General features: G+C 44.0%; 1 long non-coding RNA gene across 1 annotated transcript; it reads left to right on the top strand.

Annotated features, from left to right (window-relative positions):
- Positions 1-40,020: 40,020 nt before the first annotated feature.
- On the top strand, positions 40,021-57,404 carry LOC129388367 (uncharacterized). The gene is made up of 8 exons (XR_008615326.1): positions 40,021-40,196; positions 41,203-41,316; positions 43,864-43,976; positions 45,534-45,602; positions 46,925-46,960; positions 49,558-49,623; positions 53,147-53,275; positions 57,250-57,404. It is a non-coding gene; the product is annotated as an uncharacterized lncRNA (long non-coding RNA).
- Positions 57,405-72,089: the final 14,685 nt, after the last annotated feature.

Raw genomic sequence — 72,089 nt, 5'->3', positions numbered from 1 at the left:
TATTCATCCTCAATTCTAACGCACTGTAATCGATTGGAAAGGTAGTTGGCAAAGAACCTGTTAAATGGACCTCTAAAGCCTAAACTATTAAGCTCGCTCATCATTAGAGCGTGGTCTACTGTGTCGAATGCCTTGGTCAGGTCCATGAAAATCGCTAAAGCGACAAGGTTGTTTTCAATAAGATCATGAACGTAATCAGAAAATTGTTCCAGGAGTGCGATTGTGTTTCTATTTCTTGTGAAACCAAATTGAGCTGTATTAGGCACAGGAAATTTCTCACAAGACGACTGCATCACATACGCAAAATGTTTTCCCATTATTTGCGCTATAAGGTGAGTGCTTAACGCCTGCTTCACCTCCACCGCGGGTCGGGCCGGTATTGCACCATCTTCGGAAGCGGCCCACGCATAGGGAGTGCTTAACGCCTGCTTCACCTCCGCCGCGGCTTGGTCCAGCATCTCCGGGATTGGCCCACTTATGGGAAGTTTTGTGCTTACCACAACGACATGAAAATTTCCTTGGACGGTAGAGGTATACAACTTCAAAATAAAAGTACGACTAAAAAACTTATTTAATTCCGCTAGATCTTGAGACACCCGGTAACCGGTAGCAGCGAGCATGTTTCTTGAAATCGATGCTACTGCTCGCCTTCCGCGAGTTGGTATCACCAGTACAATCGTCAACACAAAGACAGTTCAGGCAGTTGCCTCAGTTTGGCGGTGCATGCTAAGATGTATGGCATCTTGAACCTGGTGATGTCGGTTGACGACACCCATGCAGCCCAAACAGCGGTGCTCAAGCGCTTTGGACAAGCGCACTGACAGCTGTACAGAGGTAAACATTGCAGAATAAATCGACCGCATTTTTTTTCGTTTCGTCACAACAAACCATGATGTGTAGCGCTGGCATGCATATGACAGTGCAGGGCGTGTTGCGCTTGTAATCTTAAAAATGCGTGCGCCTAGAACCGATCATATACCTAGGCATTGCCATAAGATAGCATAAAACGTATCTTGCAACTTGCCGGTTGTCTGATATTTCTTGTTTGTGGTGAAAGAAGAGCAAGCTTGATTAATAAAGACCTAGGAAAACATAACACGCAAAGTTCATTTGAGGCTGAAATAGCTAGGTGTATTGCACAAAGTATTAAAGCTATATCAACAGAAACGAAACATTCCATTTTTTTTCAAAGCCCAAGCACAGAATGGAAATGTTTATTGCAGTACTGTTCTAAGCGCTTGGTTAGAATGCCTCAAAGTGGTTACGCAATGTTGCTACAAAATTTAGCTAAAGCATCACAGCTTAATCTGCAGCGTGGTATGGTTGGACACTTGCTCCGTAATGTGCGTAGGCTTCACTCTTTCCGTTCTTCGCTGCGGTTTGCATTCTCGCTCTCTTCACTCATTTCCGTCTGTTCTGTATCGGACGGGACGGGGTGCTCGGCCCCTCCCGTCGGATGCGTTGGCGGCGTGTAATGCACTTCGGCGACGATGGATGTACCTGTCGATTCACCTTGCAAAGACTGTGCCGCCGGTGGGGCACTGTAAGGCGGTAAGTTTGGGTCCATTGATGGTTCTTCCGCGACCTGGGAAAGGGGAATGCGCTCGTGAACCTCTCCCCGGAAACGGAACATTCGGAAGAGGGTGTCATCGGGAGGCATCAAGCCTTCCTTAATGTCTTTAAACGTGACCCGGGGAGGGCTGCGGGCGCGGCTGGCACTGGGTTCATCTTCGGGTAGCGTTTCAACACCGAGCGACTTTGATAGCGGCATGTCTGGCTTTTGCGACGAGTCACCAGAAGACGACGGTTGCGGGGACAAGGTTCCTTTGCGAAGGCACGACTTCTTTGGCACCGCCCGAGGTGCAGGCGAATAAGGAGGCGAAGAGGATGCATCAGGCGGCGACGGAGTCCTACGCCGTACGCTCGACTTCGTGGACTTCGTTTCCAGTTCCTCAGACGCTGTGCCGCAACACAACTGGCGAGGCGACGGAGTTCGCCTAAGAGCGTCCAGCACCGCGGTGCCCACTTCCCGCATCGGAGACTTGGAAGACGATCTCGATCTGTCGAAGCCTGAAGGCGATCTCGAAGAAGCGCGAGCAGTGCTGGGTGATCGTTCGGCCTGTGAACCTTGCGCTGAAGTCGGCGCGTCTGTTCTCGGTGAACGCTGTGTGCGCTCGGCCTCTCTGGAGCTGTCGCTGCCCTTCGACTTCCTTGAACGACCTTCGGGCGACTTCTTCCGTCTTCTCTCGTCGTCAGACATGCCGTTGTCGGTCGTACCAACGAAAACGGCGACAGCAGGTTAAGCACGTATATGTATTTGCGAACCCGATGCTCCTAATGGTGCCTTCACGAAGCGAAATCGATTCAGTTTCTGTCGGTAAACAAAGTTTTAGTTTGCTGGCCGGCTATATATGTAGTGTTATCGCGAAATGTTCATGCTTCGCACGTGCATTCTAGGAACGTGTATGCGAGAGAAGATAGTTCGTCATTCCTACTATCTTCAACGCGTGCGCAGATGAGACCGTCGGCCCTACTGGACTGGTCACACATGACACTGGACGCAAAAATGCCGGTGCCTGCTGCTCGTGGTAAAGAAAATATGAGTCTTGGGAATTTCTACGTAATGCTTGCATATGATATATTCGACGATCGTGGAGAAACGTCTGTCCAGAGTTGTGGAAACGGACTTTTCACAAGCAGAAATTACTGTATTTGAGTAGCCGTCTTTATATGATTGCGATAGTAGCGTATCCTCTTTATAAGCGCATCCTGGAAATAATTTGCCACAGCGTTTACATGTTTCGAACAAGTCAAAACTGCTTTCCAGCAAGTGAGTTTCGTCGGTCAGTGGGGGAGAGTCACACGCCGATAGCAGAATATTTTCCCCCTCGCCCTTTATGCTACACGCCAGGGTTTACCTGTACCTTGTGAGTCGATTTACCCGTTTCAATCTACCCTCTGCTGCCACATTAATGCGACTCGTCGTCTTAGCGCATTACCATTAAAAAGTTAAATTATGGCGTTTTACGCGGCAAAAACCTCTCTGATTTTGAGGCACGCTGTAGTGGAGGACTCCGGAAATTTCGACCAGCTGGGGTTCTTTAACGTGCACCTAAATCTGAGCACACGAGTGTTTTCGCATTTTGCCCCCATCGAAATGCGGCCGCCGTGGCCGGGATTCGATCCCGCGACCTCGTGCTCAGCAGCCCTACACCGTAGCCACTGAGCAACCACGGCGGGTTCGCATTAGCATCATCCACATGGATACGATGGACTATAAATGTGATGCGATGCATCACTGTCGTATTCCTGTAATCGCGGCTAATGATACGCACAATAAGCAATACGTGATTTGCTGATGAGATTCAACAAGCTGGTCCAAGATGAAAAATACTGTAATCACTTAGTTTTCAAGCCAATTCATACTTCCCTAAATCTGTTTCTTTTTTGCCGAATGATGTTTTCGTTCTGTTGAAAGGGTACCTGTTTACTTCTAGCCCCACTATAAACAGCATGTGTTTAGGCGTATATAAGACCCCCCGTGACGCTTCATTGAAAGTCTTGCTTATGCATCGGAAGTTCTAACGCGTGTTATTCAAGGAGGATTCCACCGCAGAAATATTTTCAACACGACTTTAATAATTGCGAAAATAGAAACAAAATAAATGCTACTACATGATTACTAAAGCGGGATCACTCGTACAAGTGAACTTGCACGAGGAACCTTAATATTGCCATTCTCAACAAAATTCAGTAAGTGTGTTCTGAACGAATTAGGTTACGGTCCATATGGCAAGTCAACAAAAGTATTCACTAAGCACGAATTCTCAGAACGACACCAGTTTCGAGAAATTCATTCTCAACGTTGGCAACCCTATGTACTGGCATTACGGTACACTTTTGTGCTTCGATGCATAAAAAGCGGTTTGTTAGAGGGACCCTGAAACACTTTTGTAACGTATAAAATACCCGCCGTGGTTGCTTAGTGGCTCTGCTGTTGGGCTGCTCAGCACGAGGTCGCAAGATCGAATCCCGGCCAATGCGGCCACATTTCGATGGGTGCAAAATGCGAGAACACCCGTGCACTTATAGGGGAGTATGGTAGCGCGATTCAAACACGGGACAAGAGAAGACACAAAGGGACACACACAGCGCTGTGTGTGTCCCTTTGTATCTTCTCTTGTCCCGTCTTTGAATCGCGCTACCATACTCCCGTTGAAGATGCATTACCAACAAGCCCACATTGCAACCCTCGTGCACTTATATTCAGGTGCGCGTTAAAGAACCCAAGGTGCTCGAAATTTCCGGAGACCCACAATGCGGCGTGCCTCATAATCAGGAAGTGGTTTGAGAATGAAAAACACCATAATTTAAGAACGTATAGAATGGTGTCTCTGTCAAAGAGCATCGTCTTACGAGTCTGCTGCCAGAAACCTTTTCAAATCCCTTGCGGAGTTATGATTAGGTTTCACTCTGCTTGCGTCTCTACTAGCGCGATGGGTAGGCGGCAATTAAGTCCCTCAAACTTTATGAAGCAGCGATGCTATCCTTCGCTCCCCTCTTTCACGCTCCCTCCTTGACCTTGTTGCTGCCTACGCAATTGCAGCATAGGAGGTGACCTTTCGCCATGTGAATGCAAACGCAGCCGAGGCAGTATGCTTTAAACGTGTGCGCTAGCAAATTAGCTCCAATTACTCTCCTCTACAGAAGAGAATTCCTATCGGCAGGCTTTTGCAAGCTTATTAACTGCACCTTTTATCTGTGTTTATAAGTACTACGCAAGGAAAGTATCTCGACAAGCGCTAACGCTGCTCGATGACGAGTGCGAATGTGACGTGTACGCTACAAATATGTACTGCACTTTTGTAGTGCTTGGGCGCACTCCGAAATGTTTGTTAGAATCAGCGTTTGTTCAATTGCTGCAACGTCACAAAGTGGGCTGCCCGGAAAATTTGTGAGAACGCGAGGGAGAGAGCAGGCAACGGGCCAGCCGTGAACTCTCTGGAAGTTGACGTACCTCGTTTGTCGTCTGTTTTGGCACAGTATGCTACAAACGAACTTGTTTCTATCCCTTTACCGCATAAGATATTCACATGAAAAAATGTATCTTTTTTCAAGCTTAAGCACGTTCTGAAATTGTAATACGTATGACTACTACAATTTATCAGTGTTAGTTTTTCTGCATGATCGATAGGTGGTGTAGCGCACAGAAAAAAAAAAAAGAAAGAGTGGCGCATTTTTCAACAACAAAATTTCCTCTCAACACAACATACGAATCGGACCGCTGCTCTTGGCGTGTCAGAGGGAGGTCATACTGTCTTTTATGAAGGAGCATGCCAGCCTTGTGAAGCCTTTGTACCTGCTGGGGCCAACTCTAATCAATACTGACAAAGAGGCACTGTGGAACGAGTTGAAGTCGCTCCTGGACACCAAGCGCTGCCCCAGGTGAGACAACAGCAGAGATGTGCAGCGCTGAGCTGTGTCTTGGTGCCACTGATCTCTAAGGCGTGTGTTCCGAAGATGGAAATGAGGGACGCAGAGCGGCACCGTAGACAGGACTTAATGACAAGAAAAATACGCCCCCCCAGAAGAACAAACAAAAACTAACAATTCTTTATAAACATCAAAATATAAGAAAACCCTACAATGATCTCTAAACGACCCACAAAGCTAAAAATTAATTACGCCGTTCCTTTTGCCAACCACGTTAATAATTGTAGTGCTCACTTGTCACAGCAGCCTGACCACCCTGCCTCTTTTGCTGCGTCGCTACTTTCTGGGACCGGCTTGTGTTGCCTGAAGCCCAGGCTTGGTCGCATCTCGTCCATGGTCCGTATTATCGCAATCTTACAGGTGCCATCGCCTGTGTATGAGGCGGACAATCCGACTTTCTCCGACGCCTGTTTCCCGGTCCGCATCCATGACGTGGCAGGTAGGTCTAGTGGATTAGGCCTAGCGACGGCTTCAGTTACCGCTTCCGTCCAGTGCCTTGCTCAAGTGACGATGAGGTGTCTCGCGTCTGTCATACGTGGAGTTGCTGGCCTGCCTTCGAAGGTGGTTTGCTGCTAGAGTGCCCGGAACTACCGTGCGAGGCAAGAGCAAGTCCGAGGAGCCTTGTTCAAACGTCGCTGAGGTTGACAGCCTCAGAATGCCAGCATGACGGCCTCCGGAACCGAAATCCCGCTGCTGTCGTCGCCACTGCGGTGCTGGCGAGACAACTTTCAGCCAGAGCCACGCTGAATGCCAGGTCAGCGCTGTTTTTCTCCCGATCACGGCCCGGATCATGCGCCTCCTTTCTTTCCTTTCATGCGCTCGTGCCATTTCAAACGCTTCCTTCTGGTTGCAGTCGTCGTCGTCGTCGTCGTTTCGCGCCGCGTCTCTCTTACACAAGACGCGGGCCCCCTATTCGAGTTTTCATCAACAAATTGGTTTCTCCCGGCGTTCCTTGTTTCGAACATTAGCCTTCAGCAGTGACTTGCGTACTTTCCATATCTAGTCTTGGCTCAATACGCACCACCATGCTGTCGCGAACAATTCCCCTTATACCACATGCAGTGTTCACATTGCTGACAAATTCATTGTCCAGAACACTTTACAGTTTTAAACGCGCGCTGCTTACATTACACTCATGACACTTCACGCTTCAATTGCCTTACTCATGAAGTCCACATCCACGTTTTGTCTCCTTGTTATATATTCTATGTGGAAAGAGTATTGTTGTAAGGTGAGACTCCACATCCTCTATCTGGTATTGGCGAGCTTAGCTATATTTAAATATTCTAAGGGCTTATGATCCGTTTGTGCCCAGAATTGGTATTCTCTTTGGCAATCATCATGGAATCTGTAGGCCTCGCTTCTTTCTTCCCCTTTTTATCATATTGCTCTCTTCGTACGTATTAAGCATGTTAATATAAATACTTTCTGGTGGTCCTGAACTGAAATGTCATAGTCCAACTCATTATTCTTTTGTGTTAGCGCAAAAGGTATCTCTCATTGCATTAATATCTTATTATTTTCTGTAGAGCGAAGTAGCAACACATTATCTCCCTGTTCTAGCTACCACACACTGTCTTTCGGTCATAATTTTTCCTATGTAGTTGTTTCGATTGCCATAACTTCTCATGGGCCAATTTTCAGGTATCCTTCCATCGGTTTCTGAGTTCCAACATGGACGCATATTTGGTCTTCTTTTCATTGCCCATTTCTTCTCTGGACCACACATTTTTTAAGTATGCTCAGTGGTCCTGTGACTGCTCTCCCATATAACATCTCAAGTGGGAAAACCCTAGGCTAGCTGATGTCACTCGGCGGTAAGCCAATAAATGTCTGGCCAACCTCTCGGTCTTAACAAATAACAATAAAAAATAAGAACAAATCAATCTAAAATCTTCTTAGCCATCAGTCGCCATACCTTTCGTATAGTCCTCTTCTTGCCCTTTTCGATCTGCACTATCGGCTTTCTGAGCCTTTTCGATATGTGTAGCGTCATATCTTCTGCGGTCTCTGTGTTGAATTTAGCAAACCATTGCAAAACTGACAGGCACCAATGTAAGGGGAGAAACATTGAAGGGTCATAATGAACAATCTGGTCACCGTATCGGTTCTTCTGGTCTCCCCCTGGTAATTCCACTCGTTTCATCCTTTCATGAATGCAAATCGTTTCGAAGCGCGTCTCCAACGTTAACTGTATTACCGATATCTGTTCATGCAGTGAACAGGTATCTCATGTGGCTTATGTCATTCCATTCCACTAAATATCGAGACACTAAACACGATGTAAGCCCAAAAGTAAGTGTCCAAACCAAATTATGCTGATAACTGACAAAAGCGCGCAGTTGCGCTGATGACTCCTGCGAAACGGTGTCCGCCTTGAGCGCTCGAGGCAGGGTGTGTTGCACCTCCTCTCCATTTCATAGTGCGGACCCTTTCATATATGTTGCTGAATGCCCGAGACTCTAATAATAGCCATACTCGATAGATACGTCTCAACCAGTCGTGCGTGCAGCGGGGCCGAAACCCTGATGTCATGCTACGAGATTACGCCAGCCGTTTGCTAAAGAACGGCTCAATAGGCAGGACAAAGTACACACCGGTGAAGATTAAATCATTCAAAATGTGCCTTGTATAGCTTTAAGGTATGCTTTATAAGGAATGAGTGGAACTTACCGGCCAATTGCAGCACTTTCGCCTTATAATTGCCTCCCGACGTGGTGTCGTCGCCTTTTCATCATACGTCGTAGGGGACGATAGGATCAAAAGCCGGAACATTTTTGGTGCTTAAGTTTTGCACTGCGGTGTGCTTGAGAACAGCAGTGGTCACATCACTTCATATTTATTAATGCGAGCATTGCGAGGTACACAGTGAGACACAGTTGTTCCCGCAAAGATGAGAGCTGTGGACCACGTGGACTCCATGAATGCGAATTTTCATGCGACTTCGACAGAACCATAGCAGATCCAAACTCGAAGGAAAACAAAAATAAAACGACTATTAAAACCTCTAACTAAACAATGTTGTACAACAGCAGTGGGCGGAAGGCTCAAGGTTGTACAAAATTTAGTACGAAATTTTAGAATTTCTTTAAGCCTAAGAATTAATAAAATTACGTCGTAATTCAGATGAGAGTGATTATGACTGACCCGAATAATGAACCCGATTGTTCGCGTTCGTTGATTTTGCCCATCGCGTCATTTATAGGGGTCTGACAGAATTTCTCAACATAAGGCAAGAATGAAGTACCCACCACCTCACAAGTCATTCAGTAAGTACCAGTCTACATCAAGGCGATTATAACAGCCAAGCCCAATTTCCTACACCGTCGCTGTACAGTCGCACCTACTCAGATTTTTACACACCCCAATAAGGAGCGTGCGGGACGGCTCACGCTGACCTCGACCACATAATCTCGTCATGCCTAACAGCGACACAAACCGTTAGCCGCAACACCAGCCCTACATTTGAAATCACCACGCCCGAGCAGTGGCAGGCTGTGCTGCTTTACGCATGGCCGGAGAACCAACTCTGGGCAGTCCGGCTGACCGACGCCGCCGTAAAGACGCAAGGTCTGGCCGCCACCCGAGGAAGGCGAGGCTCGCTAGGGCTAGTCTGCGGCTCCCGCCCCACGTCATCCAACCAAAGAAATGTAATCAAGTTTTCTCTCCCTCTCTCATTCTTTCTCGCAGCGCAATAAATTTTCAGCGCACGCAAACATACAAACACAACACAGGCATGCATGGCACTGATACACAAGTGTGCATGACCCGCAGTAAAAAGAAGTGTATTGGTAGTGAAGCTTTGCGCTGTAACTTCACTGCCTCCGCACACGCGTGTTTGTATATGTGCGTGCACTTTAGGCTTATCGGTTTGTCAAGCATTGTCAAGCAGCTGACCAACCTATTAGTCCGGAAGACCTTTGGTAGCAATATGCTGTCAAATATACCATGCATTTATATATGAGGGTAAACTGCCCGCGGTCAATGCTGATAGAAAGAAAAACATACTCTTTTCATGTGGCAGTAATGCAGCACAGGCATCGCTAACGCAGTCATCAATAATATGTACTAAGATATGTAGGAATATCTGCCTCACATCATGAACGGAACGCCGATCGCCAAGACGTAACATATATTATCCGAGCTTATGTTTACAGATCAGATCATGCAAAATGGTACTGCTGAAACAAGAAAATCTTAAAGAGCTTCGTTTCCTTCAGAAACGTGAATCATGCATGCAAAGTATTTAGCAAAATACTGCGCGTTTCTCCTGGATTAAAAACTGAAGAGGAAGCTTGCATGCAACAAAACTACCAAGCACTGGGTACTGAAGTAAAGGTCATAAAGACTTGCTATCTCAACAACCACAGTCACACAAAAATAGTTATATTTTTCTAGAAGTAATAGCTCCGTTTCAATGAAAACATTGCAGCGGTGGTTAGCGTGCAAAGGTTGTTATTGGAATTGCAAAAGTCGCTGTGGGAATGGTAGTGCAGTACTTAGGGTCTCAAGAAGGTGGCTGGGCGTGGTTGTGCTTACTTAACGTTTTTACAGCGAAGCTGTATACCTCTACCGTCCAAGGACATTTTCGCGTCGTTGGCGTTGTAAGCAATAAAGTCCCCATACGTTTGGCCGATCCCGAAGCAAGTGCTATACCGGCCCGACCCACGACGAAGGTGAAGCAGGCGTTAAGCACTCCCAATATGTGAGCCGATCCCAAAGATAGTGCGATGCCGGGCCGACCCACGGCGGAAGTGAAATAGGCGTTAAGCACTACCCATACGTGGGCCGACCCCGAAGCTAGTGCAATCCCGGCCCGACCAACGGTGGAGGTGAAGCAGGCGTTAAGCAGTCCCCGTCCGTGGGCCGACCCCGAAGATAGTGCAATGCGGCACCGACCCGCGACGGACGTGAAGCTGGCGTTAAGCCCTCTCAATACGCGGATCAATCCCGAAGATAGTGCAATGCCGGGCCGACCCGCGGCTGAGGTGAAGCATTCCCCATACGTGAGCCGATCACGAAGTTGTGCAATGCAGGGCCGACCCACGGTGGAAGTGAAACAGGCGTTAAGCACCCCCAAAACGTTGGCCGATACCGAAGCTAGTGCAATACCGGCACGATCCGCGACGCAGGTGAAGCAGGCGTTAAGCACTCCGAATAGGTGGGCTGATCCCGAAGAGAGTGCGATGCAGGACTGACCCGCGGCGGAGGTTAAACAGGCGTTAAGCATTCCCAATACGTGGGCCGACCCCGTAGATAGTGCAATACCGGCACGACCAAAGGCGGAGGTGAAGCAGGCGTTAAGCACTCCCGATACGTGGGCCGACCCGGAAGATAGCGCAATGCCGCGCCAACCCGCGACGTAGGTGAATGAAACTGGCGTTAAGAAATCCCAATAAGGGGACCGATCCCAAAGATAGTGCGATGCCGGGCCGACCTGCGGCGGATGTGAAACAAGCGTTAAGCACTCCCCATGCGTGGGCTGATCCCGAAGCTATTGCACTGCCAGCCCGAGCAACGCTGGAGCTCAAGCAGGCGTTAAGCACTCCCCATACGTTGATCGATCCCGAAGTTAGTGCAAAGCCGGGCCGACCCGCGGCTGAGGTGAAGCACTCCCCATGCGTGGGCCGATCCTGAAGATGGTGCAATGCCGGTCCGGCCCGCGGGAGCTGAAGCAGGCGTTAAGCACTCCCCACACGTGAGCCAATCCCTAAGATAGTGCAATACCGGCTCGACGCGCGGCGAAGATCAAGCAGGCGTTAAGCATTACCCATACGTGGACCGATCCCGAAGATAGTGCAATGTAGAGCCGACCCGCGGTGGAGCTGAAGCAGGCGGTAAGCATCCCCATACGTGAGCCGATCCCGAAGATAGTGCAACGCCAGGCCATCCCGCGGCGGAGGTGAGGCAGGCGTTAAGCACTCCGCATATGTGGGCCGATCCAGAAGATAGTGCAAAACCCGGCCGACCCACTGTAGTGGGGAAGCAGGCGTTAAGCACTCGCCATACCTGGACCGATCCCGAAGCTTGTGGACTGCCGGGCTGACCCCCGGCGAAGGTGAAGCAGGCGTTAAGCACTCCAAATACGTGGACCAATCCCGAAGATGGTGCAATGCCGGGCCAATCCGCAGCGGAGTTGCAGTTCGCCATTAAGGGGTCCACAAACACAACTTCGCTGGTCATCCTTCTTCACAAAGTAAAAGCGCACTGTTGTTTTACTTGTTTTTACAACACTTAATTCATTTGTACGGCGGTGCCTCCAGGACAACAAAGTGGCAACGAGGACGCCAAAGCTAGAACCCGAGCATGGTTCATGGGTGGAGGCTCGCCGAGGCCTCTTCGCACGCGCCACCCTGCTTCTAGCGTTGGTCACACACCTGTCTCTTGGGTACCCTGAAAATCCTATGCCACCTGCTTTATATAATCTCAGGTGCCCTTCTAAGGCCCCTGTTTGCCCGTTACATGTGCCCTCCTGGAGCAGTACTTGTAAAAAATCAAATCTATAGTCACGACGAAAGAGCATCCCGCAACGGAAAAAAGCGCCTCACGACTTATGCGTCATTCCTCCGAAGCTTGCAGGGTGATTGAGTATATTAAGTACAGGTGGGACGTGGTTTTCTGAACGAGTAGATTGTGCACGCCGCTTTTACAAGTGCGCTACAACTCGCAGCTGTGGTAGCATCGCCAGTAAACTATACAGGATATCGATCATGGTTGGATGATCGATGGTCTTGACTCAGGTCAGTAACCACTCTATGGTACAGTCAATTCACAAGGCCCCAAAAAGGTAATTTAGCTATGTTGTTTTGAGACGTGTGTGCGCTCCATAATTCACGAGCAAGCACGAGTAAAATGAGGAAGTAGTATATCTTGTCGGTCGCAATATTCAAAAGATTTCGTTGAGGTATTGGTGCACAGCACACCGTCGTTATGTTGCACTAAGGTGTTTAGATAGACTCTTCTGCTGTCAAAATGAGACTTACAGAGAAAGAAAAACACAAAGCACAGTTTTCTTTTCACCGTCCTATTATTAAACCCTTTTTACAGTCCATCAATACACCTATCGGACGCATGAATTTCTTTATTTTTGACGTGCAAGCCCCCACCCTCCACGTCAGTTTTCAAATCCTCTATTCATGAAGTGATTTAAAATTATTAGTCAACTAATAAATTCGTTGTATTTTTGAGAAATGCTTTCACCAACGCTACAAGCTTACACGGCAACCGATGTCCTTGCTCTGAGCGACATTTCAAGCAATAGCATTCTTGCGTATGAGTTGTTTGGCTGTAAATAAAGTAATTAATTCCTTTGCATTTTTGAAGACACAATATACTTTACACTCTAACCCGTTTTAATTTGACATCGGCTATACTTCACCTGATTTAGTCAGAAGTAACGCGTTTCCGAGCACTCACGCGAGGGCAACCTAAATGTTGGCACCGTGATTGTGGCCCAGGAATTACCCTCAGCGTGGCGCCATTGCTTGTGCTTTCGTATTTATATCGTTACACTGGACTGCTCCAAAGTTTTCGCCACACGGAAAAATTTGGTCTTCGCCCTAAGCAATGTCGCAAAATCAGAGGAAGCGCTACAGCCAGAACCTGCAGCAAGGCTCAAACATTCATGTGCCATCACCAACTCGAGAGTGCGTGCTGAAGAGAGCAAAGTCATCCACTGCTGCAAGCCAGGTATGTGTCATTATTGTAGCTTTCGGTATTCCATACTGCGAATAACAAAAGCGGTTCTGAGTTTTGCTGCATAAGGGGCAAACTTAGACGCGTCGAAGACGTCGGTGCGCTTGCCGAGCCATCTGTCCAAGAAACTGGCCCTCCTGAGTGCTGCGCCGCGTATCAGTCGGTCTCAAAGCGGGAAAAGCGGGAATTTTTTTGTGCGGGCACTCCATCAGGACACGCCCGTTACTTCCCAAAGCAGTTACAACAAAGGAGGTTCGGTTACCACATGCGTCGATCGAGTCACGGTTACCGCCACACGTAACTTTAGCGATCAATGTTTCTTCGTAGAATGAAGTGCAAGAGGTCTACTAATTGTGTAGCTACTACATTATTTCTAAATGTCAGTATCAGTTTCTACTGATGTAGAATTACACAATTTTACTGACTTGTTCATTCAATGTTTTGGAGGTAGGGTAACTGCGACAGTAAAACATGGACATCCTTATGCATTGAATTACGATGTTGGAATTTTATCAATTTATTGATGTGCAACCTAATTTGGTGGGCCTCGTGTGCTAAGCGTTTTGTGCAAGTGCTGCAGCACCTTTTTTTCTTATTCTTCTATGTTTACGCACAGTATGAGGCATCTGTAAGGCTTTGAAATAGATTTTTGTGAGATGAAGCATGCACACACATTGGGACACTTCTATTTGAATAACCCAGTGAGAGATTGTCTTTAAGGAACATTCGTTTGGTAAGCAATACTGTGAGTACGAGAAATCGCGTGCAGAATGGATCATTTGATCACATAGATATTACAGCTGCATGAGTTAACTTTTTAGACATGGAAGAATAAGTTCCTGCATATAGGCGGCCACGTTTAGTGGATTTACTCCTGACGTCCGCGTTTCTTGCTGCCGTGCAGAAAAGGTGTGGTGGTGCTCACATAACAAAGTGACATAATCAGCTATTGGATATGTTAAAAGAATTAAATACCTTGTTATATGGGCAGGATTTCACGACACGTCATTGGCTGTGGTCATTGCCTCCTTCGCAAACCCTAATGTTAAGGGTCTCGCAATTTTTTTTTTCCTCTTGGCCTATCCAGTCGATATAAACTATGCTGCTCCTTACTAAAATGTCATCTGAGGTTGACTTCGGATCTTTTTCGGCTTTTTAACTGTGATACAAAGTGACGAAGAGCTGTATTTCGGAGTTTTACCACTTGGCAATGGAGTGACCAATTGGCCACCATATCTGAGAGTTACAGCTTCCCTTGCACACCCTCCCTTCCATTATGCAGCACAAACAGTGACACATAACCCATAATTTCTTTCTCATTTACCTCTGGCTGAGAAGTTGGATGTGACTTGACGCAGCAGGTACATTTAATAATTAGGAGCTAAAACATCTTGTTTAAGGTATACGCACGTGTTACAAGAAAAATTCGTCTGCGTTATCTAAATTGTTTGTTATTGCTCTTAACGTTGGTAGGAAAGCAGTACACTGCCAGGCGAAAAGTATTTCCAGTCCTTCGACATTGTCTTATCAAAAAAGAAAAATGAGTGTGGCCTGAGTTGTGTGCATGAGGTATATGAACAGCTTCTTCGAAGATTTGTGTGACATCATGTGCGGTGGGCAGGATGCATGATAGATTTAGCATGTCGTCAGTGATAAAATTTGATGACTTGGCAAGGAGGGGATGTAGGATCTGTACTCGAATGAAAATCAATATCAAAGTAAATATACAGGGTAACTCAGTTCATTCTCTTAATTTGTTTCTTGACTCAGGTCAGAAACCGAACTGGGCGCGAACGAAAGAGAGCTCACCAAAGCAAACAGTAGAGAAACAGTTTGCACCGGCTATAGGAATTAAACATATTTCTTAAAACTCAAAATTACGAAATCAATTGTTTCGTTCAGTACTGTACAATACTATGAACATCCATTTGGTGGTGTTGCAGCTTCCGACTGCAAAGATAGTAGTTGCATGGTGCACTGGTAGCTTGGTCCTCGTGTGAACGACATCCGCCATGCCATTCTGTAAGGTCCTAAGGTCCTTGTTTAACGGTTACTAGTAGTAGTGGGTCTGAATATGGATGTAAAATAATGGGATCCGAATTTCGCTGATAAAAACGAAACAAAAGAAAAAGTTAACATAAAATAAATGCTTGCACGCGTGAAAGCACGTCACAGCAGTGATCTTTGTCAGCCTGAAGCAATGCACCGCAGGATCGACCATTGCAAGAGGGAACAAAAGAGCCCGTAACCAATGCTCCATGAAGCGCCATCTCTTGGCACCTAGCACCGGCTGGCCGCAAAGAGCCGCTGGCGCTGGGGCTCCCTGAGTCGGCTGCGGCTACCGAGCACTGGTTGGTGCAGTAGCAGACAATGCACGGAGCGTACCACCCCAGCAACACTGTGTGCCTGTGGCCCTAGCGGGCACACGGTGTCAGCAGATGGCGCCACACAGAGCAACGGTCATATGCTTGTGAGTTCCTTATAATAGTTGAATTGGGCTTATTCGCGCAAACGCAACTTTGACTTGGCTGCGCCAGGGAAAGGGTGTTTGAAAGTCAATGGTAGCAACAGCTAAAACTGCACTATTTAGGTTCTGTTTAGAATACCTCATCTGTCCAAAAATTCACTACATCTGTAGGAAACACAAATGAATGGCCTCTTAAAGTAGGAGCGGGGTGTAGTGGTACGTGCAATACGTATAGGTCGGCGAAGTGTTTTTCTCTTGGTATTTCGATATGTGGGCATGTAATTAGAATGTGTAGTACTGTAAGTCGTTTTTGACATTTATTACATATAGGCTGTGCTTCTTTTGTGAGTAGATAATTGTGGGTGAGGTGTGCACGCTCTACTTGGAGCCTGGCTTGTATTATCTCAGTGAAGCGTTCTTGGCGATAGCAGGTATTTCATTCACCCTCCACCGGTTTGATAAGATGCAATTTGGTAGTATAGTTCATGTTCCGCTGACTGTGCTATTTGTTACTCAGTGCTCTGCAAATAGCTTCAAGGCCATCCATCAAAGCTAAATTTGTTTTACCTACAGTTTTGTGTTTCTGATTAGCTGCACACTTATCAGCCTTTTAATTTTCCGTGATTCCAACGTACCTTGGGACTAAGCAGAAACGAATTGATTGCTTTTGATTCATGCATGACAGTGCGTGTAAGATGTCACCGAAGAGAGGTTGTTGCTCGGATTTTAAATTCACGGCTTCAAGAACACTTACGGCGTCTGTGAAAATGTCTGAATTTTTATGTTTTCCCGTTAAAACTTTCTGAATAACATTCCAACATGAAAGCCGCAACGAATAGCGGGAGTATGACAGTCCGTTCCCAATGTTTCTGATATGACACTGCTTCCCTGATATTGATGCGTCCTTGAACCGTCTGCGTAAAACTCGTAGTAGGTACTGTATCTTTCTTGTACAGTGCGGAACACTTCTATCATGTCCTCCTGTAGACTACCCTATTTCTTAAGGTGTGTCAGTGAACAATCAAGAAAGCGTGTAAAGTCGCATCAGGGGCCTAACCTGGATGCCTTCTCTGCCACATGAAGGACCTTGTTTGGGATATCGAAGTCGCAACACTTTTCTTCATACGGATGTATGAGAGGTTTGACGGAATGTGGTTCATTTCCGTAGTGTATTTTATAGTACATTAGGTAACGGTATCATAGCATATATGTTCTATTGATGATCGAACTCCCGAAGCATAAGTCAGCATGAACTATGTTCTTAGTTTCGAGGATGGCTCGTTAGTTTTTGCGTATAGACTTGGAACAACGAAAGAATGAAGGCTCCAGTTCCTAAGCGTAGCCATAGATTATGTACTGGGTCTAGTCACCTGAGGTAAGACAGTCTCGCAGGCCCATACCGTCGCCTCTTTCGCTGCATACCATAGACCAGTATATGTGCAGCAGGCATTTCTGGTCAGAGCCCCAGTGTTTCTGTGACAAGATTAAGCACGTTCGGTGCATTGTTCGCTTTATTTTGCAAGCTCTTTATGCGTGCTAGAATGTGTAGCTTCGTATAAAACATAATGCATAGAAACTAAACGTGTTCTTTTTACCTGGTAGAACACATTGGTAAATCTTCAGTACAGGGTCCTGATGTAAGCCCTTCTTTGGAAAAAGAACACTTCGACAGTTTTATTTAATGGCGAAACAGAAGCCGTTTTCACTTGATCACTGTATGAGTTTATTTAACGAAATCTGAACTTGTCGTTCGCAGATTGCTATGTGCGATCCTCCACACGCAATTTTTAGATCATCAACATATGCTTATTGCAAGAGCGAAGATGCAATTATTTTATCCGCAGAGTACATTTTCACCACAAGCAGAGTTGCACCATGTATACATCCCTGTGGCACATCATATTTCAGGAGGAATAGGAGGGAAAACGCTGTTGTTAGACGGACTTGAAATGTTATATCAGACATAAAGGTGGCTAGACATTTGAGTATTTTTCTATGGATCCATAGATATCGCAGATATCTCAACATGTCAAATCTCAAATAGTGTCGTGCTCCTTTCCCGGGTTTTCGGGTTCCGTATTTCTTGTTCACTTCGCACAAGGTCATCAGTTGTTGAGCAGTTTTGTTTTATAATCACATTGGTAAATGTCTAGGATATTTAGTTTTTGAAGGGTGAATGTGAGCTTTGTATTTATGATGCTTTCGTGGGCTTTGGCAAAACAGCCTGTGAGGGCAATGGGCCGGCTGCTGGGGGGAGATATAGGCGGCATTCCGGATCTCAGGATAGCTACTATGATTGCGTTTTTCGTGATTTTTGCATTAGTCCTGTATCGCATATTTTCTTGAAAAATTGTAATAGAGCTTTTGTAGATGATAGTGATAGGAGGGAGATTGTTGAACTATAAATGCGGTGATGGCCAACAGCCATTTATTTCGGTGGAAAGTACGCTGTTTATTCTTGAAGTGTTAGGGCAGCATTGTAGGTTTCATTCATGTCCCTGTAATAGGCAATCCCTGTTTCTCTGCTGACTGGATTTTAGAAATGTATCAGAGCAGTTCGCTGAGCTGGAAACATTAAAAATGTGATCGCCTAGTATTTCAGCTTGTTCTTCTACTGTTGTGTGGATAGCTGGAGCTCTAAGCAATGCTACTGCACAATATGAATAATCACCCGTTAACTTCCCAAGCTGATCCCACAATTTTTTGGATGTGAATTAACTAATAATTGAGGGCACATTTTCTTTCCATAATGACTTTTGTCATGCCTCCAGACATATCGTGTTTTCACTTTACCATGTTTAAAGTTTATGAGGTTACTATAAGTGGGCTCCATTCTAATGGTAACCCAAGCCTTGTTATGCTGTTTCTTTGCTTGTTGACAATAAGGTGTCCACTAGGAATTTACATTCCGTCGAACAATGTTCGATGATTGGTGTATAGCGTTTTCTACTGCACTATTTCTACTGCTGTGTTTTGCATTCATATCATGTGCGTTCAGTTAAAGTGAAAGCACATCTTCGAGTTGTACGTTCTCCATAAATAAGTGGCGGTCCACAGGCTGTAATTCCAGGCGACGTGGCTTATAGTTTATGGTGGGTTGTGTGGATGATAGTTTGATGATTGCCGATAAATGACCACTTTCATATGAAGTGGTGATAACTTCCCGCTTAAAATCATTAAAAACAGATCGCGAGCAGAAAATTAAATCTAAACAACTAAAAGTGCGCGAAGTCGTTAAAAAATCGTTTGAAGCACCTGAGTTTATAGGCCAGATACCATTTGGCAAAATAAGATCTTGAAATAGCTGCTCTGTTGGGCCAGTTTTGTCACTGCCCAAAAATACAATGAGCATTACAACCTCTTACCAGAACAAATACTCCAGTAGCGGTTCATGTGCACGGGCGTTGCCATAAAATCCAGTCTGAGTTCGCAGTGTTCGCGCCGAAATGTCTTATCGAGCATGAAAAAGACACTATGGACGAAGTCCAGAGTGATTTCCGGCACAGGGGTTGTTTTGGTCGGCGGTGCATGGCATCACGAAAACATTTCGTGGGGTGAGGCTGAAGTCCTATAAGACCTGCTCCCCCCCCCCCCCCCGCTAGCTACGCCCCTGGTAAGATGTCATGTCTTGAGCCGACACTGAGCTAAGCAACTGGCTTCACGGAGTGTTCGCTTGCCGAGGCTGGATACGTTACGTAATGCTCTCTCCTAGCTTTTTCCTTCCTCCATGTTCATCAAGACCGCCTATTGAGTGGAGATCAGTGCTGTCAATTTACGAAGCCATTTATCCTTTAAGTTGCATAAAGAAATTCTCTAGAGAGCCCTAGAGTTTTGCAAGAAACAGTTGTTCAGATTGCCAATATGGTTTTTGCAAAGATATACATTCTTGGTACGTAAATAGGTTGAAAATATACATTTTAACTTTATTAGCAAGCTCGATTTGTAAATTTAATTAATGATATCGTGGCATTATACCTGAAATGATGTGCAAGTGATAAACGCGCTTAGCAGATTTATTCGTGCTAACAAACAGCCTCCTCCTCGAAACTATATTCACAGAACAAGACGTCAGCACGTTTATATTCGCTCCCCATCCAAACAAATTTAAACAACAGCAAAACGCCCAGATTGACACGAAACCATACTTTAATTGTAAGCAAGCTGGCACCGGACTACAGCGGATTACAGAAGAATTAGCAATGTCAAAGCAGTGTGTCCCTTCACAAGACCAGTATAAAGTATGTTCAATAAATTTTACTTACAAGCTTAATTGTAAAGACGTGGCAACACAACGTTTGTGCACTTACAAGTCATTTGCAATGAAACACTTAGATACGCGTCCAATTTTTTTCCACAACGGGACTCTGTTGCTTTTCCTACCGACGGTAAATTTGAGCGCATAATTATCTATGCAGTGCTCCGACCTCATAGTCATGCTCAGCGCTAAGCATATGTGTCAAGCTGTGGAGGTGCTGCTCTTATTGACATTATCAGATGCTTTTGTTTTGCTGGCTACAGATAAATTCTCGATATAAGGGGGCACATCCACACCTTGTCATTTACTTTACGAGAGGCGTTTACTGCACTGCAAAACGAATGCTTGCATCCTGGTGTTAACGGCGTAAAACGTAAACGGGACACAAGACGAGAAGACGACACCACAAGCGCAGCGCTTAACCAACACGCCCAAGCTGCTAGACTGCTTGCAGCTGTTTGTTGTTGGTGTTTGGAAGCCCATCCCCTCCTTTTCAAAGAAGCTTGCAATCCCTGAGCGCAGCAACAGGTTCAGCCGAGATATGCTCGCCATCTATTTGGCTGCGAAGCACTTTCAAAATTTTCTTTCAAAACACAGTTCGTCTTTTCGACCGTGAAACGCAGGCGCAAATAATATAGTTTACAAAACTAAGTAATTTGGTAATTCTAAGGATCGAAAGTTGAAGTGAATGACAAAAACAGCGACTGTAATTGGGCTCTATATCAAGTCTAAGTAAATCATAAGTCACTTCGTCAATCATGAGGGGTACTTTGAATTACGTGGCACGACGCTGCATGTTGCAAAAAAAACATACATGCGCCTCTAATCCTTTTACACAAAGCCTACATTACATGATTCTATTTATTACTGCATTTCGATCTCGGAAACCCTCATCACGTGAAATTATACAACAAAGATCAAGCGCATATGGTTCGTCGTACTTCATATCACTTCGAAGTAGGTTGAAATGGAATGTTGTGATGGAACAATTAAATATGTTCTAGAAAACGAGCAGTAAGCAGCGCTAAACAACAGGACAAGGAGAGGGATGCAGACAAAAGCGCGGTTGACTTGGCCTGATATGTTCTAGAAAACGTCAGCGAAAACAAGGAAACCTTGCTGAATCTTGTTCATTACTTTTTGGCTGCTGCTAGCATTGCTGTAAGCAGATCATCGGTTGACATTCGGGTGCATTTAAACAAATGTGACGTGTGTACACATTGTTCACTATCTCTAATGAGAAAAACACGCGGATGAAAATTCATTTCACCGTATCCTATTTCTAACGCAGTTTCCCTTGCATATAGGAATTTTTGGCAAAGAATAACAATAACATCATGGAAATGAATGAACATTCTTGCGTTCAAAACCGGCATGAGAGAGACGAAAGGTGCAAACAGTATTTCCGGGTTCGGCAAATGCAACTTGCTGTTGCAGTACCTAAATCTCAATAATAGAAGCACCTTAATGACTCTTCTCAGTACGCATTCCCGAGCTTGGAATATGGTAATCACGGTCAATGGCGGTAATTTAGCATTTCACTTAATGTTGCTCCTGTGTTTTTGCGGTGACAGTATACATGCCAAAACTGAATATTTGACTCCGATATATTTTGATGTTTTTTTATACTTTGTACTCACTTATAGGGAAGCCAGGCTTGAGTTCAGGAATAATTGCACCCCAAGCCATGGATGACATCATTGCTGTCGCAAGAACAGCGATATTCCCGGGTGGTTCGAACTCACTAAGTATCAATATAGAAATTTGGAGAGTTAATATGCAGTGAAATCTATTAAGATCTTATCCACTAGGCTCCAGAATTCTCCTAGGTTTGAAAATGAGCATGGCGAAAGAGGTAATGATTAATGTCAATTACATTTCAGGTGTAGTGACGTGTACATAAGCGACATTGATTACTCAACCCGCACATTTCGGTGTTGCGTTAGAATTCGCTACGAAAGAAAATGTAGAGTTGGTTTGTAATAAAACATCTTTTTAAAACGCTACTCACTGCTTTTCATTCCTCAGACCACATTGAAAATTGCGTAATGACATGGTGGTCATGTCCGTGGGGAATATTAAGGTGCGCTTGGTAAATACTGGAGTACGCTTACTGTAGAACACCAGTACAATGAAGGTATCTCGTAAGCCGTGGTATATTAGACACGATACTTTAGCTGAAGGCGAACAAAGGGCGAAAATCTCACATAGTTTGCGGGTTATGTTCAGGCGGAATGTTTAGTAATATTAATATATATTAGTTTCCTTATAACTGTAGGGTATTTAGCAAGGTTTCCCAAAGAGACCAGAAAGTTCTCGTCGGAAAAGGCGTATCGACATTCGAACGGCATAGATGCACGACGACAGTCATAGTGACACATGTTGTCTATAACTTTTGGATGACTGTTTTCCCCGGATAACAACGTTTGCAAAACTACTGCGTGGCCCAAGGCACGCTTTCATGTATCACAACCTTCTCAACTTCTATCGCCAAGGAATATTGTCGAACCAGATCACGTGCGCGACGCGAATAGTGATTGGCAATTCGGCACATACAGGAGTACTGCCATAGAGCTGTAATGTCCGATGAGACGTTTACGAAAACCAAAGCATTTGCCCCTAACTAATATATTCATGACCAACGACTGGGACCGCCGATATTATTGTGCTTTTAGAGTTTGATTTGCTGTGCGTTCATGCACCGAATGATTATTTAAAAACTATACCTACCACTTTTGGCAGTTCCTCACCGTCACAACGTGATATCTGAACAAGGAGCTCCATTGCTGATGCTGAAGACATCATGAATAAGGCGTCACCTAAGACATAGGACTAAGAATAATTGAAGAATATTTTTAAATATCCGGTACGAATTTCGTTTCACACCCAGTGCACTCAAGCTTTGCCTGCGTTCTGCATGTGATGCAAAATTTGTCTCGTAGATTTGCTCTCATGCAGAGTACATGTTAAACCTACAGTTATTGGTTTTAAATATGCAGAGCTACTTTTGGGCCACGTTACTGCGCTCCCGCGCCATCGGCACTTTAGTGCATTTACCTATTCTATGTGACTCAGTCGGGCAAAAAACTCGCATGTGAGAGCTTGTTAAAGTAATTTCCGCAAACAACGCTTCCAGAAATGCTAAACAAAATGCAGAAAACAATAACAAACCGGTCAAACCGGTAGTTATACAAGCCTGCGGCGCAAATACAGAGAGGGATGCGCGAATTGGTTTAACTACAATTACTCGTCATCTGTAGTTTCTAACTAGACTTGGGAACAAGTAGCAAATTGCATTCCTTTCTAGCGCATTCACTCATTCACCACATTACGCAGGTAACGCACTTTACCGACTCGCCCATTTTAAAGAAATTTGTTTTTAGCTATCGTATTGGTGGCGTACGTTGATTGTTCGCGAAAATGTGCTCCAGAGCTTCCGTTTACACCTGCGCAAAGCAATTTTTCCAACTTTTCTATACAGCTGCCGAGAACAGTGACGTTCCTTATTTGACTTACTTATCCTTGCAGCGAATACATATATATAAAGCTGGACAGGTCCAAGGGCAACATGCAATTAGTTTCCTGCCTTCTGTTCATTTCCTGGTAAGCTGACAAATGGGGTCGGGAACAGACACGACTACATGCTACTTTCTTTTTGATCGAATAAACGTAAACGTAGACATAGTATAACACACTAAAAGCGGAAGGAGATGCATTGAACGTGCAACTATTAGCCGGTGCATGCAAGTAAAGACTTTTAAAAATTACGCAGGGTAAGAGAACCCAATGCTGCAGCGTTGCTTGCTACGTATGAAATCACTTATTTATTTATTTTTATTTAACAATGTCCTTACAGGCCTCGTATGAGGCATTGGGTAAGGGGGGCGTTACAATAAGATTAACAGAGTATATAGAACATATAAAAAACATAATAGACATACATTATTAATTGACAGTGAAAAAAAATATATGCCTATCTTATACAAGTATTAAAAGCATTGTACAACATAACAAGGTCTGGAGTGTACATACTAGAAAAAAAAAAAAAAACGATACAGTTTCTTTAATAAACAATGAAAAATAATGTTGCCACTCAAGTACAAATACTAAACAATACTAAAGAATACAAGAATAATAAGCGAAATGAGCTCATAAACAAGAGAGCACATAACTGGAAAAAAAAAGGAAAAAAGCATCGTGCACTTTATTGAAGTTACGCGGTGGAATATGAAATGATGAGCTGGCGGAATTTATCGGGATTAGGTTCGGAGACGATGAAATCAGGAAGAGCGTTCCACAATCGAATGGCACGAGGAAGCGCCGACCAGTTGAATGCATGTGTGTTCCCGTAGATGCGTGTGAAGCTGAGGTGATTATGTAATCTTCGAGATGTGAAAGGTGCGACTTCAAGCCGTAAAGAAGATTTTCTATCCGCATGAACGTACTTGTGAAATAATGATATGAGCGCAAAATCGCGTCGAGTACTTAGTGGCTGAAGTGAAATATCAACTTTTATTTGTGAGATGCTTGAATTGTAAGTGTAGTTACGCGAGATAAACCTGGCGGCCCTATTTTGAATTGATTCTAATAAGCTGATTAGGTTGTTATGATGGGGTGACCAGATTGGGGAGGCAAATTCGAGCTGGGGGCGAACAAACGTCTGATAAGCTAGCTTACGGATGTTAGAGGGCGAATTACGTAGATTTCGGCGTAAGTACCCCAGCGATTTTGAAGCATTAGCACATATAGTAGTAATGTGATGGGCCCAGGAAAGGTTTGGTGCGAGATTAATGCCTAAGTATTTGTAGGAAGTAGCTACAGAAATTGGTTTATTATTTACGTTATATAGGAAGGAAGAGATTGAGTGTTTACGGGTGAAAGACATTACTTTGCATTTAGACGAATTAAGATTCATAAACCAAGTGTTACACCAATCCAATATGAGATGAAGGTCGTTTTGAAGAATGAGGTGGTCATCGGGGCTGGTTATAGGGCGGTAAATAATGCAGTTATCTGCGAATATTCGCACTCGGGATGTTAAGATATTAGGAAGATCGTTAATATATATTAAGAATAGTAGCGGCCCAAGAACGCTACCTTGTGGCACGCCGGAAGTGACATAGGAAAGGGGCGAAGAAAGGTTGTTAACGATAGTAAATTGTCGGCGATTAGAAAGAAAGTTCCGGAGCCAAGTTAGTGTCAGTGAATCCAATCTTAGTGCATTTAACTTTGAAATTAGGCGGCAATGGGCTACGCGATCAAACGCCTTGGAAAAGTCAAGGAATATGCTATCAATCTGTACATTATGGTCCATGTCTAAATGCAGGTCAGTCGTGAATTCTAAAAGCTGTGTCTCACATGACAAACCCTTCCTGAACCCGTGCTGATTAGTGAAAAAAAAGTTGTTTGATTCCAGATGGTTGTATATATGAGAAGCTATTATATGTTCGAGCATTTTACAACAAATACACGTGAGCGAAATTGGCCGGTAGTTATCTGGTGAGTATCTGTCACCGTTTTTGAATATGGGAACTACTTTGGCAGTCTTCCAATCTGACGGGAGCGCTCCTGAAGTTAGTGACTGTTTGAAAATGTGATATAGTATTTTGTTAGAAGTCATAACAGTGTTCTTTAGTATTTTGGAATTAATCTCATCGATGCCACAAGAATTAGATAACTTAAGGTTGTTTATAAGAGATACAATGCCGTCGATAGTAATGTCGATGGGTGTCATGTACTGATAGTCTAAATCGGGAACGTCAGGTCCCGATTTATCTTATGGTAATCTATTTATTCGTGAATTAACCATGTACGCAGGCGGGGCTTTCTCTGAAAGCAAAATTATTAGCCAAGGAGTGCCTCAGGGCTCGATTTTAGGCCCACTATTATTTTCCATTTATATAAATGATTTACCTGACTGCCTTAATTATACCCTACCTATATTATACGCAGACGATACGACTGTTGCCTTCTCGGATAAATTATTACTTTCGCTAAATTTGAAACTAAAAAAAAAAACTGTCAAAAATTACTGAATGGTGTAACGCCAATTTTCTAGTTATAAACCCTACGAAAACGCAATTCATGTTATTTAAGTCATCACAGAGACATTTACCTTGCTCTCCGACGATAACTCTGAATGGGCATGACAGTCCTGCCTCCACTTGTGTTTCTTTCCTCGGCATCAAATTAGATCCCCACCTTAAGTTTACTAACCACATTGCACACATCAAACAAAAAACAGCATTTGGCATTAGGGCACTACTCAAATCACGTGCATTCTTTTTCCAAAGAAGCATTATTATCGTTATACTTAGCTTTCAATCATAGGCATATAATTTATGGTATCGCTTCTTGGGGTAGTACTTATCATTGTCATCTTTCTTGTATTCAGCACATTCAAAATCAGGCCATCCGCATTATAACGCGAAGCCATTTTTTCTCTAACGCCTCTTCACAACTAGATACAAACCGCCTTCTTCAAGTTACTGAATTGTTTAACTATCATTTAGCGATATTATTTTTCAAATTACTCACTCAACAAGTTTCTTACAACTTCGTTAGTTCTGATCTCCTTTTTACTCCAAATAACACAAGGTTTGAAGCACAAGGAAATTTCTTGTTGCCTTTATGTCATACTAATTACGGAAATATGGCTTCCTCTTTTTGCGCGCTTAAACTTTGGAACAGTCTTCCATATTTCATTAAGTGGTTATCTACCTTGTACTCTTTCAAATATGAACTCAAGAATTATTTGCTGTCTGATTAATTCCCTACAATGTTATTTTGATATTTAGAAGCTGTGTAATTACCATTGATTAGGCATCTTTCCTCATCCTTCTTTCTTTTATGTGTGTCGTGACTCAGTTTCTTGGTAATATTTTGCTTATTTCATAATTTGTTTCTCTGCTCTATATTGCGCTTTATTTTTTATGTAACTTCTAATCCAAGGGTCGCGGTGCAGTCTCTGACTTTTGGACCCTTGTCTGTATGCAATTTCTTGTAACAAAGTGTTATGAACGAATGATAAACTGAAACTGAAACTGATATTTGTCACTTCTCGAAGGAAAAGAAGCATGTGTTTCCAGGGAAGGGTGGTCTTCAACCAACCACCTCGTGCGCATCGTGGCTAACATTCGCGAAGCATTAGTAAATAAACACCTTTTGTGAATTTACCGTGACTTGAAAGAAACCTGCGACGTCATCTAGCACCACGGCATCTGGCGAGATCTCTAAGAAACCGGTTTTCGTGGGATCCTATTCAACGTATGGAAAGCTACTTCACATACCGGACATTCCGTGTTTTAACTTGTAATAATTTATTTAGGCTCCTTATCCACTAACTGATAAAAAATGGCGTAATTACTTGCATCATTTTATTATAAAAATTATTTCTTCGTGTTGATCAGTTTCAAAGAGTATCTTATTCTGCATTTGTCGATGACAAGCGGATAGCTTTTAGATCCTGTAACATCGCCCTCTTTGAGCAACACGTTCAGCTTTGCCTAAAGAAGTGTCCAAATGGGCCAAGAAGAATTAGTTTATGTCAGATCACAGAAAAGCTCCTGTGTCTATCTTTACAAGAAAGGGAGGCATTGTGCCAGAGCCCCCTATCAAACTCCATGAACAGCACTTATCCCTGAATGCGGTGCACAACTATTTTCGTGTAACACTAGACACCAAACTATTCATCATTCCCCATCTTACGTATCTCTAAGTTAAACACCTAAAGATAATTAACCTTCTGAAGATACTACCACGCACAACGTGGTGTAGAGACAGGGAGTGTTTATTCAACCTGTACAAAGCCTCGTACCATCCCGTTTTGATTACGGCGCTGTGGCGTACTACTCTGCCACACCAATTGTGTCGGAGATGTTCGACCCAATTCACCATTTAAATATCCGGTAGGACACAGGTTCCTTCGGAAGAAGTACTTTACAGAGCCTCTATGCTGAATCGCCTGAATGGTAACTTAATTTTGTTTACGCATTTATTTTGTTTACTCTTTGTTTACTTACTTACTCAAAGCGAATTCGAACCCTGAAAACCATTGTAACGCCACCATAAACAATAGAGCACCTGCCACTCAGTTGGTATTTGACATACATCAAGAGAGGCCTCCTACCTGAATGTGAGGAAGCACAGTGATGAAACGGGTGTGCCATGGCTTGAACAACCCCTTAGGCCACATGCAAAGCTGCTACTTTCATTGCAGTGGTGTGCAGCAGAATGTCACTTGGTTTACCGAAGTCGGGAAACGCGCTCCACAGGCACACATCTGGTGTTAGGCTGCTGGGCACGAGGTCGCGGGATCGAATCCCGGCCACGGTGGCCGCATTTCGATGGGGGCGAAATGCGAAAACACCCGTGTACTTAGATTTAGGTGCACGTTAAAGAACCCCAGGTGGTCTAAATTTCCGGAGTCCTCCACTACGGCGTGCCTCATAATCAGAAAGTGGTTTTGGCACGTAAAACCCCATAATTAATAATATTTAATAATAACAGGCACACATCAAATGCACTTTTGAGAATTTCAGCCGAAGTGCTCTTGCCACGAATTTTACGTGGACGCGTCAAAGTCACATCCTGACGTGTCTTACGCAGATGTTGGTCCCTCTTTCTGTGAATGCAGCGTTCTGCTTTCTCAGGACAAATATATCTACAGGAGAAGTCTATGCAGTACTGTCCCTGGCAAAACAGATCAAGGAGTTCAAACTCAAAGCGCGATAATTACGGTTTCGTCAACTGTTGTGAAAGCTTTGCTTTAATGACATGCAGACAAAATCCTTCTTTTATTTATTTTTATTCACTATTGTGCACTACTTTTTCATATATTCAACATGTGCTGGTATGCTGGGTTCCTGGACATAGAGATATAGAGGGTCGCTGACCTAGCAAGACAGTTGACTGACGACGCGCGTCTCAAGCCTTACCACCCCCGATCCTCCGACTGACTCGCCTAGTGGGCAACGTCTGGGAACTCGAAAGTGAAATGTGCTAACGGAAGGTAGAAGAGGAGCACTATTTTGGAATGCATTGCGATTGCGTTCGTAGAGGGCCTTCCTTGAGCTATCACCTCTCATCCGGTAAATAATCGCGACCCATCGTCACAATATTTCAGTACACATTATCATTTCTTCAGAATGTAGGTTTTTTGTGCATAGTGCACTTTATTCGTAATTGCCATTATTCTATTACATGTACATTTTACCCACATTATTCAGCTTTTTTAGGCCACTTTACAGCCGTGTCACAACCATTTCTTTGTAATTCATCACTTGATTGTCAATGCACTGCTTGTAACCTGGCGCTCTTTGGCCATACTTTGCCCTTGCACTATGAAACACCAGATTCATTCACGTTATCGACAAAAACAGTCTCAGTTTCGCGCGAAATGCGAACAATCGATTGCGATAGCAAATTATAGACAGCTGTAGGAAATAGGGATAGAAATTTTATCGGCAGTGTAACCATGGAGACATTCGCTTACTATCTAAATAATTACTCATGGTGTCAATATCTGCGCCGTCTGCAACTCAGCAAGGTATGCGTAATTACAGCCTCTACCAGTATGTGTGAACAACATTCTCATGTTCAGTTTTTGTGACCATTGTTGCATGCTGCTCGAAATCGAATGTTTTCTGAGCTCCCATGGTCCGCGAACTTTGGTGGTTGGCTGTACGCAGTTTCTGCCAGTGTAGAACACCGCTCATCTCAATCCCGCGCACCCTCCCCTCTTTCCTCCTTCGTGCTAGCGAACTGAGCCGCGATCGTCGGTTCCTCTTCCACGCGGTCGCAAAAAACGCGCTTGCACCGCGCCCCCTCCCTCCCTCCCCTACCCCGAGGGCCTTTGACGCAACGGAAGACGGCGAGTTTCCTCTTCGCTTTATTTCCTTGCGTGCGCTAGATTGAGCCGCGATCATCAGCTACCCTCGCGCGTTTTCACTTGCACATACAGCATGCGGCGTGTGGCGATGGTGTTATCACCGTTATACTTTATACGGAACGTCACGGCCACGGTGACGCCGACACAAAAAATGCGCCTGAAGTGTGCATATCATTTGGTATCGCAATAAAAGGTGCATCTAATTTTTCTACAAAAAATTTCGAAAGTAATATCAATGCTTGTCACAGCAGTTTGCGGTGTAGTTATGCTCCGTTGTAAACAAACAGAGAACACTGAATTTGTTTTTAAGCAAAGGTCAGTTGCTATATGTTGATTCGGACCATGGTTGGTTATACATATCAATCAGCCATCCTGTTCAAATTGTAGTCTATGTTATGGAACACTTTTATTTGGCTAGGGTATTTTATCCGCCGTTGCATTTTAAAATAAGTTTAGGTATTTGTATTCCTATTGCTCGGACACGTACGCTGCTAATGCGCCTAAAGAAATTTTCAAAACTTTGAATTGCACCTGCGCAAAGCAAAGACGGGTTTTTCAGATATCTCATTTTTTAACTGTCGGGGACAGTGCCCAGAGGTTTCGAACAACTACGAATGAACACAATATATGCTTTTGCGGACCTGAATAACCTTGCTGCCTAAGCCCATATATAATGTTAGAATTGGTCCATGTTCCACATGCTGTTAGATTTCTCCGTTCCGTTCACCGTAAGTTGAAAAATGATGCCGGAAGAAAGGCGGCACTTACTGTAATCTTTTTATAGCTAACAAACGCAAGCATAGGCATATTGTAGCCCACTGATATCGTTCAGAGGCTGCAATATGCGCGAGCTAATAATGGGTGTTGGTGAGTATGAGCGCCATAAGTTTGCACCGTATAAATAATAAGGAAGCCAGAATGGTTTTCAGAACTTGCTCTACAAAAGTTATGAATATAAATTTTAATAAGGCAGAAATGTTCTGAGAAAAAAGCAAGGGATGCCGTTACTTCTGCTATCGTGAAAGCAACGGCAGTGTACGTTGTACCAGAGAAATTCATCTGCTGTCCCATTGCTTTGACCTGCATTTTGGCTACAACAATATACAGCATTAGACAATGAAGTGTCAAAAGGCATTGATGTAGTTCGTTGTTACGTTTACATTATATGTAATAATAGGAAGTTATGCACAATTTATATGACGTTTTTTGAAAGCACTTGATTGCTTGGGCCCGGACAAAACCATTTAGCTGATGTCGGTGATTTTTTCTTGTTTCTTCCGACCATTCACAATTGTGGTAACTAGCGATCCAGTACGTGTGGTGTGTATTGCTTCAGTGCCATGCCTGAACTTCTCGAACCGAGGTAAATGCAGGACCAGCATTTATTACCATAGAGGTGTTGCCATGCAGTACGGCCTTCACTACGAGAATGTAGTTATGTTTAGAAGAGTGGCTCAAAGAATTCGTCGCATCTCTGTCAGAAGTTTCTTCCATTTTTTAAGCTCTGCGGCTTCAGAAACAACGCTGGTCCAATATCTCGACAGCTACTCGAGTCAATGTGGAGGGATTGCACACCTAGTGGCAGCCATAAATCATAGTGGTTCTAGCGTTTTAGACAATACTGGTTTGAAATCTCCCTCGAAACACCGTAATAATTTACAATGAGCGTTTTATTTGTGCGTGTTGTGGATTTTCCTACACGTTTGTTTTGAAGGTAAAGTACAGGAATAAGGGTTGTTCTAAATCGAGGGAGGGGGTCACGGGTCTCGATAATGCAGCTATTCATGCCTGACGCAATTTTATCTCCAAACCTTTTCTAGGAAGTTTCCTAAGGACTATGCGTCATTTACATGGTGGTGTCTGCGTGAAAACCGCACTCAGCATCGTTTTACTGCTGTCAATCATAGATCCGGACAAAGCATGCAATAAGCAACTCCCTCGTAAATAATTCTTTCAGCCAGACGCTGTACTATTGCTGGCACTCTTCCCATAGCAAAGCGAAATTTCTATATTTTATAAAAGCTGAGCGATGTATCTTTTGTTCTAGATTTGGACACTAATAATTTCTCAAGTGAAATTCATGTTAGGAGAGAGATGCAACTCCTGAGATATTGAGTACCTGCAACGTAGTCACGTGGCTTCATAACTGTAGTCATATTTGCTGCAGACCATCTAGATCGCGGTTTTTGTACCTACAACATGTCTAGTAAACTACCTGAAAGTATGCATTGAAGATCCACTACCTACCATAGGACCCCAACTTAAACGCTTGTGCATGCCCGTAGGTAGTAACTACCGAACAATCTAAATTAGAGAAATTTTACCACAAACTATTATGTAGTTATGAGACACGCCTTAGTGGTGTTTCCGGGTTAACTTTTGCTACCTGGAATTCTTTAGCCCCATGCTGTACTCAGTGCACGGTACACCGACCAATTGCATATTGCACGTAGCAGTGACGGTGAAGAAGGCAGGAAAACTGTGATTAACGAAACTAGCGTTTTATTAGGTGAACTTGTGCCCTCAAAAGGAGGCTACATTCAAAGAACAACGATAGCGGCGAACACACTCGGCGATCGTCGAAAATCTGATCAGCGGGTCAAGCGCGTCGGCTTTTATACATCAGTCGTCGAATTTTCCAGAGTAATCGCTGGGACCCGCGTGTCTTCCACAAAGTTCTACATTAGTCGCGTCGCGCATACATACAATCAGATTGCAGAAGATTCGGTCACAGACAGCGGATGGAACCATCGATAACATTCTAAAAACTTACTAAACATGCAGGCGCATCCTGCGCTATGCTGTAACATTTGTTAGGCGGTGAGACGTGGTCGCCCAATAAAGTTAAAGTAGTATATGCGTCAGTATCACCCCCATCAAAAGACGAACGCATTATCCAGGTTTCAATCCCGCGCCCTCAGGCTTTGGAGCGCGACGCCAAACCAACTACGCAACCACGGCGAGTAATAATCCAGCGTCTCTGAGCCAGTCTTCGATATGTGCCTCAGTCAGACGCAGATGTTAAATTGAGAAGTACGCCCAATGAATGAATGTAATCTTCTAAGGCATGGTTATTCCTGCCGTGTTACTCTTTCAAATCGAAAATTTGAAGCAATCAACTTCATCGCATTCCAAAACTGTGGAGCTTGATGCAGCTTTGGATCACAGAACGGTTCTCAAGATAGGCCACAGAATTAATACTATGTACTGATGGAGTGGCCTTAACGTCTCGTGGGTTGTGCAGCTCAACTAAACATTCAGGCGAATTTATTAGTGCATCCAGCCCAGGAAACATGGCTAATCTTTGCTGGAGGGCATTCTGTAAGTGCCTAGCTAGTAAACATGTCCGACTCGTCTACTGAAGTTACGTTTATCTGGTCTGAGGAACGAGTGAAAAAAGACATGTGCCCCCAGCCAGTCAGTAGTTTAGCAGACAAAATGGAGATGTTGACTGCGTGAAAGCTTATAGAGCTTCCCGCCCTTCTCTGGGAGGCATAACAAACAAAAAGAACGTATTATGCTAGAAATATTCGTGTGAGAGAAACACAACCAATCCTGACTCAAGACATAATGTAGTCAATGCGATCGGCGAGTTGGCGAGGAGCACTTACGAAAGACAGATTTTTTGAATTCAGGATCCTCTTTGGTTAATGTTTTCATTATCCAAATATCATGCGACAAGCGTCCTATAGTGAAAAATAGTTTACATACGTGTGAACAGCTACTCACAAAAATTAACTTTTGTTTATTGTCTTCGCGGCTAACCTCAGATAGCAGCAATGAATCGTTAATTAAGTTACAAGCAAAAGACTCCAGTGGCCCGTGTGCGGAAATTACGAGGCGGGACCTCCCATTTTAGCCTGCCCAACGTGCTGATGTCTGTCGTCAGAATAAAACTTACTGAGTTAAGTGGAACAAGGACATCTAAAAAAATACATGTTCTGGTAACACTTGGGATAGGGCGCCCCCGTAATTACCATAAAATGTGCCACTAAACTCAACTCAACTCAAGGCTTCCGAACATCACATGTAACAGATGGGCCGGAACTTATCCAGATCCAGTAGCCGATCACATACCCATATTTGTTGCGGTTAAAATCCAAGAAAAGATATCTGCGAACATATGTGGTCATGAATGGCAGATAAAGCTTGACTATCAATTAGTTCGTGAGAACTCGCAGTGTGTAAACTTCTTTGATACCTATGATACCGACATAAACAAAGAAGATACAAACTTCTTTACAGTTGTGCAGGGTGCCGTCTTGCAGAGCGCCACACAAAGATCCTCGGGTGGACATGTTCAACCTATATGCCCATGGATGACTAACGACATTTTACTTAAACTGAAGGAAAAAGAAAAATGCCTTGAGAAATGGGAACATGCTAAAACCAATAATTATTATCTAAGCCAATTTAGGCGTTTCAGGAACCTGTCGGTATCTCTACTGCGTAAAAGAACACAAGAATACTACCCTTCTCTTATCAATAAGGTTCAGGGCAACACAGGTGTTTGGCTCGCTTATATTTTGTGCTTTCCTGCTTGTGTGCGAACCTGATAACGTGTCGGTGAGTCGAGAAATATATTCACGCATTTGCTGGAGTTCGTCCTGAGCCTGTGGTGCTCGCACGGCAGCCAGTGATGTGGGCCTGGTGATTGCCATGAGCCGCTCGGCGACCGCAGGTCTTTCTGCTCTGACACAACGACAACCAAGCAGACACATGATGGCAGCTTTTACAAAAAAAGTTCTCGGAATAATTCTCCGTCTACAGTGTTTGTTGTTCGCTGCACAATAGTTGCATGCGCCTCAACAGCTGACTGGGAGTACGGTCACCGAGGTCCGTGTCACGAAGCAATTGCTGTAGTCGCTGTGACTCGGGTGCCGTGACATGGCGGATGAGGGTTTCTTTTTGCATTGCATATGCTTTTTAGCAGGCGGGTCGAGTAACGGATCCCGTATTTCAGTCGCTATGGGTGGCGGGAGACTGCTTACGACGTAGTGGTATTTGGTAAAGTCTGCTGTGATACGTCGTGGTGCGAACTGCGCTTCTCCTTGAATAAACCTCAGTGCGGGGTCCGCAGTCCAAAAGGGGGGCAGCTTACCGTCGACTGCAGAGACTGTCGGCGTTGGGTCTGTCGTGGACGTCGAAGTCATAGTCGCGGAGTCTGTCGTCGACCTCAAAGTCATAGCGACGTTGATGCCCAACCCCGGTGGCTGCTTATCACGTCCGGGTCACCAATGTTGGAACGCGCTGCTCGGCTTAGCTAAGCGAGTATTAGCTACCATGCGTCCCAAACAACAACTGAACTTTTATTCACTATGATTCACAAACCAGGATATGGACCTAGGCTGTTGGTGCGGCGAGATAAAAGAGGATGCGGCTAGAGCCACCAAGGAGGTGACAACCTATCCGGAGGTGGACAGGATGGACAGTAGCCTTGCGCGTCTGCTGGAAGCCAAGCAGGCACTGCTCGCGAGATGGAAGGCTTAGCGCTATTACAGAAGACTACGCAAGAAAATTTCCGAAATGAACAAGACGATAGAGGTAGAGGTTCACTGCAAGATGCTATGCAAGCAGCAATGGGACGAGCGGTGCGACTCGTTGGAGGGTCAGCTCAAGAACGGTAAAAGCTGGAATCTCCTCAGGCACCTACTGCACGATGGCAACACCAAGTCCAATCAGAAGAAAGCTTTGGCGAAAGCTGTCCATTTGGCCACCGACTCGACTCGAGATGAAGCGGTCATGCAGCAGCTTATATACAAGTAAGTACCTGGCGGCCACGGATGATCCGGTGCCGCCCCTGTTTCCCGAGTAAAAAGGGCGCGGCGTGCCATCTATGGACGAGGATTTTACCGTGGCTGAGATCCAGTGGGTTTTCGCATCCCTCAACGGCAAATCTGCCCCTGGACCCGATGGGGTCACCAACAAAATGCTCAAGCATCTTGACGACGACTCAATCGAGTTCCTTACACACAAGCTGAAAGAAATCTGGTGCAGCGGCCTCATTCCCAAGAGCTGGAACGCAGTCTACACAGTACTCATACCCAAGCCAGGTAAGGCGGCGAGCATCGAGAATCTAACGCCCATCTCCCTGACGTCATGTGTTGTGAAGATGGCTGAGCACGCCATACTTAAGCACCTCACTGACCATCTCGAGTATAAGAATAATATACACACAACATGATTGGCTTTCGATCGGGGCTGTAGACTCAGGACGCCATGAGACTGATCAAGCACCTGATCATTGACTCCACCTCCGCCGACACTAAGGCAATTCTCGGCTTGGATCTGGAAAAGGCTTCTGACAACATATCGGACGCCTTTATTTTCATGAGCCTGACAGAGTTTAATGTCGGTAAGCGGGCATACAATTTCGTGCGCTCCTTCCTTTCCTTGAGGTCCACTAGACTCAAGATTGACGACTTTTTGATCCACGAAATTAGGCTTGATCCATAGGGAACACCTCAGAGGGCGGTGATCTCCCCGACGCTGTTCAAGATCTCGCTGATCAAACTGTCGAGGACCTTGAACAAGATCCCTAACATTAACCACACCATCTACAGGGACGACATTGCCATCTGGTGCCCCAGCGGATGTGAGGGTCACGTCGAGGGTGCTTTGCAAGAGGCAATCGATGTGACGGAGCGGTATCTTGTCTTCACCGGGCTAAGGTTCTCGCCCGCTAATCCGAGCTCTTGCTCTACAACAAGGGGCCCGGAGGCGGTTCTGACCGGTCCTTGAAGCCAGCAACGGAGAGCCACATTACGTTATTCACCGGTAAGAGCTCCCCAGTACTTCGGGTAGACACTATCAGCGTCCTAGCAATGTTTATCGAGTCGAACGGGGCCCATGGAGCCGCCCTCAAGCGCATTTGTTCCAAGGCTGTAAGCGCTCTCGGCCTGATCCGAAGAATCGCCAACAGGTACCGCGGAATCAGGGAGGACAATCTGATCCGGATCATCCACGCCTTCCTGCTATGCCACCTCACTAATTTAGGGGCTATGCACAACTGGCTTGTGTCGGAGCGCAACAAGATCAATGCCCTAGTCAGAAGAGTCTTCAAGCTTGCCCTCGGCCTTCCCATCCGAACGCACACAAAAGACCTCCTCAATCCGGGAATTCACAACGTGTTCGAAGAAATTGTTGAAGCTCAAGAATTTTCTTAGTTTGTCAGACTCTCCGGTACCCCAGCGGGCCGAGCCATACTTGGCAAGCTCGGACGTTACCCCACAGTCGTCGGTCCCGACGTTGTGAGGCTGCCCAACGACGTAAGATCCAAGATTTCCATACACCGGATGCCACCAAATATGCATCCCACCTGCAACGAAGGACGAAGGCGAGACAGGAGTAAAGCTCGGCTCGCCAGCGCCCGCTTGAACAAGGATCGAACATGCTTCGTACACACTGCTTCATACGCTCAAGAAGAAGCCTTCTCCTGAGTAGTCATCAACTATGATTCCAAACTCTTCAGCTGCGCTACCATCCGCACTTCTAGTTCCAGCGTTGCAGAGCAGGTTGCTATTGCTCTTGCATTGACGGACAGTGTACATGACACGATTTATTCTGATTCCAAGGCCGCTGTCAGGGTCTTTCAGATGGGAATGTTGGCTCTAGAGGCCCTACATATAATCCTAAATGCTAAAGACATCAAACATCACTCATTGGCCTGGTTCCCTGCGCACCTTGGAGCCATTGAGGGTGCCTCGCTGAACCCCAACGAGGAGGCGCACGAGGCTGCACGAGGCTTGACTCACCGTGCGCCGGGTAACGCGTCCTCTCCTGGGCGACCCAAGCCTCTCTGCTCGTGCAACGAGATCTGCAAACATAATTATCTATCAACAAGACTCCTGCCTTTGCCGCACTCCTCGATGTGCAGTGCCCCGTCAGTCACTGTCAAACTTCTGCAAAGAACCACTTAACCGAGCCCCGCGAAGCTGCACACAATGTACGCCGAACGGTTCCCAAGCCCGGACGGCCCTCTGTGTGGAGATTATGCAGACTTCGAGCATGTCCTTTGGTGCTGCGCCTCTGCCGGTCCCACTTTCACCCAAGAGGAAATGATGAAGCTCATTAAGGCCCAGGACCAGGCCTAAAATCCTGGCTGCCCAGAGGCCTCGCGAGAGGGCCGTCAGGTTGCACCTGGTGGTCGCCGAGCGGGCCTAGGCAGGTGACGTTGACTTACTCGCGTCTATTGTGGACCAAATAAAGTTGTTTCAATCACTCACTCACTCCGAAGCTCACCAAAAAAAGTCGCCTGGTTGCTCGCGCATGCCCTCTTGGCACTGCGCACCGAAGCGCCGTTTCGCGGTGCTACAATGCTATCGCGTTCCACCCTTAAAGACGAAGCCTAACAGTTTGGAAAAATTTAGCAGTACATTTAACATCCCTTCCGAACGTAAATATTGTGTATGTGGTGGACTTCACCCGCTATTGCCACAATTATAACAGATACGTTTTACATACATAAAGCGACTCTTTACGCCCCTTTCAGCGATGTCACAACCAACTCTCGTATTTCATTACTTCATTGTCAACCTATTACCTGCAGTCTGGCGCTCTCTGGGCCTACTTGTTCCTTGCGCCACAAAACGTCAAATTCGTCGTGTTAGTTGCTAAACAAACTCGCAGTTTCGCCAGAATAGCGCGGGATCGAGTGCGATATCAAATAAGTAGAAAAAACTACGGTCTAATGATAGCAGTTTTATCAGCCATATAAAGTTGGAGAGATTCGCTTACTAAATTAACAAGCATCATGTTAGTGCACACAGCCACACCGGAACAGATCACAATCGATGACCGCGGACAGTCGTTGTGAAAACGCTGGCGTGAAGGGCGGCAGAAGCAGTGTGCGAAGTGTCCTTGATGCTGTCTACCGCTTCAATTCAAACTGAGTGGGGAGAACATAGCCGGGAAACAGGTATAAGCCGCATGCATATCGCTTTCAATATTGGGCGTGTGCGGCCACGCACATGGGCGCAAAGTACAGTCATCAAAAACATTTTGCGGAGCCTAGTATTTGCATTTAAAACGTTTGCTAATAGATGTAAACAGCAATTTGATCGGTTTTACTGGCTACTCCTGCAGGCTGTTCGGAAATAGAACATCATCTGAGAGACCATGGTCTGTCGAGTTGTGTGGTTGACTGTACACAGATGCTGCCGGAGGCGAGCACCCGTCCCTGTCCAACACGCGCCACCTCGTCACCTTTCTCTGTTGTGCGTGCAATACACAGCGGCGATCGTCTGTTCCTGTTGCACGCGGTGGCGAAACGCGCAGTTGCTGCTGTAGTGAACATCGCACCCCTGCGTCTCCTCCTCCCGGGGCCTTTAATGCGACGAAGGACGGCGAGTCTCCTCACGACTTTCTTCCCTTGCGTACACCAGATAAAGCCGCCATCGAATGCTTCCATCGCGGGTTTTCACTCGCACGTACAGCATGCGGTACGAGGTGACGGTGTTATCGCCATTAGCCTTCATAGGGAACGTCACGGAGACGGTGTCGCCGAGAGCAAAAGTGTGCCTGGATTTTCCACATATTTTTGTATCGCAATAAAAGCAGCAAGTAATTTTCATACAGACAACGGTCGAAGCAATAACATCGCTTTTACAACCTTCTGCGGCGTACGCATGTTCAGTCGTGAGCAAAGAGAGAGACTACTGAATTTCTTTTTAAGCGACAGTTAATCACGATACGTCGATTCGAAGTATGGTTGGCTATAAGTAGCAAGTGGTGATCGCATTGTGCTTATATTAATTACTAGGCAACACCTTCATTTTACTAGCGCGTTTTATGGAGTGTTGCATTGTAATATACCCTCAGGTATTTGCATTCCTACTGCTCAGAGGCGTACGTTTTTAGTGCTAAAAGATAATTTTCAAAGCCTACGATTGCACCTGGCCAAAGCAAAGACACGTTTTTCACATCTTTCATTTTTAACTCTCGAGAACAGCGCCCCGAGGCTTCTACCAAATACGAAAGAAGAGAAAATATGGTTTTACGTACCGGAAAATCCTGTGATACCGATAGTATTGATGCAGGGTCCTCGCGCCATTAGTTTTCTGCGTCCCGTTTCTTTCCTTGTAAGCTGAAAAATGGTGTCGGCAAACGACGGCACATGCTGTAAATAATTTTCAGTGAATAAGCGCGAGCACAGACATATTGTAGCCCACTGATCGCATTACAAAATATAAAGACGCCAAATCAACGGATACACACACAAGAGAATAGAACGGGACAGGGCGCCAGCCCTGCCCCCATCTCTTCTCTTGTGTGTGTCCGTTTATTTGGCTTTTTTATATTTTATAAGGAACAGCTACGAACAAGCCCAAAAGGAAGTGCTTTTAAGTCACTGATATCATTCAGAGGCTGCAATGAGCGCAAACTCTACAGCGGTGTTGGTGAGTAAAAGCCCCTTGAATTCGCACCGCGTAAATACTAAGGGAGACAGAATAGTATTTCAGTACTTGCTCTGCAGGACGTATGAATATAAACTTTGATAAGACATAAATATTCTGAGAAAAACCAAAGAACAACGTTACTTTTTGTATCGCGAAATCAATGGTAGTGTATTTTTCACCAGAGAAATTCATGTGGCATCAAATTGCTTGGGCCTAACATTCCGCGCCGAGTTAGGGAAATATGGGCACCCGAGTCGGTAAGAGAATAAACAGCGGTGATCGTCTGACAATGAGGCAGCAGAAAGCGTAGCGGTATTTTATTCTTATGCTTACATCAAATGTAAAACTAGAAAGTAATGCACAATTTTAAATGGCGTTTTATGATAACACTTGATAGCCTGCGCCCTGGTAATACACTTTTGCTGAAGTCGGTGATCCTTTCTCTTTTATTTTCGTGATTGACAATTGTGGTAACTAGCGATCGCGTGCGTTTGGTGCGTGTTGCTTCGCTGCTGTGAGAGAACTTTAAAAACGGAGGTAAACATAGGATAAGCAGCTATTCCAGTAGAGGTGTTGCGATGCAGTACGGCGTTCAGTACGAGAATGTAGTTATGTTTTGATGAGTGGTTCATAAAGCCTTTCGCACCTTTGTAAGAAAGTTTCCCATTTGTTTAGGCTTTTCAGCTTCAGAAACAGATCCATTCAAATATGTCGACTGCTAATTTACCCAATATGGAGGGATTGGACACCTAATTGTAGCCATCAAGCCTAGTGCATCAGCCGTTCTAAACGATACTGGTTTGAAATTTCCCTATAAGTACTTCTATTAGCTTGCAATGAGCGTTTTATTTGCGCGTGTTGTAGGTTGCCGTACATGTTTGTTTTGAAGATAAAGTACAAGATTAAGAGTTGTTTAAAATCTATGGAGGGGTTCTCCGGTCTCGGTAACGCAACTGGGCCCAAATAATAATACCTAACGCAATTTTATCTCCGGAATTATCTTTAGAGACTTCGCTAAGGACTATGCATCGTTTCCATGGTGGCATCGTCGTTTTACTCAGCGCCATATTACAGCTGTCAATCATACATCCGGACAAAGCATGCAATGTGCAACTCCCTCGTAAGTAATTCTTTCAGCCAGACGCTGTATTATTGCTGGCGTTCTTTATATGGCATAAGTGAAATGCTATATTTTTAAAAGCTGAGAGGTTTATCTTTTTCTCTAGATTTGGACGTTAATACTTTCTGAATTGAAATTTAGGATAGCAGAGCGCTCCAGCTCCTGAGACATTCAATAACGCAAATATATTGTGTACCTCCATCGTAGTCACGCGGCTTCTTAAACAGTCATGTTTGCTGCAGACAATCCTGATTTATACTTCTGAATTTACAACAGTCCTAGTAAACTACCAGAAAGTATGAACTGAAGTCGAATCTTACACTTTTGTTCATTGCCGTAAGTTGCAACTTCCAAATAATCGGAACTAAATTAAGGTAAACTTATCCACAAGCATAATTTCCTTCTGTGGCACCACGCATTGGTGTCTCCGGGTTAAGTTTCACATCGTGGAGTTACTCAGAGTGCCCCCTATGCATGGTACACGGGCATTCTTTCATTCCGCCTCCAAAAAAGTGCGGCCGCCATAGCCGGGTTTCCATTCCATGTCCTCGGAATTTTCAGCGCAACTCCAAACCACTGCGCTACCACGGCGAGTAATAATCCAGCGTCTCTGAGCCATTTTTTTATATGTGTCTCTATCGGACGCACATATAACCTAAAGAAGAACGTCTGAAGAATGAATCTAATTTCATAAAATATTCTCATTCCTGCATTGTTTATTTTTCACACTGAATACTTGAAGCTGTCCACTTCAGCACATTCCAACGCAAAGGAGCTTGCTGCAACCTTGGATAAAAGAAAGTTCAAACGGGGTCACGAAAACATTATTCCGTACTGATGCATGCGGCCTGGCCGCCTCGAGGTTTGGGCCGCTCAACGCAGCATTCAACTTTATACGGCGAATTTAGTCGTGTATCCAACCTTGAAAACGTAGTTCATTTCTTCTTGAGGGTATTCTGTAAGTGCCTACCTACATAACATGTCGCATTTATTGGCTCCTCAACTTCTGTTTAGCTAGGATAAGGTACAAGTGAAAAAGATACAGGTACTCCAAGCAAGTCAGCACTTCAGCGACAGACGAAAAGGAAATGTCCACTACGTGAACGCTTATATAATACCCCCTCCCCCCCCCCCCACACACACACACTTTCTCGTGGCCCGCATCGCAAAAAATGTGTTGTGCTGGAATTATTCGAAGTGAAGAAATACAGCCCACCCTTACGCTAGAGAGTACGTAGTCCATGCGATCGACCAATGGTCAGGATCCCTTACGAAAGGCAAGTTCTTGGAATTCGTTACGTTCTCTTTAATATCTTCATTCCCCAAATAATATGCGCACAGATTCCTAGAGTGAGAAATGGTTACGTGTAAACTGCTACTCCAGCACCTTCGTTCTTAATTATTTTCGTCAAGGATACCCTCAGATAGTAGCAATGAGTTGTTTATTAAGCTACAGCCAATAGAGGGAGGTGGCCTTTGTGGTTCAATCACAATGCTGAACCTCCTATTTTAGCCTGCCCAACATGCTTGCGTTTGTCGTCATGGGAAAAGAAATCCTATTTAGTTTAAAGGAACACGGACATTTCAACAAACATTTTCTAGTTTCACTTGGAATGGACGGCGCCCGCATAGACCGTCATAAAATCGTGTCTTTCATTTTCACATGGCTGTGCAAGATTTAACATGTTTTGTTTCGAAAAGTCGCTACATAAGAACCTCATATGCGTCTATGTTGCACTTTACCACCAATCTTCTTCTTATTCTGCTAATTGGAGAGATACCACATTGAAATTTGTGTTCTAGAGATGGCACATTGCGGTCTTCGAGCTAGAAGAACCAATTATGATTGCAAGAGCTTTCAGCGTAAAAATATAAATATAATGTTCTCTTCGATTGGCCGTATTGCTGTAAGCAAATAGGTCAGAGAGAAATGCGCAAGCAAAAAATGTATATCTACCCTGGGAAATAATTTTTATACTGCTACGGACCCTACACGAAAGTGTTAAATTGTTGCGTAGTTGTTGAGAAGATCTGTGTAGTATCTTTAAATTTCCTTTCCAGGAATTCCCTAGAATTCCTTGCTCTGTTTGTTTATGAAATGTTTGTTTTTAACACACACCTTGTTGCATCTAATACGATAACTTATATGGCAAAATCATATGTATTGGGTGTGGCGGCGCCTGCCTTGCAATCCGTAGTTTCTTCTACGTTTTTGTTATTTCTGTAAAAGATCACGCGTCTTTTCTACGGAATAAATGTAGCTTATTATATTTGAAGAGAGCGAGGTGAAACTTCATTGCATGTACTCAGGGCACATGGCAGTGACCATGTTTTCACTTATTAAGTAAAATCCAGACTTATGTAATGTATTTCATTGAGTTACGTTTGCACTGTTAGAGAATATTACATTTCATAGAGCTCTGCTGATAATGATCATTCCTACATTGGAAATTTATTCTTCTGCCGGGTCATTTTCTTTTAACCTGCAATGCGTATGCCGCAATGACCTAATTTCATGATTTTGTGCACATTGCATCGTCCGTACAGCTTTTGGGCCACGTCTATTGCGAGCGAAAGCTATGTTCGGAGATGTTGCGCGGTCGTGCGCAAAAGAGATACTAGCGTACATGAAGAATATTCGATCAGACATGGTACGAAAGGTGTGTATGTACTCATTACGAAATTGCTTTTCTAAATATACTCGTCAAGTCGCCTCTCCTCACGTTGCGGCTCGGATTCACTTGATGATAGTTCGTTCTAGTGTTGAAATTACCCTAAAAGGGATTTTTAATATGTGGGTTCCAGCATTTTTGCAAATTCATTATGAGTGCTAATTTGGTCAACAAATCTGATTGTAGCAGGTTATGCAATAACAACAGCAGACCAAGGACCCCAATTTGGTATACCTGAGATGCATTTTACACAGGCTAACAATAATAATGTTGTAAGTGTAAATTTCGTTTCATATACTTGTAGGGAGGTTTATTTTTTCCTGATCGAGACTTTACAAAGAAGTTGCATATCAAGACATTGTGCATACGTGTAAAAGTTTCAATAACTTTGTAGCTTGAATCGAAGTCGTTAGCTTTTCGACAAGCTTACGTGGAGTGTACTATGCATCCCAATGACCTCCTCTGAAAGCATGTGGTATTTGTTCAATGCTCCTGTACAGAAAGCACGTAACATGGCTGTGCTACAGTCTGCCTCTCTTGTCAGTTTACTATTATATGTAAAAATATTGTAAGTGAATTAAGCAATAGATTTAAGATGTATTTACTTTACCTTATCAACTTCCCTGTGTATAGGCCCATCATCGCAATGCCCACACGCTTATTCTACTCATGTATTTGATTACGTTACATTAAATGTGGAAGCATTGGCTTGTCCTCCTGCCGCACCTCGCTCGCAATATTTGCTTATACAGGACGTTTTTCAGCTGCACCAAATATAGACATATTCTGGGACAGACAGCGAAAATTTCACGCATGTCGTAAAAAACTTATTGTGACGGTCTTCACGTACGGTCATTACTTGGATAGTTACTTAATTTACGGCTCTAATGCCAATCTAGAAAGTGTAGCGCGAGCATTCAAGGCAAATATACTTAATACATATTCTCAAGATTATACCACTTTTGCATTATTCATCTTTACTGTGTCCGACGACATGCATTGGTGTTCCAGTTTCATTCATGGTTGAATGCATAAAACAGCGGTTAAAAAAAGATAATTACAACAATATCGCATATTACAGCAAGTTTGACGGCACAATTATCGTAGTTGCTGCCCGCCAGAGAATTAGTTCCAAGGTTATATGCCTTGCATATCCACTACCTCAAATTCAGATTGAAATGTGGGCCGCGAATAACTAAATAAGCTTAATTACAGCAATTCTCAGCTATAACCAATTATGATTTTTATTTCTCGTAGAAGTAATGACCAGCTCATCGAGTATTTGACATCAAGGGTTAGAATTGTGCCATCTTCCACAGGCTCTTTTTAAAAATTTGGAGCACCTACCAAAAAGTACCCTACGTAATGCCGTACAATACCTGTGCGTGGGTGTGTGTCGTTCAACTTTATGCTGGGAAACACCGTAGCGCTGCATTTATACTCACTAACTAAGAATAGCGTCGACACACAATGTCACAGCGTGTTGCCTAAAGAAATTCGCTGCAATCTAGAGACCTGAACACGTGTGTGATCATTGCTCTGCAGCTTATCGCCCTCACCTGCAACCACTACAACTCATGCAGGCACACAGCCCTGGATGGTAACGTTCAGCCGGTATGGCCCTCATTTTCAAACATTGTTCATTCGCGTTACAAACTTCCGACGGCGCCAAATATGGCGCAAAATTTAGCATACGAGTCTCCCTTACTATAATACCAGTAAGAAAACGCGATAATCCTCTTTAGAGAAGTGTTGCCCAGAACCTTGTATTGAATTCTTAATCCAAGAATATTTTGTGTGATGTAATAAGTCACGTTGCGGAGGTGGTGATGTGCGAAACCGTAGCAACCCTGTGAGCAAAGCCTTCATTGGGTGAGCATGTACCCAGAAATATGCGAGCAATAATCTAGCACAGCACTAATGGCAATCACAGTCGTAGATCGTCGAAATCAGACTGGCGGGTGAAGCACCCAGGTTATTTCTACTCGGCTCGTCTGAAATTGTGGTACAGTCGTTCGTGCTCGATTGCGTTCTAGAAAGTATGTCACTATTCGATCCGAGTATGCAGTACGTTTACGCAAGGTTCAGCGAGTACACAAACTGTACGAATCGGCGACCATATTCGAGAAAATTTCGATACACGTAGGCTCGTATTTAAATGAGTGAACATTTTGTAACATATTTTGGCCGATGGGAGACAGTCACGTGAAACACACAAATAAGTACGCAAATATTTCCACAACTTATATAAATGTAAACTAAAGCATTTTGGAGACTGAATGAATCGCGAAGATGAGCGCATCTTACGCACGTGAAGGCTGTAAATTTCATTAGGGTATGGATTTAGCAAGTGCGTCCAGTACCGTCAAAAAACAAACTAAGCTAGTTGTGTGAAAGCGACCTCCAGGAAAAAATAGGGCAAGGAGGCACGTCATACCAAATCGACGCTGGAGTGCACATGGTTATCGTGCAGTACAAAGCAATGGTATGGTCGCAAAGCATGGCGGAAGGCGCTCTTTTCACTATGTTGAGTTCTCCATTATACGTGGTAAGCAAAATACACCTGCAATACCTCAGAAACACTGATGCTTTCGTTCCATATAAAATCAGGAATTAACATGTGGCTTTATGGAAATACTTTAAAATAGAAATACGAAGTCCGGTAGAGAACAGTCTTTTTCGGAGTAATTTCCTGAAAATTGTTTATCCACCTTTAATAAACCTTAAGAAAGCTTCCCGGACAAAAAAGTGCCATCGTGTAAAAAAATTATATTTGTTAGTAATTTATGAGGCTGCAGAATCAAACATTGCTCTTTTGTATTATTGTAACTTTGGGTGAAATTTCTGCCTTGTCGTAAAGCATGACTCCGATCTCTAAAAATTTTAAAATTTCGTTGATTTCCAACTTGATACCGCAAATTATCGTTTCTTTCCAGGTTCTCGAATGCTTTATCACCGGATTTGATAATAAGGTAAAATTTGTTTCCAATTATGAAAAAAAAAAGAAATATCTGCAGTTGAAAATTTACACTCCGCACATAGGAATCAAAGTGTGAAGAACACCATTCAGAAAAAAATTTACGCTGGTGAAGTAACCTGGGTAAACTTCAAGTTTTCACACAAAAATGAATTTGCTTACACTTTGTTCGAAAGAATAGTACGTGCTGATCTAGGCATATAAGAGAGGAAAACTACAAAATGTATAACGCGTCTTGCGCGTAATCATTCAAGGATGCAAAACCATGCCACTACTACTATAAATGACAAGATATGTGTAGGACCAAAAGAAAGCGTATGAGCAGGAGAAGATCGTAGAAGATCCAAATAGCGAAAGAATAAACAAATAACAACGCAGTAGGTGTTTCTTTGTTGTGTTTGTTATTAATGATATTTGTTATAATAGAAGGGGTTACACTTAATAGACAAAGCCTGGTAACGATTTACGAAACGGTGAACCCTATGTAATGTCATAAGCGACGAACTACGAAATCAATGCGCACCAATGCGCGTATGATAATTGACGCTAATCGGACATGTCATGTGCCTTATTACATACAATATCTGGTGACGCAATATGTGTGACAAATTCAAGGCAATTTATCTAGCTATATTTAGCCTTGTTTATCAATGTAATCGGCAATACCATCACAAATTTATTGGATCTTCTACGGGATGCACAGGCCAGGTACATCCTATCCCTTCGAAGTTCAACCTCCTTACACGAGCCATGACTGCGCCGTTTTCGACCAGACTTCCATGTTTATTGATCGCACACCACACCAAATATTTTAACACTCTTATGGATGTATAAAGGATGCTTGGCTTGTCCAATGGATAACCGCCTGACTCTTAGGAGACAATTGGAACACGTTGATAACCGCATTGGAGCCTTTTTTATTACCTTTTTGTCGAAACTAAACATTATGATGGCTGCCACAGACGACAGTAAAACAGCATTAAATAGACTTTGATAGCTTTCGCTTTCAAAAGCTTCGGTGAAATAACGAGTTACTTTTTAGTTACTGCCTCTCGCATCGATAGGTGTAGATTTGGGTCGCTGTCACATACATTAACATTTTTATAACTATAATAGTAAAACATTATCCATGGCACAGACCAGCAAACTGAAGGACGCAATCATATTTAACGTAATAGCGTTAAGGGCCCCGTGCCGGATAAAATCCGGCGTTGGCGTCGGTATCCGGCGTCCCGCGTCCAGCGTCAACCATTCTTTCTGGAATAATAATTCCGAACCACGCATATCCCACCACACAGGTCCTCCGTGTAGCGCAAGAATTAGTGAAATATTTGATGTTCTTTAAGCAAAACGCGTCAGAAGAAAAATAAAGTGCGACTTATAGAAAACCTACAGATATGGTAGCGTCGGATTCTAGCTTGAATACGAGAAAACATAAGTCTGTTACGCGGTAGCTCAAACAAAAAAAAAATCTTTTAACGCGATAGCGTTTTCCAGCTGCGTTTGCATTGGCGCAGAAAATTCGGTTTGTTACGCACGATCAAAAAAATAAAGAAAGTATCCGCAAAGATTTGCTTCGTGCACAGCGTTTGCCGCCAGCGTTTCTTGGTAAACATTAGGGTTACATAAGCTGCAGTTGCCGGGAAGCGTGAGAAGCACTCAGGGATCTTTCAATGCTGATGGGTTTCGCCCTTGAAGGCGAAGCTTAAGCGTCCTCCAAAGTGAAGTTCACTTAAGTGCACGAATCGATAATTTGGCTTATAGCAACACCAATAAAATGACAGTTCGTCTCTACAACCATCCGACAAGCAACTTTATATATTAGGATAGTAAAGTTGAGCGAATAAGTGTTCATTAATGGTAACGGGTCATGCGAACAGCGAGACCCAAGAGCTCTCTGCATGGTTCTTTCTTGGTCATGGTAGAAACATGGAAGAAATTGGAGTGCTCAGGAACCCGTATCAGGAGTACGAAATAGCCGTAGAATAAGAAGTGGCTGATGACAAGTGCGATATGCAATTTGATGAGTGCTTTCATAATTAGTATTAAAATCAGCGAAATCGTTTCGGCGTTTTTATGACAGGAGGAGCCAAGTGGCATTTGGTTCTTGCTGCATTACAATTGGCACTGATTAAACGAGCTGCATCTGCGACACTGGCGCGGGGCGAGTGCAAATGACGCCAGTCAGAGAAAGCAATTTTAATCAGTCGGAAGCACTTTCGACAGGCTATCACGCAGAATAATTCAGCAGACCACCATCGATCTTGCCTCCTGTACAGAAAAGAACGTCTACACCCTGTTAGGAATTTGCCATTCTTCCTTACATGTTGTAGTAATTATCTGACACTTTCAGAAAAGCAACGCTATGGAAATCCTCGGCATGCCCCTTATTTGGCCTCTTATTCAATTAAAATTTTTAGTTTCCTTGCCGTTTTGAGTAGGTGCAAAAAGTGACCTGAAAATATATTGTTCAACGTCAAGAAGCTTTTCTCTTGGCGAGTGTCATTGTGTTTTTGCTGTTGAAACAATGTAACGCTGCTGTTCTCTTGGCGTAAAATATATAACAGTGCTGATTGCATTATTTCATTCCAGAGTTCACTCTTTTACAAACATGTCAACGTTACTGATGCCCTCCGTGTTACTACAGAGAAACTAGCAGTAAGTACCGACATTTTACAAAAGTCAAAGATCTTTTTTTTATTCTGCCACAGACTGTTCATTCAACATCACGTGGCACGATTGCTGTAAATTATTATTTGCAGGTGGTTCACTGACAAAGCTTTGTTCATTTTTTGCGTTGAAGAAAGTGACAAAGGTGACTCCAGCACACGACTAGTAAAATACAGTCGCCGTTGCTTGGTTGACAAGTCTGTCTCAAAACAATAGACGAAAGCATACACGTGTGCGACACAACTTTTTATGGGATATATTGACCTAATTGTGGCGTACGAACATGAAACTTCCCTGAGGACATCACCTAATTGCCGCCGTGATGGCTGACGGTTTGATGCTACAGCAGACTGCACTTACGGTCATCTCGTCCTTTTCGTAGGACTTGGGAACATGTTGCGCCATGGATTCCTAGACATTGAGGACTTGCTTTCTGTGTTAGTGTGGAACCACAACAGGTAGAATAAAGCTACTAAGGCAGCGATGCTTGCGAATGACATAGCCTATATTGAAGGAATTGGGCGGAATGGTAGGAAGCACATAGTGATGACATAACTAGGTGGGACGTCTGTAAAGGGAAACAGCGAGACTTGCCGGGTAGACCTGCCGACGACAGCGATTCACAAGGTATTAGGTTCCCAGAAAACACCCAACGCACAACCCTTGTCCTCGCACATCGACCGACATGATATGGTTTTACAAAAACCAATAATGAGGAGTATGTCCTCCTTCAGAGCGCCGAAGAAACTTAGGAACAGCCGAACACTGCCCTGCTATTGCATTTCCATTTATCTGAATCTTTTGTACGCTGGTTATTGCATTGTCTCTGCTTGTCAATCTGTTTACTGTTTCCAATATCTTTTTTACATTAGTTTGATGGCGAAGAAACTAACTTTCATAATAATTATTTTTTGCTTTCTTTAGGTCTGAAGTTAGGTTATTTCGAAGCTTCTTGAACTTCTTTAATTGGTTTACATCGCGCGTACTAACAAAAGTGTGATAAATCTTGTTTTTTCTCTTAATCTTCTGTATAGTGCAGGGTTAATCCAAGTTTTTCTTATTACTTTCATATTCTTTTGGCCACATTGTAAAGGAAACGCGTCATCATGACTTACTTTTAAGTTCTTGTAAAATTCCTCGTAAACATCATTAGGATCACTGCAATCATACACGCTAGTCCAATTTATTGCCTCCACTAGCGAAAGAAATTTTTCAAGCGATTTGCCATTTTTCACTCGATATTTGCTTACTTCATGATGAAGTAGTCAGTAACAGTGTGAAGTGGTCAGTAACACAAAACAAGGGTAGATGATCGCTTATGTCGCTAACTATCACTCCACGAAACTATTGAATTCGAATTTTAAACTAATACAGCATGAAAATTGACAATAATGATTAGTATTCATTTAATATAATTTCTAAATTACAAAATTATATTTAAGTATTCTTCCCTTCTTAACTACTGCCGCTCGATTCAAGGTCGATCCCCGTAGTGGGTTACCAAACCAAACCAAAACCGGTGAACGAGTGTTGTCACCATTTCTCCTTTGCACTATCAATTTCGGCAGTTACCCTTTTATTCATAACTGAGAAAAGGTACATCAAAAACTAAAGCTCCTGCAACAATTTGATACGAATTTCCGGTAATTCCTCAAACGTTCTTTCCAAAATTTCCAAAAAGACGTACATAGCTAATATGCATTCCCCGGAACTATGCAAATCTTAATTTGGCTTCAATTAGTACTTTTTACGAAGGAACGCTTAAACCGAAGGGATTTATTTAGCCTGCCATGCACCCTTGAGGGGCATGATGCAACGTTGATCCAAACCTTCGCATACAGGCACAACAGAGAAAGAGGAGAGCAAAGAGAACACACAGGAATGGACAATGCCACAGTTGATGCACCGATAACGAATCAAGAAATGTATGCCGCCGTCTAGCATTGAAACGTAGCTCAACTCGAGACGAGGAGCATTACTATATGAAGGATCAGCGACTAGACTGACTAACCGGATACTGAAATGAGGAAATCTGGCAACCGGGAGAATTTCCTAAGCAATAGAAAGAAATGACTATCATCTTAATACCTAAACCGGGGAAAGAAGGAACACTGCAGAATGTCATGCCGGTATCTCTAATCTTCCGCTTACGCATACTTTTCAAAAAAGGTTCTTCTTATCAGGCATATTAACTATATCGGAGGGCAGGAAGTCCTCCCGCTCAGCATGTACGGCTTCAGACAACATCTTTTTTACAAGACATATTCATGAGACTACGAAATGACGGGCTGCAAAACATCCCTACAGGGGGAGAGAACATTATTGCAGCGCTCGACTTAAAAAGCGCTTTTGACACAATCTCTCACACCCCCATAATTGAAGAGTTCAAAGGAATGGGCTGTGGAATTAAGATACATAATTAAATCAGCTCTATACTCACTGGCTGTGATGTCCCAATATGTATGGAAAACATGCGATCGCCCGAACTCCTAATGCCTAACTGAGGCACACCACAGTGTGCCATCCTCTCGCCACTTCTATTCAATGTCGCAATGAACCGCTTCTCGTGAGAGCTAAAGAAAACGGACGACCTGAACTTCGCGTTTTACTCAGACATCACCTCATGAGCCCCCAAAGGCTCGTTAGGACAAAATTAACTGATGGTTCCCGAAGCCCATGCCACACGAAAAAAAAAGACATTACACAGTAGGAAGGCAAGCCAGAGCTTAGCCTCTTCAGAAAAGCTTCGGCAATAATCAAGACGTAACGTATACAGACGTAGCTAGATTTAGTAAAAGACAACTAAATCTGAGAAAGTCGCAATTTGACTTGGTTCAAGTGACACCGCACGATCTCCCCTGTAGCGCCATTTGCCGTTACCATCCGGGCGCCTTGTGTTTCCCGGATCGTGGCCGGTGTCCAGGGCTCTCCTTGTCCAAAGTTCCGTACCCCCACTGGATCGCCTGTCTACAAGAAGCAGGGCACTTCAGTATGGCTTACGTTCGACGGGAGCAAGATGTACCACAGCGCTGCCTAATCTAGAACGCGGCTGGAACCGCAGCAGCCGCATTGAAGGTATTTGTGCGCAGGCGAACGGGTTCCTTCGACAATTATGCAAGTTCCTTGCCAAACTGGTATCTCACGACACTTGCCGGCTTTTATTTAATTCCTGCTTTAGGGTTCGCAAAACCCTTTCTGCCAGCCCATTTGACTTCGGGTGTTACGGTGCGGTGCGCAAGTGTGGGACGTTATACAGCCGCACAACGACGGCGAACTCTTTAGCCGTGTATGTATACGACTTTGGTCGATTTCTAATAAATGTATGCGGTTTTCGTCTGTATACATTCCCGTATGAAGAATATTTGCGCTAAGGTAGACGATGTAAGTTTTACATTTCAGTTAAAGGTATCATTAGGTTTGTATTAAAATGGTATATTGGTCGAACCTGAACTGTTGAATTGTGCTATATGTTGCTGTTTTTGTTTCCTTTTTTATCACTTCGGGCATTTAGAACTGCACATGGAAGACTAGCTTTTCTTCAAGAACAATTACGGTCCAAGCCTTGGATGATTTTTTTACCGTATCAAGACAAGGCATACTGTCATATGGCTGGAATTGAAATCAGTCTCCAAGATTTCAAGTAAGTGAACATCTACAAATTAGTAAAGCTTCGTCTTACAGGGTCCAGTATCCTACTCTGCTTTGAAAAGAGGCATGATTCTAGAGGTCAGCTATAATGACAGTTACAACGAATACATTTAGACAGCTAGATAGACTACATTGACGACGCTATCGGTACATTTCGGTGTGGTCTAAAAGTGCGCTAGAAATAAAAATGGACTTTGGCTTTGAAACAAAGCACCTCCTTATTTCAAATGATACATAGTTCTCGTCGGTCCTAAGTCCTCGTAGAAAATTGCGTTATAAGAGCGGTGCTGAAGTAAGCAAAGAAGATGAATGCGCGCTAGAATATGCATGGAGTACCGTGATAATTGTATATCCTAGCATGAAGGCGAAGAGGCCAACGGTAGGTGCTTTCTACAGATTAATACAACTAAGTGCAGCGGCACTTAACGCGCACGTAAGCAAGATCCCAAACAGTTCAGTCAACCAATCATTTCACGCTATTCTTGGCTCTCATCTCTGCGTCGGCGCTTCGTAGCTACAGTGCCGACGCTACCGAACACGCCGACGCTAGAGGGAGTGATGGACAATGACACGCATGCCAGCAATACGACAGTATTGCTAAAGCAGGGTCATTCGCCCCACCTTGTTACTTAAGACAGAATAGCTTACTTCAGGAAGATGAAACGCCAAAACACAGAACGTTGATTGATTGCGTTCAGGACCAAGTATCGATGTGAATGAAAAATGCTTGCTTCTTTGTAATAATTATAGGTTCTTCACCTATCTATGTATCTACGTACCTATCCTCTTGCACCAAAGCAGTAACCCAAGTTGTCTACAAGACTGGACCACTGGGCATGCGGCCGTGGTCTTTATGCAGCTGTCGTCGTTCTGTGGTCGTCATGCCAGCTTCGTCATCTCGATCTCGTCATGCCGCCGTCGTCACACGTTCTACACCGAGCAGTGCGAGTTGCATAACAGCTTTGGCAACAGTCGCAGTGATGCCATCGTGGTCTTTCCGTCGTCGTGATCATATTGGACAGCCGGCTCTTGTAATGCCATGATAAGTATGCCATCGTGGTCACACAGCCATATTATACTATGGTCGTGATGCCATCGTTGTCATGCGGTCGTTTTATCTTTGACATCAGGGCAGAAACGTCATTCCGCTGTCGTCATGCCGTCGTAGTCATACTGCCATTGTTCTATGGAAGGTGTTTTTGCTTCGTCATTCTAACTTAATTGCGTTGTCGTCCTTTTATCGTGATTCCGCCGTTGTCGTAGTGCCGTCGTCGCCATTTGTCGTCGTCAGGCAATCGCTGCCACACATACGTTGTCGTCGACATGCTGTCTGTCCCGGCATCATTAGTCCAGTTCCTCACCCGGTTTTCATCATAACGTTCATCGTGACGCCATCGTCGTCATGCCATTGTCCTGATGACGTCATCGCTGCGCTGTCATCGTTACAGCACTATCTGAATTTCCTTTTCATTGTCCTCATGCTATCGTCATCATATTTATTAAGATCAGTGAACATCGAAAAAATCGCCGAAGTTGTCCTTTAAGGGCAACTCAGGCGATTATTTTATGTCGACCGATCTTAACGAAATTTTGAATATATGTTCTCTTTTGGACTGTGATTATCAGTAGCAAACTATAAGGCGTCAAGTACCTGAATTTTCCAGAAAATGGATTTTAAACATTGGTTGCGTTCTTGGCTCATGACTTTTTACTGACCACCTTGTGTTTGTGACGTGAAAGATTACGCCGCCACTGTCACTCAAATCGTCGCTTAACTCGCCGCTGCCTAGCTCGGAAACTCCCCAAAAGCTCCCTGTGTCGTCAGGAAGCATCGTGAGCTTCGCTTCTTGGGCGTTAGCGCTACGTGTACTGCGTTTTTAACACGCGTTATACGTGTTTACGTTAAGGTAGTGCAGGACTCAGCGTGACTTCACGTAGTGAAGCCACCCATTTCGCTTTCTCAGTCTCGTTTATTGCTTATTACAAATTTTTGATGAACGTCTAAGCCAATTTCACCACCCTATCGGTGACAGGACTGTCAATGCCATTTGAAAATGACAATATCTTAACATGTTTAAAAAGACGTCGCAGTTGCCCTGTAAAGTATTTCTCGTTCTGCAGGCATAGAAATGGTAAGGCATTTAATGACAGAGGTGATACCTCACGATGACCACCGATCAGAACAATAAATATGCTCGTGCCTTTGTTCGAAATTCTGTGTAAGCTCTGTGTCGTGTGATAAAAAGCTTCGCAGCCGACCCACCTTCACAGAGTGAAATGGCTCATGATGTTTATATTATGTCCCTGGTCATGCCGGCAATAATACATCTGTCCAGTTTCTGTGAATAATAGCTTTTTTTGTGTTTTTAACATTAGAACGCTAAGGGCCCCGTGTCACAGTAAATGCGGTGTCCGCAGCATTCTGCCAAAAACATTATCCGTTGTCAGCAACCACGCAGGCCATCCACATGGAGATAATTAAAACCTTCAATTTCTCAAAGTAAAATGCGTCAAAAATTTGTAAAGCCCTACTTACACACAACGTACAGTCATTACAACGTTGAACTGTAATTTGATTTTACTAGAAAACAATTTCAACATGCGAGAAAACAACTTTGCTGCACCGAAACCCAAACACAAAGTCCTTTTTCCTTGCTTACAAAGGTGTGAGCCATTGATGAGTAAGTGCATTTAGACTCTGCACTACGGGGTTATGGGCGATTGATCTCGCCCGGGCTGCCGCCGGCATCGACCAGCCATTGTATATTATTGGGCCCCGAGTCGCAGAATATCCAGTGTCAGTGTCAGCGTGAACGGGATCTGATAACGCTATTCGATTCCACTCTCATAGGTAGAGCTTAAGCATCCTTCTATTTCTTACTAATTCAAAAACAAACACTTTTCTGCCCTTCTTACATTGAGATTTCCCATTGTGTTTGTTGATAACTGGGACGAGGTGCTGCATGCTGCTATTTTTACATAGGAGGCTGGTGCCATCGGCTTACAAAATGTAATTCGGTTTTTCACTAATAGCTTTTATGTCAATAACATATATAATCAACTGCAATAGTCGCAGAATGCTTTCTTGTGGGACTCCTGTGGCAATGCCGCTAAAAGTAGGAATCTGTTTCCCTACTGCTACACACTGACAACGATAGTGTAGGTAAGTTTTTAGGGTGTGAGCGGCCATTCCCCGAATGCCATATAATTCCAACTTTCTCAGCAGTGTTTGATAGTAGATGCGGCCGAACGCCTTCCAATAATTTCTAAATGCAATAGCATATTCTTCTTTGTTTTCGAAGGCATCAATGATTTTTGGTTTTGTTTTAGCAGATCAGTTTCTGTGGACCCATTTGATAAGAAGCCGGACTAATCAGCTGCAACGTAATGCAAAAAATCATCAGTCATTTGTTATTAACTTTCATGAAGCTTTCAGAAAAACTCGAAAAAAATTGGGCCTCTGAATGGTCATGTATCTTTTGTCACTACTTTTAAATTGCATGCTGTCCTTGGCTATTTCCATTACTTTTTGTAAAGAACCTGTCGATAGTGAAGGTCATACATGTAGGCAACAGATGATGCTACATTTAATTTCATGTTTAGGGAGTGCAATTTGAATGTCATCAATATCCCGTGCTTTGCTGTTTGTGAATGAATTAAACATAGCACGTAGTGCCGCCTCGAAAATGTTCGTTCGAAGTACCTGCTGCAGGGATTTTATTCTGTAGCACATTTGGCAAAACTGGGATTTTGCGCACACATCTCCATATCTTGAAGAAAGTCATTAAATTCATCTGAAAGTTGAGATTCACGCACGCGGTGGCCTAGAAAAATTAGCTGCATGAGTGCCAGTAAGAATGGCGTTTCGTTAAGATATTGCGTTGGGTTTATGCCACAGCTGCGCACGGCCCTTACTGTGATCTTTACTAAAATGGTCATTCAAGAAGAAGCGTTTTTTATTTTCAGAAATGTGTTCCTGGTTTGATGGCCACCGCTGGACACCCATACGCAAAAGAAATTTTTCAGCATGATTTAGCCACGCACCTGGTTTTCCTGCTGTGTGTGTAGTTTGCGCGCACCTCCATTCTTTATGCGGAAGAAATAAAAATTAACAACTGATCACACAATTAACGAGAGTATGCCCGGCGGTCAAATGCTGTAATTTCATATGAGCTGCAGTTTGAGTCCGAAGCACTGAGTTGTACTACGCAGCAGAGGAAATCCACACCCAGCAGCATAGGTTTACATATTTCACAGGTCGGCAACCGGCGGCCGTGGAAGTAGGCCACCTGCAGCAGCAACATATGGTATAACTGAAGATCTTCCGTGGCTGCACAAAGTATGCCCAGGCTCCAGTGATAAATTTAGGGACGCCTTTCAGCATGCGAAACAGGAAAACCTTGTCATTAGGTCGTGATCGATGGCACAAGACATCGCTATGCACTAAAAAGAAAGTAACAGCCGCCTGGTTTGCAGCAGGGCACAGGCAGCAGGCAACCACGCATTCACTGGAGAAGCATGCCGTCCTCCCCTCAATCCCCTCCTTGTATGCCATTTTTTTTCTGAGAAGACTCTTTCAATTATGGCGGCCATCAACTAGGCGTAGACGTATAGGGTCAAGAGTAATTGCTATTCTTAACGAGTAGTCTGTAGTCATGCGGTATCACTGTTGAGGTGTTGCGACAAAAAATGGATTTGTCTAGTTGCCCCGTGCTCCATTTATTTCCGTTCTTGTACGGGTGTTTTATTGTAACACCTTAAGAGAGATTTTAAAGATCATCCATGACATGTAGCCCTATTCTACTACTTAAGCTAGAATACTTCAATGGCGGGTGATGTTTGGACAATAACTTCAAAATGAATATCTGACCAATCTACAATGTGTTTCTTGATTAGCTTTTACACTGAGCCAGTCACTTCAAAAGTCATATCCACATAGAGCGAATGCTTAGGATAACAGAAAATTCAAGATATGCGTTTGCAAAACTTGCGGCAGAAGGCATGGCTGTCCCAGTAATTTTGGGCTGCAATGCACAAAACGGCGTTTGGTAGAGAGAAAAACTAGACCAACAGTTTAATTTTACCCAAACTTTCAGTACGCCAAACTCCAAACTTGTTCAGAGCCCGCAATTCCTTCTAAGAGGATATGCCTTCTGGAAATACTTGGTTCTATTCGTGCATTGCAATTTCTGCGCTAATCAAATTAGCCAAACAGGTTATTCCTGAAATGATCTGAAATATTGAAATATGCATCTTTATTTGCAATGTAGGTATTGTCGGCAATATTGCGCAATCTAGCTCAATACCTACATTCATGCTATAAGAAATAGGCAATCTTCAAAAATTCTGTTAGGATTAAAATAAAATAACCTGTGTATGTAGGCCTAGTTTGACTAGCCGTGGCCATATAGAATGACTATTTGGTGTCCTTCACGCGGTGCATCGGGCGTTAAGAGGAGGCACTAGCCCAGGACGGCGGGTAGCCACTGTGTATTTACGCAGTATTCTAGCCCCAGTGCATAACCTATACCGCTGGATCTGTTGTCTAGGCTTGTAGTCACGAATAGGTCTGCTAGAGATCATTCTCCTTCCGAACGCCTAGCGGGTTTGTTATAGATGAAGACGCAAACCGCGGGCGACAGTCACACGTGAACAATTTATTCGTAACAAAATATGGTGACCGCCCACAGAAATGGGCAGGTGGATTATTTGGGCAACAATGGTATGGCGGTGTCAACAATGTTGGCCCTTGATACCTCTTTTCGAGCCTTCGCGCGGGAGCGACGGAGCGCCCACGTCAGCGAAGGGACCAGCCAGCCGTGAGCGATCGAAGATATAAGTAACATAGAATCGAACGGAAGACATTGCTGTACAGAATTGTGTGGTGCATATCATCCTTTTTCGTGGAGCCCGCGAGGCATACTCATATAGATAAAATAACAATCCCGCGCTGTCTCATGCTTCACACTAACAGCTTAATATTTTTTTCGGCTGTGCGAACACTGATCAGTGGTGGGGCGGCTATATGCGCGTGAATTCTCAGTGCATATCACTGTCTGCCTCTTTGCGGAACACTGGAGTAGGTGGGTTCCCGTCTCAGCTGACTTTGGGCTATTTGAATAAGAAAAGAAAATTTTTGCTGAGGGCAGATTAGTATCAACAGATTTTAGCCCATAGCCAGCTGCTCTACCGCCACATCACAGATCCAATAATTGGGAGTAGTATGCAGTGTGCCACAATGATTCCCATTGTGAGGGGGATCTGCGCATTTTCTGTGTCCTTTTAATGGTAATGACTATTGCCCGCTTCGTAGCAACTACGATAAAATAAATGGCTGGCTGAACGCTCCCCCCCCAGCCCGGATGTAATTCTCAAGCTATCATTGTTTCAGTTATTAAGAGCACTATGTGGTGTTTGCTCGTTGCAATAATTCGGCGCCATCCCAGACATTGCGGCGGAACGTTCCCACGCGAGCGCCACAAATATTTGCCTATGACTGGTGCATTCGCTCAGACAAGTGAACGAAAAATTATTGGCCAAGAAGTACAATATTTATCATATTCGTGGTCATAATGTCATTCTGTGAGTCTCTCCTTTGCACTTGCACTGTACGCGTGCGCTTTCGTGCCTTTATTTGGAGCGCTTACTCGACGCAGTTGGAACACTCTTGTTTTATTTAGACGCGTGTTTGTTTTGCTTATTGATCCCGTACCACCGCATCACAAAGCTCTGAGAAATCGAATTAAAGCAATCATGTGTTAAAGCAACCCAACCTCCAGGGTTCCCAGGACATCACCGTATTGTTCCAGGAACAAGATGACCAATGTGAATTTCTCGAAGACTTCTGCTATCCAGCTTTCAGCAAGGAGCCACGGGTACGACTCGGCCGGAAAAAAAGAATTCTTTATTACTGCCAGCCTTCTATTGTTTTCCATTATCATATATTTTCTCATCCTACTGCGTGACGCTGAATAGCGATAATAAAACGCTAGTTGTGTTCAAAACAAGGGTCGTCTATCAAACGGGTTGCGATCACCAACATCTGAGCTTCGGTTTTAAACAAATATAAGGTTGGTAGCGCCGAAAACACGAGGGATATCGCAATCTTTCTCATTTAAACGCTGATGTAGCATGAACAGAGATGTCCCTTTAATTTATTTATAGCGAGCCGACGGCTAACTGCATTAGAAAAAAGTTAATCATGAGACTTTTGTTTGTTAGCACTTTAACTACCCTACTCTTTATTCCACATGTATCGCCAGCCATGACCTGCACCATGCTTCTGAAGGTACAAAACCGTCATTCGTGGGAACTTAAGGGAATGGGTAGTTGCGGCGATTGACGGCTTTATTTTCTACTCGGAAAATATTTTTATGTGAAATTTAGTATGGCCATAGCTAGTATCATCTACCGTGAGTAAATTCCCTATCAGTGCTGAACGAGAAAGGCTAGCTTAAATTGATCACAATGCTATCAGTCAGCATTAAAGCACAATGTGTATTATATGGAAGGGAAATCAAACATTTAAATTAAGCAGACATAAACACATTCCGCCTGACTACCTGGAAACGAAACACTTCATTCAGGCATGCACAGTCAAAGCTACAAAAGGTGGCCCTGCACTCCTATGGTGACTTTATCTATATTGTAAAGCTTCATACAAACGCTTCAAAACGCTACACGCACGTTCTTTCCACGCCAAAGCAAACCAAATTTGGCAGCACGGCCCCTTTCTAATGTAGCGGTCATGTTGCAGGACCCATGCATAATTTCTTTCAATACTCAGTCGTTTATTATCACACTGTTTACAGCGAATTGTTTGCTCTACTGTTTGACAGCAATGTGCAAGCGTCGTACGCATGTATCCAAGTATCTTAAGACGGAAATGGAAAGTATCTTATCGGATACAATACGTGCAAAAGTATTTTGTATTGCTTTCTCAAATACTTGTTGCCCAAATATCTTGTACGGTATCCTGATACAATTGCAAAGCATCTCCGCCCAGCCATGACAGACTTGACCTGTGTTACACCTCTCTACGCCAAGGAGTGGTTTTCCTCTCATGACCCTCTATGTTGGTTGACTCGACGTGTTCTGACAAGGCCCTCTACCCGGGATTAAGGGAGAAAGAGGTTCCCCGGATTGTGGAGGGTATGAGGAAGCCAGCGAGCCACCATGCGTACACACAGCTTCTCTGAACGTTGCTGGATTTTTTGTCTTGGAGCACAACGTTCACCTATAATGATGTATTAAACTTCCTTCATTTGTTTTTACATCGCCTCGTATTTTCTGCCGAAACCTCTCCGATGGACAATCCGGTTTGATCTCCAAGCAAATGCTGTTGAAGGTCACAAAACTAGGTGCCTAAAGTATAGTGAAAGATTTCAGGATGTTTTGTCGCGAAGTGTCACAACGCAGTATTTTGTGCGGTATTTGTACCTACGGTGCACATTGAAGACCAGCCCCCTTTTTAGTCTGCACATTGCTCAGGTCCACATTCACAGCAGTTTTTTGTAAAGGACACTTTGCTATTTTGGAGCTAAAAAAGTAGATATCCTTATGACAGCCGCCAGTGCTCAGATACATAAATTATGTTCTGTTATTATGGCTCTATTGCTGTGAACATATGGTTCAGAGAGAACATCCGTAATCGAAAGACAGCATAAGAGTCGGGAAATGTTATTGTGCTGCGAACCCTGCACGAAAGAGGAATTTATGCTTGGCGGTTGGGAAATCCTGCGTAGTACATTTAAAGTCCCCTTCCTAGGAATTACCTCGATTTTTTTTACTGGTTGTTTTTTATATTGTCACTATGGAGAAAATTCCTGATTACGTCGAGTATGATAAGTATTATTGTTGCGAGGCGGAGACAAGTATGAATTTTGTTTATGCAAAAGTAATATTGAAGGCCCCAGTTGACTCTAAAACATGGCAGCGTCTTAGCAACAACAACACCTCTTCGTCGTCGTCTCTTGTCTGGGTGTCCTGTTATGCATCGCGACACTGTGCTCAAATTACATGTATTTTACTTGGCGGCCACTCTTGTTGCAGTCTGTAGTATGTTGTAGAACTTCGTTGTTTTTTAAAGAGATCAGGCTCATCTTCTTCGGAACAAATAACTTTTCCGATATTTGAAGCGAGCGAAGCGAAAATTCTTTGCAGGTGGTTTGTACAGGTGGTAAGTATTAATGTTCAACAAAGCACTGCTGATATGGACCATTCCTACATTGCAACCTTATTGTTCAACTGGGTATTTCCTAATCAACTGAATGTGTATTCTCAAATCACCTCATTTTATGTTTTGACGGTGATTGCGTCGACCGTGCAGCTTTAGGACAGCGTCTATTATAAACGAAACTTATCTTCGGGGTTGTTGTGTGGCTGCGTGCAAAAGAGATATCAGCTTACACCAAGAATATCCGATTAGAGGCGGTTGAAAGGGGGCTATGCACTGAGAATGGAATCGCTCTCATAAATGTGTTTGTCAAATCGTCTCTCCTCAGTCATAAATTTGGTTCATGCTAGTTCGTTTTATGGCTTGTAATGAGGGGGTTCCAACATTTATAGAAGTACATTATGAATGCTAATTTGGTCACCAAATCTGGTTCTAGCAGGTTAGAAGACCGTGAGTCTCAATTTGAGATACATCAGATAACTTTTACAAAGGCTAAAAATACAAATGCTGTTGACGTAAATGCGGGCTACATAAACATGTAGGCTACTTTTCATTTTTCTCTGAACGAGACCTCACATATAGCTTGTTTATAACGACATTGTACATATGTTTGAAAGACTCAGTAATGTTGTGGCTTGAATCAGAGTCGTTAGCGTTTCAATTAGCTTTCATAGGCACCTATATGGTGTTATATGCCATGCGTAACAATGACCCCCTGTGAACCCCGTTTTCTTAAAAGAACGTGTGTACTCATTCCCACGCTGTTTTTTTTCTAGTTTGTGCATCATCAAGTTCAATATATTGTACCGATCAGAAAGCAGGTTTCATCCATAGGGTTCGCATCTTCGATAATCGGCTTTGCCGCCATGCAATACACCGTTGATCCTGGATCAACCTGCAAAAGAAAACTGCCACGTGAGAAATTGTTTTCAGATTTCATGATAGCTGTTTCGTAGAATCGATATGTCCATATCAATTCTTGTCCCACTCTCACCAATCAGTTTGATGTTTATGTACCCCACCACGCTTTAGGTATATAGGTAAAAATGTACTAAAATGTGTTGCACACTTCATTGCGTGCTCCAATGTTGAACATTCTTCACTGGACATGTAGCAAACCTGGCCTTTTCCTGTGACTCTGTTAGTCAGCGTCCAAAAGTGTGCCTGCATGAAGCGGTGTTTCAATTTCAGCATAGTTTGTGAACAGCCTAGTCATAAAGGTTGCATGACTTTGAAGTTGTGAGATACCCGGTATACGAATGCACACCTCTTGCATGAGCCCTCAGCATTGTTGGTAGCTTTGAGATAATCCCGTTAATTCTAGCAACAATTACTAACAACAAGTAAACGTTACATATTTTGGGAACATAGCAATTTCTATAGTGACACTAATTGTCATTTGGCATTTTCTATAGCAGTTGCAGAGTAACTGCTTCTGCGATGAATAAATCAGTGCGCACCACACATGTCTATACGGCGAGATTTACGGTGAGCGCCCTACTGGCTACTGAAACAAGTCAGCTTTGCCATTACCTTTGATAAAATTTTGGCATTCATCCTGAATATCCCCATCAGATTTCAAAAACAACCGAATGTAAGAGAATATGAAAACTGAGTTTTTTTTTTCTCCGAAATCCAGGCAGCACTACTTCCCTTGCAGTGGGAGCAAGCCTTCAATGTTCAATATACTCTGATCATGCATTCGACTATGTCGCCATTATACATTGTCCAATTGAGGCTTTATTAGTGCAGTAAAGATATAGATGAACTATGTCGCGGAATAACTACCACATGTATCAAGTCTTCTGAACATCTTTACCACAATTTAAATGCTGTTAAATATTGTAGAACAGGATATATTAAAATATAATTTTGTGCCAATTGTAGGAATGTATTCTATGCCATGCAAAACCACTTCAACACAACAAATCAGACTATTTGAGCCCTAGTAAAGTTCCAGAAAGAAAAAAGAGAACTTCTATTAATAAGCGCCTCTTTTGGTTCACAAAGGGGAGAGCGTCTGTTGATTTAAAAACATGCATGCAACTTTCCCTACTGCTGCTCATCTCGCAGAGCTCTGACTGAAGCAATTCACAGACGATAAAAGAGCAGCTTGTCTTCGAGTGCACTGCAAGAAATAGGTTGACCATTGATAAAGTGTTGTCTCCCCACACCACCCGTCTTTTGGTGGCCGAAATATGGGCATTCTGCTTGTTGCCAATTCATCAAAGAAGTCGAAATATTTCAGCAACAAGGCTGCGAGATGTAGTCATGTGCTCCTTCTGTACTCAGTAAAATAAAATGGTTACAGTCTCGGCCCTCATAAAAATTGATGATTTCGTAGCTCAGGAAACGACCAAACACCTCAAAATCCTGATTACGTCCGTGAGACTTCATATTAGGCGTCGGGAGGCGTACGATTTGATGACATTTCAAGTAACATGTAAAGTTAGAATTGTATCTCACAAAATATGGAGAGTAAGTGGCAACTCCCGTACTTAATTATGATTAGACGTTTGTGTCCTTGGTAGTGTTGTACACTTTCACACGCGCTAAAGATATTCCTTTTTCAAATGTGCGCTTCTGAGCACGCGAAACGCGCATGTGTTTTGGTGATTAATTAAACCTGCGTAAAGTCCGCTCTGCAGGAGCCTCTCTAAAAGACAAGACCCATTAGCCATTCTGAAAGTACCAGAGACTATAGATTTTCTTCAAGCCGGTGGTGGTAAGAATTTTTCTACAATGCGAGTTTTTGTCAATACATTTGAGCAGGAAATATCTATGAAAGGAAGCTATTGCGCAGACCTCCCATAATAAGTGTACACTGATCCAAGAAATCAAGATTTGCATGCCTTTCCTTAAGTTTTTTCTTCGAGATACTAGAGAGCTTGGTTAGTTGGTACAGATTCGTGGTGGGGAAGCGCTAACAAACGGACGCAAAACACGTGTGTGGTGGTTGTGGTGCTTGTCATGGCTTGGTGTTCTTTGACTGTTTCGCTGCGCTGCTTCACCATTATATCCCTTCGGGAGACTCAGCGCGCAATCCAATCCAACGAGATGATCTATGCGGCCTGCAGAAGCTTGTTCAGGACGTTACGTTTCTGGTCAAAACTGTATGTACTAAAGTGACAATTGTAATTAAGAAAGCAAACCCTCTGTGCATCCGCCCAGCTATGACCACTTTAAGGCCGATCTTTAGCACACACACAACGTGGTGAAATTCGCGAACAAATTGCGCGTTCAACGTGAAATTGATAGTGTGGAAACGATGCGTTACTTTCACTTTTAAGCTATCAAATAATCTCCAAAAATGTCTACCGTTGATGTTCAGGTCATTAGAGATCATTGCACCAGTTTTAGTGGCCGCTTCGCCATGGATAGGATCGTCGAGGTCTGTTGCTCTTCGCCTTACATTTCGGGTACGCTGTGGGGTCACATCACGGCGGCGTCGTGTTTTCGCCGCGCTGTGACATTGCATCGTCACGCTTTCTCGAGGCGGCATCTAACTAGCAACGAGGTGGTATCTGGATCGCTGGGTCATGGGGCTTTCACGCCAGTGTGGAGGGCGAACCTGCTCGCGGGTAACGGCGGCCTTGTTCATTGCTTCAGGCTGGGGCTGCTGTGATTCCGGCTGCACTTCAGGAGCTCCAATGACCACTCGATCACTTAGCGGACGATGCCGGCGATCAAGAACACCTGAGCTTGCGCGACGTAGGGAACGCCCTCAGTAGCTCCTCGTGCACGATTGCTCGGATGGTCTCGCTGAAGTCATCCATTCCTAGTGATTCGACCTCATGTTTCGGTACAATCACTTGACCATCATATTGTGTGTTTAGTATTTCCGGCGTTTTCTCGAAGGCCATGACTTCCGAATGAAATATGACGATGGTCTTGGATCGTTGCGAGATAGTCCGGTGGACAGATCTTTCTCCATAGCCCTCATTAGGAAACGAACTTTCATCTGGTATGCCGGGGCCAGAGTGACCAAACAGTCTCCTCTGCAGTGAAAATGGCGACTTTATTAATTAGGGGTTCTAGAAGGACTCCACCCATTTTACTTTGTGCAATCCTCGTAAAGGCCTGAAGAAAGCTGCTTCGAAACAGGTGTAATGACGTCACTGTTGACTCTCGATTCTCAAACGATGCCCGAGCAGATTTATTCTAAGGGAAATAGTAAAGGCGCAGCTCTTCCTGGAAATTCTAGTTGTTGAATTTGAACATTAATTCGTAGGTCTCCAGCCATGTTTCAGGGTCTTCAGAAGATGATCCGTGGAAAGTCGGTAGACCCCGAGGTTGTCCTAATAGGACAGGCGACGCTGTAGCTGTCATCGTACCTACTGACCTGGTGTTGGTCTTTCTGCTCTGCTCGGGTAGAAGTCCGTGGTCCGGGGGGCAGGTATGCTAGCCTGCTGCTAGCTCGGTAACCTGGGCAGGTGTTTGCGTTCCTTTCACGCCTTGGACTAAATTCTAGTTGGGACGGCGAGTCTGGTACTTGGCTAGAAAAGCACTTGCACTAAACTTCACGTTGTAGAGGCGTTCAAGAACAGAGTACCAAACTATGATTACCGAAACATTTTTTTGGCTTAACCTGTGCCCACAAAAGCAAGTGATGCTCGGAGTACAATTATAGCGGCAAACACAGTCTGCAATCGTCGCAATTGGATCTGCAGGTCAAGCGAATCGGCTTTCATACATGACTCGTCGAAATTTCTGCGGTAGTCGCTGGTGCCTGCGTGCCTTCCATAAACTACTACACAGTCTAATTATAAAAGGCTCTGCGAGAGCATACAGAACAGATGGAATCAACGAAAGCGTCCGAGAAAGTTCAAAATCAAGGAGGCTCATCTTGCGGGGAGAGATATTATGAGGTTGTTAGCGGGCGAAATGCAGTCCCTCAGGAAATGATAAATAAGTACACGAGCTACTATAAATTTAGTACTAAAGAGGTATTAGGACAATGACAATAATTACTGTTAAATCACTGTAGGGTAGTCACGCTTATTTCGGGGTAATTACGAAAAGTGAAGTCATGTAAAATTAATTTAGCTTAATTTCGTTTGCCTGATCAACATCAGTTAGCGTTAGAAGAATCAAGCATAATCGAGAGTGTTTAACGGTAGTTAAGAATATTTAGCCTAATTTGTAATCTATAACATGAAATTATTTAAGGCTAATCAGTTATAGTTAGGGCAATTAGCATGATTTCAGCCTAATCCAATATAATCACGATTACGATGCCTACCTTGACTCCCTACATAGGGCGCAACACTGTTTACAAAAGCGATTTTTGAAACACAGTCTTGCAAGTTCACGTGATATGTATCAAAAGCCGTACGTATCACTTGCGGAAGCCTTAAAAGCAGTGGCCGAGTCGTCATGCTAGCAGCGGTTCCTTACCATGCTGGCGGCTGATACTTCTAAGTCCCACGGCTTCCACGTAGATCCCTTACTTTTCCTCCACTTCCTTTTTCACCTAGCCTATGAAACGTTCATGCGCACCACACTTTAGGGTACATCCTTCATCTAGAGCCCCCATCAAGGTTATTTACGCAGCGCGTTATAAGCGATTGAGAACCGAGTTTCACGGTGTATCGCTTCTAAATATGACAGGAATATAATTGTTACCCATACCAAATGATGCCTTGGTCTCCAGTCTATAGCAATGCGCCGCAGGATGACTGGTCTGTCTCTGTGCCATAACATATTCTATATTTACAACTAAATGTTTCATGCTACACCAGCCGCTTTATGTAAAGCCCCATTGGGGTTTTCGGAGAAAATAAATTATGATGATTATTAAAACAGCTTAGTCTGCAAATTTGTACGCGTATCCGATGCACAGAATAGCAAAGTTTTTGAGAAGCAGTCCAGCAGGGGCACTATGCCATACGGTGACGTTAAAAAGCAGGAATTAAGAATGAAGGCATTCCGCATTGAGATGCAAACAGAAACACAGCGCAGGGGACATGGACGAAGGCGTACGTGGATGACACACGGAAATACTGGCGCATTACAGACTCGATAAAAGAAGGTAGCCACCACCACGTCCCAAAATGAAGATAAAGGCCTCTGTTGCATGGATAAAGTTACAGACAAACAACTTTCCACACGGCACACTGTCCCACGCGCTGTATTCCACGCGTTATGACTACGCCTGCAAAAGATAGTCAGCACCCTGCAGTCTCTGTCATAAGATATCGAAGTGTAGGCACAACGTGACACGGTTTTCGATCCTCCAACCCCCTTCTCCGAAGCAGTGGGAGGACCTGAGGACCAGCTCGTGCACTGAGGACCAGCTACGACTGGTGGACAGAGCGCGATGGGCAGCGAGGGACAATGGCGTCCTGTTGTGAGGACGCCGCCCACCTGGGGGCGACCATCGTCCTCTTTAAATAAACTTCATTTTTCTCTCACACTTACAAGTTAACTGCGTGCGAACTGTCCATTCTCTCGCTTCACTGTATTGAAAAATGTCATTAATACTCGGGTGAGAGGATTCTGGTGTAATGAAGCATATGTAAAACATCCGGCCATGTCTAAGACATACACGGGAGATTTAGGCTGGCGTGTATGCGCACGGAACGAAAGCAATAGTAAATGCGTTACTCTTTTCTATACACATCCTCCGTGTATACCCTTTTAAAGTTCAATTTCTTTCTATTTCTTACAATATCTTATGGTGTTGTAGTCGGCGATTGATTGCAGGGAAGCGAATAAAACACAATGAAGGCAGGCACTGTATTGGTTCAATTTAGGGGTCAAATACATATAGTAGGGCCCACGCTTACAGCAAGGCTGTACGTGCAGGGCTCTGTTACGGTAGCTAGCATAATTACATCGTCCTTCAGGTCCAGCGGCGCGTAAGGAGGTTTGGCCCTGCTGTTAAGCGGAAAAGCAGACATGAGCTAGTTCAATTGTGTGATCAGTGAGGGAAACACCGCCACTAGCATCTCAAGTCTAGTCGTACGTCGCGTCTAAAGCGAAAGATATATTTAAAGGAAACCTACTATGCTAATGCCGACAAAAAAGAACTGATTTCTAACCAGCGCTGTCACTTAGCGAGGAGTTTCACGCGAATGTGACCAAAGACAAGGTCTTTCCCTGTCTTTCCTTTAGTCCCTATCTTAGAAATCAGCGCAAATGTGCATCTACATCACGCAGACTTGCGTGTAATTGATTCTTCATTAGGGGCGTTGCGTGTTTGTGTTTTGTCTAGTACGAGTCAGTGGTGTCAACTATGACAATGGAGAGATAGCTGTACGAAACGCGATAGGTATTTCAGGATCGCCACATACCGTATACCATCGACGCTACGTTGAAGAATGTGTGCGCCATCAGAAGCAGGTGGCCGGGAAGGGCTGATGGGTAGCTTACCGTTAGGCGTATTTGGTAACCACAGCAATAGACGTACACTTTGTGAAAATAAACAAATGAAAAGAGAAAAGTGAGTTGAAAAACAACGTAATGAATGCACTCGTATGATGTGTAAAGAGAACGAGAAAGACAATCACGTGACATGGACGGCTTTATCAAGTTATGGCAACGTTTGTACGTGGCGTCATAACCACCCATAGGCTATATGCCAACCGTTAAATAAGCGTTGTCATACGTTCGCCACAAGCCATGGTGGCCTCATTATGCAGTAGCGCGATGACGCAGTCTTCAAGATCTATTGTAAATAGGATAGACCATTGCCCCCTTATCAACAGAGTGAGGTTATTCTTGAAAGCACAATGTCGAGTGGCCCAGCCGGCCAGTTGCATCTTGGAGGGATATAGAATCTCACCATGGAGGTGATGGCGCCTGACGACACGTGACGGTTCGTCAAAAAGTTTTGTAGAATGCTAATTTATATGAACGGAAATCTTTCACTTGATGTGGAGAACAACGGCTGTCGCGTGAAGGGTAAGGTTGACTTAAAGCAGCTTTAATCACGTGGCTGTTGCATCATAGCGGACTTCCGCGGTCTAGAATCGATAGTCACTTCAGGAGGCTGTCGAATGGCAAGAAGGCAGAAGGTTGCAGTAGTACTAAACCATGTAGAAAAACCTTTTGTTCAACATTAGAGTGGGCGTGCTATGCTTATCACGTCTATCGAAAATCACTAAAGTATGAGCAGTAGCCAAGTAAAATGCGGACATTATGGAAAAGTAGAAACCACTGGAAATCTCAGGAAAGTGCTAGTTTTTTTCGAGTGAAAGATAAAATCCCAGAACATTGACATGGTGGCGTTATTTCGGAAAATAGATGGGTGTTTGGAGGAATTCAGCTGAAGCCCGACGGTGCGAAATATGGTTATAATGTGGTCAGAGGTTGTATAGGGTCCCGTAGGGTAAGATGCCTATGCTAGCGCCCGGCACTTGTCGGGCCACTACCAATATAAGGGAGACGCCTGATCATCAGTTGTTTCACGGTGAGCCCGGGCTGACATTCGGATCTCGGACTCTGTCACACGGGAGACAATGTAATTGATGGTGCCTTTGTTCAATAGCTGGTACCGGTGTTCGTGCGCTAAGGCTGTGAACAAATTGTATCATTTGCCTACTCTTAGCTTTGTGTAGTTGCAAACATTTCTAACAATGTACTTGACAGCCGCAAAACTAATGAATGCAAGTGAATGGAAGGAGGGTGCTATAGCTTAGAGTACGCTGCCAGCCATTTTTGGTTTTAAATATCTGTTAGTCTGATTTGCGGCTATAGGTGGAACGGAACCATGACAAATAATATAGAGAACAAACAAATCTCCCATGTATTACTACACACATATCTTAAATAGCGGTCTTTCTTCACACAGAGGATAACAGTGACGTGACAGAATTTTGATAACTAACTGGACGAAAGATACATATCATAACCAAAGGTGTAATGAGCCGATGGCAAAATAATGTCATGTAATATTGTGAGCAGCTTGGGCGATAGCTTCCCAACGGACGACAAGACAGAGGCAGATTGCACAATTCCATTGTCGTGGCTTATTTATCAAGGTGCAATACCTCCTTGGTATTGTATCATGTAATTCTGTGTGTGTATCTGGAGGTCCGTTATATTCCACCATGTGTCGCGACCTATAGTAGTTGCATACATCAGTTTGATGTTGGCGTAGATGGACCTGGTTAACTGAAAAAGGCAAGGTGGCTATTTTTCACTACCATGCTTCGACGGGGATGCCAAAAAACCACCATTACCATCGTCGTTGGAGTCTGAACCTGGAAACGTTTACCGCTAGAACGTTATCTAGTAAGGCGAGTCTAGCGATGCCATTGGAGGAATTAGAGGACAGTAAATGAGATACAATAGAGCTCAGTGAAGTTAGGAGGACAAAAGAAGCATATACAGTGCTAAGAAGCGGGCACGTACTCTGCTACCGGGGCTTAACGGAGATACGAGAACTAGGGTTCAGATTCCTGATTAATAAGAATATAGCTGGTAACATACAGTGCTTCCATAGCATTAACGAGAGGGTGGCAGGCCTTGTTGTCAAACTTAATAAGAGGTACAAATTGAAGGTCATGCAGGTCTGCGCCCCTACATCCAGTCATGATGACCTAGAAGTCGAAAGCTTCTATGAAGACGTGGAATCGGCGATAGGTCAAGTCAAAACAAAATACACCATTCTGTTGGGCGACTTCAA

The sequence above is a fragment of the Dermacentor andersoni genome, chromosome 10 (assembly GCF_023375885.2).
Source record: "Dermacentor andersoni chromosome 10, qqDerAnde1_hic_scaffold, whole genome shotgun sequence".
NCBI lineage: Eukaryota > Metazoa > Arthropoda > Arachnida > Ixodida > Ixodidae > Dermacentor > Dermacentor andersoni.
Note: the sequence above shows the minus strand (reverse complement) of the source record. Positions and strands in the feature narration are given on the sequence as shown.